The sequence below is a fragment of the Lampetra fluviatilis genome, chromosome 26, assembly GCF_964198595.1.
Source record: "Lampetra fluviatilis chromosome 26, kcLamFluv1.1, whole genome shotgun sequence".
In the NCBI taxonomy this organism is placed as follows: Eukaryota; Metazoa; Chordata; class Hyperoartia; order Petromyzontiformes; family Petromyzontidae; genus Lampetra; species Lampetra fluviatilis.
The window spans coordinates 10,154,609-10,211,794 of NC_136300.1; the positions used below are offsets into that span (position 1 = coordinate 10,154,609).

Below are 57,186 nucleotides of genomic sequence, written 5' to 3' on the forward strand. Positions count from 1 at the left end.
AGTGACCAGTATGGTTCAGTCTGGACAATTGACCTCCACCCATCCAAAAGGGATGTACTCTACATGGTGGTCCAATATCTTACGACTTCCCCATTTAATTCTCTGAAACGTAATCTTTCTTTTAAGGGAAGGTTTATTTAAAACAAAAACGAGTATGCAAAGGAAAAACGTTATACTGGTAGGAACCACCTGGTTCCACCAGCCCACAGGGGATTATTGTGTCCGTCCGTCGTGCATCCAAAAATGGGAGGGGTGGGGCTGGGTAGAGAGGGGAGGGTGGGGCTGGGTGGGAGGGGTGGGGCTAGGTGGGGAGGGGCTGGTCACCCCGTGGTGCCCTTATAAAATTCAACGTTTAACCTACTCACGCCGGCTTGTGCCCGCCCTCACAGTCGGGCATATTTGCGGAATACACCACGCCGCCGTTGACCCTGGCCATTGACCGAGCAACCCAACGTTCCTACCAGCTCCCTCCGCAGGAATGTGTTATGGGTCAATTCATTGGAAGTTCCAAGACCTCTGCATCATCCTGCGCATCTATACCGGCTTTAGAACGCAGGGCCCTCAGTGGTGACCGATGTTGACTGACACCTACCTGGGTCCTGCAGAGTGATTGACAAGTCTCAGGTTGATTTTGGTTACCCAGTTGAGAACTCGATCAGAATGAGTCTCCAGGGACCATTAGTTTGCCAGTAGCAGGCGATGATAGACCCCGTGTATAGTCCCAATTCAGTAATTTCCAGAGAAATGTACGAGTCTGGCAAATTTGGACCATGCCACCGGCAACACTGGGCCACTTTCTAGTGACCCAACGGGATCTTTAACTTCTAATTTGTAGAATTTAATACTTAATGCACCCGCAGTGTTAATCAGGGCGGCCGCTGGAATCTAACCGTGGAGATCTACAACAAGCGGTGGACGCGCACCAGCTGGGCCACATCACGAGTGGTATCTCTGATTGACCGCCAGTACATTTAAATTAGAAGTCAGTGTCAACGTTTTATATATTAAGTACCAAACATGCGAATTAGTTACCCAGGAAAGTCTCACTGAGTCTCAAGACTCGCTCACGATGGTCCTGCTACAATTGCTGTTGTTTGACCGATCCCATTAATAGGAGATTGGCTTCGTATGGGAGGGAAATGGACAACTCGGAGAAAACCCACGACACATATACGAGGGGGCGAACTCAAAAGCTCCGCGCAGATAAATACAACAATCCGTTTGATGTACACTGCCATGTATTGGTCACACACCCACATGCCTACAACACCTGGCAAGCCCCTCGTGTTGGTTGGTCACTCATACAAATACATAAGGGGCCGTCCATAAATGACGTCACGCACCTAGCGGGGGGGTGGGGTCAGACATTTGTGACGATGTGTGACGAGGGGGGGGAGGCTTGAGGAATGTGACGTCACATCAAAATGCGCAACTTTAAATAAATATAGACAACACGTTCTACTTAATTAAATAGACGTTTTAATAAAAGTTTTCTCCTACAACATCAGAGTGCAGCGCCACATTAAATACGCACTACAATGACAATAGTTTAAAGTGATTTGAAGCATCTTTGATTGGGGGGGGGGGCAGAGCTTTGTGACGTCATATTTGAGGGGTAAAAAGTCGTCCAAAATCGCGTGACGTCATTTATGGACGGGCCCTTATCAAATAATTCCCTCATTTGGCCGTATAAACTAATCGGTATGTGTTACCAATATCTGCTCCAGCCCATGGACTAAGTGGAAATCCACTACTGTACTTGATACGAGACACAGCCACAAGCAGACTGTGTACACGTGCAGATTTTGCATTTTTTTATTATGAAAGGAATTGTATGAGTTGACGTATGACCAAACCATTCGCCAGATCCTTTCAGATCTCGGATGCTAAGCACGTTTGAGCCTGGATAGTGCATGGATTGGCGACCACCATGCATAACAGGTGCTATAGACTGCCGGGCTACGTGGTGGGCAGTACAACAAAATCAAAAGTGTTCTACCAAAACTGCACTTCGATTACGCCACGTCAAAAAGCACGGGCCGAAATACATTTGGACACCGAATCCGTCCTTCTCCAATGTCGTTCCACCAGGGAGCGCTAGCTATCTCAGTTCGCCCGGGACGGTTCTCAGCTGGGAACTTTTAAATGGGGAGGAACGGGACGAGACCCCGAAGCGGACCGCTCGCCTGGGTCGCTCTCCTGTCAGCGAGGGGTTCTGAACGCCATGAACACTCAGCGTGAACAGCGACACGAGGAGGTCTCATCAGGTGAGGGCCGACTGACACCTACACGTAATCTTCACCACCATCGTTATCGACATGTTTGTTATGATCAATCATGCGTCGTCGTCACGGTTTTTACCGTCAACATCAACAGCCGTCAACGCCATGTGTTTTGCCACGGTTATCGACGGCTGAGTTATTGTTAATACGGTACAGTTTGGATTAATCGGGTCTCGATATAACCGCATATCAGTCGTGGGGTCGTGCATCATCATCGTCGCGATGTTAAGCATCGTAATGGTCATCGGCATGAAAAACACAACTCTCAACTTAACGGAACGACTCGGCGAGAGAAAACGAAACGTGCGGCTGGTCTCACAGCGGTTTTTTTCTGCTGACCGTCGACCACAAAATATATATTGGACAGACCCAAGTATGCATTTGTTTTGGCAATGTCTCCGTCAACATTCACTAATAGAAGCCAGCAAGGCTATGATGATGTTTCGCGGCCGTCTCGTCAACATAAGACTCTTGACTCAACGAGTGTTGTTTATCTCGCGGCTCAAGCCTTGGAGAAGTTGTTACACCATGTCTGACAGGTGTTGCTCTTGCTGAGTAAGTCCGGCAGGTAAAACATCATTGCCACGAGAAATCCGCACGCCTCCTGTGTTTCCTCCAAGGACGACTCATCCTTACATGAGTACATAACGCAGGATGATTGAATTGCCTACTTGGGAAGCAAAGGCGGTCGGGCATAGTGCTTGCCTCGATAACAGTATTACTAGTTCCAACACAATCCATGTATCTCAAGTCAAGTTTATTTTGTTTAACCAGGTGAGAACTCAAAGAGACCAGAATATAGTCTCATTTGCAAGAGTGACCTGGTTCATCAAAATGATAAAAGCAAAGCTAATAAAGTACAACAATAAAACGAAGAGAAAGCTGCACAAAAACAAATGTGCTGCGTGAGAAATCGTAAAATACTACACAAACATAAATCAATATTACTGGTAGGAACCTCCTGGTTACACCAGCCCACAGGGGATTATTGTGTCCGTCGTGCAGGGAGGGGCTGGGTGGGGAGGGAGGGGCTGGGTGGGGAGGGGAGGGTGGGGAGGGGCTGGGTGGGGAGGGGCTGGTCACCCCGTGGTGCCCTTATAAAATTCAACGTTTAACCTACTCACGCCGGCTTGTGCCCGCCCTCACAGTCGGGCATATTTGCGGAATACACCACGCCGCCGTTGACCCCGGCCATTGACCGAGCAACTCAACGTTCCTACCAGCTCCCTCCGCAGGAATGTGTTTAAACATTCCCTGCAATGTAAGTCGACTGGGGCAGATTATTTTGAGACTGATCATAGTAAATTACAATCAAGTTCCAGAAACATGAAACAGAGATAGGGTGACAATTGTACTAGCATTGTACCAATATCTGTATTACTCAATTGTAACTATACAAAGCAATAATCGCCCCACCTCCCACCCCCTACTGGCAGACTCGTGTCTGCTTGCAGGCCAGGTGCCAACCCTCCCGATGCTCACATTGACAGCTGCCACTTGGGAAGACTTTCAAATGTTTGAGTTGAGATGTGATGTGAAGTGCTCGGAGCGCTAAATTAAACACATATACAGATGTCGCTTGCATAACGCACGACAATACGTTCCTGAAAAACGCGCTATATGAATTCCATTTTCCCATATACTTGTTATAAGGCGTTAGCCCTGGGTTTACAAAATACTTAATAATATCAACATTACCAAACCTACTTAATGCGGGGTTAATAATAAATCATCATTAAGATTCAAAGATTACATACTTACAAATACTGCTAAATAAGGATGAAATGCAGGGCTTCTTGAGCAGCACGTGGGATGCAAAGGAAGTCGATCTAAGATGGCTGCTCTGGGTGCCGCCGTGATGCGGTCACCCCATCAGAATTGTATTTTTCACTTTTAATTTTTATCATTGATACATTTAAAAAAGTAGACATTTTTATTTTTTCTTGAGCGCGCCTAAAAGTTGAGGCGCCCAACTGAGAATTTGCGCTATGGGGGGGGGGGGGGCGTTACACGAGGGACATCTCTATCATTGATTCTTGGGTCAGATTGCACGAGTAAAATGGTAATGTATGTAGTAAACCCTCCTCCACCCGACGCGGTTACATCCAGCAACATCAGGCAACTACCAGCGAAACGTCTTACCAAATTGTTAAATGTTATCGATCGCTCTCTCCAACATCATCGGTATGCTGAAGCAATAACTAGCGCGTTGTTTACGCGACATTATTTATGTGGCCGTGTTGAGTGGAGGAGGGTGTATGATACGTTGGCGTTTCACTCACGCGATCTGTCACCAAAAACAAACCATTGGTCGCGAATGCCTACGTGCTAAATCAATGATGTCAATACAGGGACTCCTCTACTTACGACCGAGTTTGGTTCCAGAGGTCTGTTCGTAAGTAGATTTATTCGTAAATCCAACTTTACTCCTGTTGATTCCAAACATGTAGTACGGCATGTACGCTCAACATGGGGAATGGCTTCAAAAGTTAAATTTCGATTTAAAGCTTTCGTGACTGCAGGAATTTATATTCTTGGCTATTTCGGTAAAGTCACGTAGAAGGGAAATAATAAAATAATAAAAATAAAACAATTAAATTCTCACGACGTTTCAGCCACAACGACGGCTGCTTGCGTTGTGGCCGAAACGCCGTGAGAATTGTATTATGTTTTATTTTTATTATTTTATTATTTCCCTTCTACGTGGCTTTAAAAGTTGTATACTCACCTGAAGATGCCACAGGATCTTCATGTTCTGCAGATGTAGATGCCACCACTGCCATCTATCGCGCAGCGTTTGAACTTACGACTCTCAGTCCGAACAGGCAACTGGACATACAGACAGGTTTTGTTCGTATCTCTGAAAGTTCGTAAGTCTATTGTTCATAAGTAAAACAGTCCCTGTATTTGTCCCTTTCTCCACACGTGTTATTAGAGAGCGCACGCATCCTGGAACGGGGCTGCGACCACGTGACACGTGCGGTGCAGGAGGCGTGGAGGCGCGCACGATTGGAGACCCCGGCGCCCTCGCCCTGCGCAAACCTCCTCCTCGGGGTCGCGAGCGCGCGCCACGTCACCAACCCCCGCGGTCTGAGCGGGGGTCACACGGTAGGTGCGAACCACCTCCCCACCCCAACTACCACACCCTCCACCTCCGAAGCCCCAAACCCTATACCACTTGGCACTTTCTATCCCGCACGTGCAAATATGCACCTACCTTACGGAGTCGGGTTACGAAAAGTCAGAAGCCACTGGTCAGGAGGAGCTTTATTTGGTCAGTATTCGATCAGTACATTGGCACGTGTGAAAAGTAATACTGTCAAATTATTGTAGACAATGCTGTCGGGTCGTGGCGGGTTAATGACAATAATTTTGGTATCAAATTTCCAAGTGGCCTAACCCATAAACAAATATGGATCAACCAACACTATTGACATTATCCGCAACATTATAAGTGGCAGAAGCGTAATCACTATCACCATCAGCAGCATTATCACCAGTATCAAGCTCAAATCTTCACTTGTTGATTGACTTAAGTCACTCTTCGAAGAGACTGGAGTCTGAATGGGCTCCCACCTTTAAGAGTCAAGCATTATCATCCTCCTCTCCCACTGCCATCTCAACCCTCTTTGACAACGACCAGTCTCAAAACAATGTGCCCGAGCCGATTTACGCTACAGGGAATATATTACTTAACATTGATTCATGTTTGTGTAACATTTTACGATATCATGTGATACAGTAATGTTTGTGCCAATTTTTACTTGCTTCATGGCTGCGCTTTGTTTTGCCAACGGCATTTTGGTGACCCAGGTCACTTACAAATGAGACAATTCTGGCCTCTTGAGTTCTCAACTGGTTTAATAAACGTGAATCCCTCCCCACCCCCCACCCTGCCCAGGTGTACGAAATCCGCGTCCTCGTCGCGGGCCAGCTGGACTCGTGCCCATGCACGATCGAGCGCCGCTTCTGCCAATTCCAGCTCCTGCACCGCGCACTCCTCTCCGAGCTGGGCGCGTCGGCCCTGCGGGGCACCTCCCTTCCGCGCTCTCTGCCGGCTGCGCTCTCGCTCCTGCCGCTGCCGCCTCCGGCTCCGCGCTGCCTCCAGCTCTACCTGCGTGCCCTCTGCGCGCTGCCGACCGTGCGCGCCTCGCGCCGCTTCCAGGAGTTCCTGTGGCTCGAGGAGACGGCCAAGGGTCACGCGTGCCTGCGTGGGGGCGCCTACGCCGAGGCCGCGTCGCTCCTGCGATCCGCCTCGCTCCTCCAAGAGAGGGCGGCGTGGGTCGCCGCGGACCGCGCGCACTCCGCGCCCACGCTCTCCGCCCTCGCCGTGTGCGCCAGGGACATGGGGCGCCCGCGCGACGCGCTCGGATACTGCGAGCGAGCGATCCAAGCGCTGAGCGGCGGCGGCGGGGTCGATGGGGTTAGGACGGTCGTTGGCGGACGGGCAAGGCCCCTCCGCCAAAGATACCCCGAGCTGTGGGCCCCGCTACTCCGCGCGCGAGCCCGGCTGCGCTGGGAGCTCGGAGAGACGGACGCCATGGACGAAAGGGAGGATAAGAATGTGGGAGTTGATGGGAGTGGTGACCCTCGCTCGCTTAAGGAGGTCGTCATTGCCCAGTACCTGCGGTGATGGAGACGAGGCGGTGGGGTGGGGGTAAACAAGAAAAGTGACGAGCGAACAGAAAGTGAAATGGGAGATGGGTTAAGCAGCAGAGGTGAGGATGGGGATAGAGGAAATGATCGGAATGAATGGGTATGGTGTTAGGAGTTTGGTTGGCTGATATAATTTGGGATAAGTGGTATGGCTGGCATTTGGATGGCTGATGTGGATCGGATTAGGGATAGAATTTCGTATTTTTATGGTAAGGGCTAGGGTCTAGTTGAATATTTATTCGAGGTATTTAAGGGGGGGGGGCATCTATTTGAGCTCAGGTTTATGCGTTGCAGCCATTGCACATACCTAGCACAGACCTACACAGCAAATACTGTTAGGGATGACTTATTAAGGGTCGCATGACGCACGTGGAAGTGGCGTGGCTATAACCACGCCTGGCCGCCTTTGTCTCCTTAATGTCGAATTCGTATTTAAGGCCGAGCATCGATTTCTGTTCGTCTCGTTTTACCACACCCTTTGTATTGTCACTCGATATATCCGTCTCGTTTTTGCAGTTTCTCGTGCTCATTAGCCTCAATGTACCGTCACATCATCGAATAAGATCGACGCAGAGTTAAACAAGATGCTGCGGAAGCATTTCTGGCATCCTCAAGGCAACCATTGTGGACGGCCTCTACCTCTGGATTGGTATTGCAACCCGGGGCACGAGTGACAGTAGCCAGCCGTGCAGAACAGTCGCGCGAGACCACGAACCCAAGGCATCCCTCTCGGCCATGTCCAGAACGTGACCTGCATCTGCGGTGAAGAGCGGGCGATGCCTCCTCGCTCACATCTGCTCCGCTGTCGTCTGCTAGACGAGCCGTTCACAGCTGATGGCGATGATGATTTAAGCACTGTGACTGATCGTGCGTGGGCCTGTGCACGCATGGTCGTTATTGATTTAACTCGGTTGGTATGAAGGACACGGAATGAATGAAAATGCATACACAGAACCTTTCCGAACCAGTGCGTAAGCTACCACATGCGCAAGCTTCTAAAGGATGAGGTTAATACTTTATATTTAATGTATACGTTTTGTCCGCGCAGATACGCATAAAGGGCCCGAGTCTGGAATTACCCTCCCCGCCAATTCTTATCCATAGGCCAGATTTGTGGGATATGTTTAAGGGTTAGGATTGAGGAGTTCAGGGTGTAGAGTTTGTGAGTTTAGGTTATGGAGTGTGTTTGGGTTTAGTCGAGGATTTGGGGTGATAAGTTAGGGGTTTGGGAGTTAATGTTTAGTCAGGTTAATACGCAGACTTTCGCGACCAATAACCACTAGGTTTTTTTGTGGTTAGATCGCGTAAATATAAATGTGTCGTTAAACTCGCCACCACCCGACACAGCCAATTAAGGTTTGTCACGTAAATAAAACACACCAATTCATTGCGAGTTGAGCACACCGATGTATTGGAGAGTAAACCCACAAAAATATTATTTTGTGTTTGTGTTGAATGTTTAGATTAACACGTAAGGCTTTCGCGACCAATATCATCCATAAGAGGTTTTTTGGTGTTTGTGGGTTAGGAGTTTGGATTTTGTTAGGGATTGGTGTAGGGTTTGGGGTGATGAGCTTGAGGTTCATGGCTTTGGGGCGTCGGATCATTCTTGGGAGTTGTTGGGGTTAGGGTTTAGAGCTTAGGGGTTTGAGTATATGGTTTAGGGTTGGGGATGATGGTTAGGGATAGTATTACCCAAGCATGATTTTCTTGCCACGAATCTGGTGGGACACGTAGTAACCTCTCGGCATGTAGCAATTCACCGTTACCCGCTGAATCCGTTAGCAGTGCGCGAACCAACTTCCACGTGGTGGCCACGTTACGGACAGCTGCGATGACCGCGATGAGGCGTGGGGAGGCTGGCGAGACCTATTTTTGCCCTTGTTTTTATCTCACGCTTCCTCTTCTGTACCCAGTTTTATTGTCGCACGCTTCCTCTTCAAAATAAAAGTTTATCGATCTTACCCGAGGCATGGCGACTTCGCGTAACGACTCGGAAAGTCTCGGGTGGCTCGTGTTTTGCAGCTGTACACTTCGGTTGTGTGAGAACTCCCTGGTTGTCTCGACACGAGTTTAAAGTTGCGTTAGTCAAACAGCGATTAGTGACGTGGTTCATTACATATGAAGTGAGAAAGTTCCCATATTGTAGCAGCTCACTCCGAGCTATACATTCCCTGATAGTGCATTGTCTTTGTGCTATTCGCCTTTTGGCGTTCTCTGGTTTAACACTTTGAGACTAGGCTCTGAAGAAAGCTGTCTCTGCTGTAGACCAATCAGTTTCAAGGACAATGCATATATTATCTGATGTTTTATTTGTCATGTTCACCACAAATACCTGTGGTTAATGCAGACAGGATTCCTTGCAAAAGGTTTCTGTTTGGTATTTTAACATCTTAACACATGTTTTATTGCCAGAAAGGGTAAAAACATATTCTTATATTGTGATAATGGCAAGAAAGGTCCCATAGAATAAACCCGCTTCATCATTCTACTCTTCGATTTGTACTGGATGTATCATATAGGATCCACTATTGTAACCTATACTTAAAATACAATCTTACATCACTTGGTACAAGATCAAAGCTCCATCGGTCCTTGTTCATCCATAAAATAATTATCAGCAAAGATTTGTGCTATGATTGTCTATTCATTAACCCCATCTTCAACCACAATAAACCTAAGACGTCCATCTAAGTGTCGTTTAACTATCCCAAGAATTGCAATAGGTGACGAAGCCTTTGCCGTTGCAGCACCAACGTTTCGGAACAAACTTGTTTCCTCCCTTAACATCGTCAAGCTTCCTTAAAAAATATCCTGAAGCAGAAGATTAGTGCTGGTCACAACCACATTTGCAAATGTGATTTGTAACTTTTATCCTTACCAGTGTATTGATAGTTACGTTTTAATGTGCACTTTTTTTATCGAGGGGCACTGTGTGTTGTGTTGGTGTGGTCTGGGCCTGTTTTGTTACCTTGCCCATGTTTGGAAATTGATGTACTTATGCAATTTAAACTTATATACGTTTTTGTGATTTCCCTATCTTTCCTATATTTTGCACTTATATCGTGTTTTGTATTGTTTTTTTTTTGTTCTAAGTTTCTGACCCGCCCCGACTGGAAATCTATGAAAAAAGAGCTTTACAGCTCATCGGATTTCGTCAGGATAAATACAGATACTGATTCTGTATGTCGCAACCAGTTGCGCAGCTGGCTGCTTACAGAAAAAAACACTACGGCAGCAACTAATAATTCGCGATCCAAATAATCCACGAATCCCTGTAATGTGCGGTTCATCTGCGCTTCGCGGTTGCTCCAGTAATCCGCGGAATACCGCCGTGGACTGACAATTGTTCGCGGGTCGCAAAATCGCGATCCGTAGATTAGGGCCGAGCTAGCGTGGAGCTTCAGGGAAACGCAGAGGTAAGATTTTTTTTTTTATCATTTTGCATTGTTTTGGTTTATGTCGCATAGACGTGCTATTTAGCAGAAATGTGTTTTTACTGGTAGGAACCTCCTGGTTACACCAGCCCACAGGGGATTATTGTGTCCGTCCGTCCGCCGTGCAGGGAGGGGCTGGTGGGGAGGGAGGGGCTGGGTGCGGAGGGGAGGGTGGGGAGGTGCTGGGTGGGGAGGGGAGGGCTGGGTGGGGAGGGTAGAGTGGGGAGAGGCTGAGTGGGGAGGGTGGGGAGGGGCTGGGTGGGGAGGGTGGGGCTGGGTGGGGGGTGGGAGGGGTGGGGTTGGGTGGGGAGGGGCTGGTCACTCCGTGGTGCCCTTATAAAACTCAACGTTTAACCTACTCACGCCGGCTTGTGCCCGCCCTCACAGTCAGCCATATTTGCGGAATACACCACGCCGCCGTTGACCCTGGCCATTGACCTAGCAACCCAACGTTCCTACCAGCTCCCTCCGCAGGAATGTGTTTTATCTCATTTTGCATTGTGTTGGTTTATGTCGCATAGACGTTGTGATATTTAGCAGAAATGTGTTTTTTATATATATTTTTGTTGGACTGTCCTTGCACAAACCAAAATGGCAGATTTTCCCCATTTGGGTCACAGCAAAACGAGTAACCGCGGGCGCCCCCCAACCCCCACCACATCACAACTGATGACTGCCTTGCCCTGTGCCTCTGCTGTTACAAGGACTCTGAAAGCCCATTCGTGATCCTGCCGCGTGCAATCCACCCTGTGGTGGGAAAACGGGAACTTCGCACCGGAGAAAAAAGGGAAACGGGGATGAATATGAACACGAGGACGGTTACTTTTGGGAAATGTTCACGATGAAACATAACAGTCTCGATCCGCATTTCGGCCACTTAATGGAGCATTCAAGTGCAGATCTAACCGTCGATTCGTGACGTATGGTTAATCGGCTTACGATACGAGATGAGATGTATACGTGCAAGTATCTATTATATTTAATTCGTGCCAGTTTTACCCGCGTTTTTCTTTGAGGTCACAGTCTGTAACAAATTCTGGGTCATTATTTTCGTGTTAATTATAGCGCCTCTCGTGGCTGCGTGAGTCACGTGATCCATACATAACATTAACGACGCTGACGTCGGTTTTCTGAGTATTTTAGTGGTGAAAACGGCCTTGGGGCCACTAATCTCAGATTACAGACGCACACAGTGGGACCCCCTCGACAAGTGACAGTTGAATTTTGCCCGGCCCAAGACGCAGTTAAGTTACACAGCAGGTGCCGAACCTGGCACGGGCACCTCCACACACCGTTCCGTTTGAATAAGCTGCTGTATTTCGGTAGTCGAATAGCCTCGGACCACTATTCTCAAATCATAGATCCACTCTACGAGTACAAATGTCACGTGCCAAACTTGGCACATGTGCCTACGTGCATTTTTCAACTCTAATAAGTAGCTGGGGCATTTTAATGGCCAAATTATCTTGGGCCACTAATCTTGTGACACCCAAATCTGTTTTTGGAGTTGCCAAATTATCTTGCTTCGTACAGTACTTATAGAGGATACAAACCCTCTCATTCCCCTCTGTGGACCTGTTCTCTGAGATTAGTGGTTCAAGACCATTTGACTACTGAAATACCGCAGCGAGGTATTCAAATGGAACGACGTGTGTAGGTGCCTGTGCCAAGTTTGGCACTCAGTTTTATAACTAAAAACTGCGTTGAGGACCGGGCAGCTTCAACTACCACACTCATACACTGGTCCCCCCCCCCCACCTCTGTGAATCTGTGACTTGAGATTCGTTGCCACATGCCATTTCACAATTTTTGCAATATCCAACTACTTGTTGGAAATGTGGCTGCGAATCATAAGCCGGGTGGAAGATAAGAAGCCAACCCTGAGCATTGTTACTCATTTAATGTTAGCGAGCGTTTGGCTTTGAAGTTGGAGGAGACCAGAGGGTGCGGATAAAATCCACAAAGCACACGAGGGGATAACGATCAGAAATTATGTTACACAGGCGACAGGGCCAAAACCTACTTGCTGTGCTGCTATCTCATAATACAAATTTAGTTGAATTAATTTGGCCTCCTATTTCACCAATAAAATAACATCCACAGTCCACCAGCTGATCGGCCTCCTGTGCCAATCTTTTCCAGCAGCGTTTGTCGTAGCAGTTTGGACCGGCTTCACATTTCTGTCTCAGCAGCGCACGGCCTTCTGAACAAATGCTGCCAGATTGTCTGGTGTTATTGGTGAAAGTCCTCCATGAACACTGTGGGGACTAATCAGAGCAGCGACATGACACAAATTGTATCCATGTTGTCTACTGCATTTCATTTAGTAAGAAAAGGCTGAGTCTGAGGACTTTTTTTCAAGAATGGTGCTGCATTGATTTGGGGTGTCTGGCGAGTTCCTTTGAAGGAGAAAAAGAGTTCAACATCGTGTAATGAATAGTCTCTGCACGATCTGCCGACCCTCAAAGTACCATCTCCGCTGTATTGCAGGTGTGCCCCATCATGGCCCCGGCACGCAAGTCCCTGAGCGAGGACTTTCGCGGGTCATGGGTACGCGTGTGTTTATAAAAGTGTCTCTCGCCAGGCGTGCGTGTATAAAAAGTGTCTCTTTATTGCGAGAGAGTAGAGTCACATCACTGCAGAACCTCCCATAAGCCCGCTTTGGGTAAGGTTCACTGCTTTAAAAAAAACATGCAACACAAAAACTGACGAGCGAAAGAAAAGGTAAAATCTCCTCGGGGAGGGGGGGGGGTGGGAGGGGGTGCACATCTCGGGGGAAGGGCGCTAGTCAGTGAAGCTATGGCCCTGACTAGAGTCCAAACACGCTAGCCAACCAGGCTGCAGTTTTGGTCATCAGCCCAACCACACTAAGAACCTGACCCTCGCCCTAACCCTTGTCATAACGACACAAGCCCAGCTTACCCTAACACTAGCCCCAACCATAACCATACTAACTGACCAGCTCCTACCACTAGCCCCTAGCCAAAACCACTATATCAAACCAGCCCCCACCCCTAAACTTATCACACTAAGTCAACCAGACACTAGCCCTACCCTACCCTTAATCCTAACTATAATGGCCAATTAGACACTACCCCTAACATTAACCACACTAACCGTATCCCTAATCTTAACCATACTAGGGAAGGCAGATCCTACCCCTAAACACTAACCATAACAGTCAACCTCCAACCCTAACTTGCCAACCAGCGGGTTCCTCGCACTATCTCTGATGCCAGTCCCTCCCCGGCACCGTTGCCCGTCCCAGTTTTCATCGATTATTCGCGTTTCACTTTTGGTCGTCACAACTGCTGAAACCGTGGCAGCTGCTGCTTCTGCTGTTGTTGCTCAAAGTGGCGTTTGTTGAGCTACTCAGCAGAGGAGACAGCTTTTCCCCTCTTGTACCGGTGCACCACAATGGTCGGATTCGCGTGCCATTAGGCAAATGGTCCCCCCCGCCCGTCTGTTTTTACTTCGGCCGATTTTTTTTTTACCGAAAACTGCGCCGATGCCTCCATCTCTAACCGGTCGAGCGAATCGCCGAGCCGATGCGTGATGATTCTTGGCCGTTTTTCTGAAAATTTTAGTCCACGTCTGGTTGTATAAAATGGCTCAATACTACTTCGAATGGAAAACGAAGGGGGAATTCGACAACAAGGTGGCCACTGAAACTGATCCTATGGATACACTTGCCCTACGTGTACACTGGCGCTTTACGCAATCAGCCAATAGCCGTTTGTGTACACTTGCCTGATATGAAATTAGCCATTGGCCCAATGTGTACTATTGAACACTGGTCCTATATGCAACCAGCCAGTGACCCAACGGTTATCTCTCCGTTCTCTTCCATCCGTCGTCGCATGGCATGTGACGATGGGACTGGACGAATTTTTTTCCCCTCCTTCCTTTCTCTGGTCATGGCAATCGCTTCCTGCGGACCTTCGCTTGCCTTCCGCGAGTCCTCCTCCATCACGCCATCAGTCCGCCTCTCGTGTGGACGACCTCTGCTTCTTTTGCTCCTTCCACGCGGCAGTGTGAGGGCACCAACGGTCATCCATTGGACTCCATTTTCCTTTGGCACCCAAATCAAATAATATTTGAATCGTTTGGCTTCTGTTGGCGTCACTTTAAAAAAGTCTCCGGCTGGCATGGATTATTCCTTACTTCTCAGCTTTCGTAATTTTCACACTCCCCCGGATCCTTCTCGACCACAGCAACTTACATTCCAAATGCGTCCATGATGTGACAAACATCTCAGACTGACAAAGAGCATGGCGAGAGGCGCCGGGAAGGGCCGAGCAAAGGAGAGGAAGTGACCGATCACAGAGGGCCTTAGCTGGTTGGTACTGCTACCAGCATCTCTCCTTCACCCTCTCTCGTAAGGGCCCAGTATTCAGTTTTGTCGAGTAGAAATAGGATGACACCATTACACACTCCGTCTTTATATTATCTATACTTGTTATGTAAGACTGGCTTATGTTGCAACCAATCACTGGCTCCGGATGTACATGGTCGGCTATTGTGGGTGGCATCAAAACAGCACTGGTTAGTCTAGGGGTGCCATCAACATTACACAAGTACCATGAAATTCACACTAGTATCACCACCATCAACATGACACGAGTACGATCAACATCTCGCCAGTATCATCAACTGCACACCAATATCATCACCATCAACATCACACCAATACCATCAATATTACGCCAGTGCCATCAATCTCACACCAGCATCATCACCATCACACCAGTACCATAATAATCTCTCACACATCCCAAAGTGTCTCTCTGCTCAAACGACTCCGGAGTGCCACTCAACTCCACTTCCAGGCAGTAGCATAAATTGTATCATATCATGACGGAGACCAGCTTTTCCATAGAACTACCATCGATACTGTGGAGGTGTGATGATCTGAGTCAACCCCTGAGAAGACTATGTACTTTTGACCTTTCAGATTATCAGCCGAGTGCTCTGACCCCAGAGACACCTGGATCATAAGTCCTGTTAAAAGCCCTGAGCCAGAGGTGGAAATTGCACATTCCAATGACAGGAGGTGAGGCAAAGTATATATATAAAAAGCTACAGTGGCTGTTTCAAACGCAGTGCATAATTGCGCACTTTTGGCAGAGTCTCGGTTAAAAAACGCAGACGTAACAATAACAATTATCTCAACAGTAATAATTATAACGACGATAAGGACATACAGTAACAGTTTAAATAATGTGTAAACAGTGTCGCGTGCGTCACGTACGATTCACGGGCCCAGATGAACATCCACGAAACTTCCACATCCTAAGCACCACAACTCCTCTCTCTTCTGCCCACCAGCCCGCCCGCCCGCCCACCCACCGACCGGCCTGCCCGCCCACCCGCCCGCCCGCCCACCCGCTCATCCGTCCGTCCGTCCCTTGCCGGACTCCACACATTGCAGTAACGCATGTATGCACGGGACGGGCAGAGTTCATCATGCAAGTGACAAAGGGCTCCTTCAAATTATCCGATCCTGGGATCCGGGCCAACCGAGGCACCTCCGTGGACATTGTCCGCTCAGGGTGCTCCATTGCCATTGAAGCTGACGAGGTTGCGGGGGGCCGCCGAGCCGGGCAGCGACCCCGGGGTTCGTGAAGTGTCCACGCTCACGTAGAACGTCTCCAGGCGACCTTTGCCCTTCACGTTGATGCTGCCGCGGCTTTCGCAGGAGTAGCCGAGCGACACGAGCACCTGGGCCGTCTCACCCGTCACCTGGACGAAGAAGAGGGGCAAGAAAGAGCACACGGGATGGGAGCAGGGATGGGAGCAGGGATGAAGTTCTGCTTGGGTTGGTGACACCACAAAAAATAATATTCTCGCACCAGACACACTATGTCCAGTATTCCTCTCTCGCTGTTGGCCATGTCACATAGACACCGGACTACAAAGAGGGAGAGGAAATTGTACAGGGACCCCCCCCGCCCCGCCGCCACCTGCTGACCGTGCCGCGCCATCCCCGGTACCTGTATGCGGTCCACGGTGCCCGTGCTCTCCATGCGGCTTGCCACATTCACCGTGTTCCCCCAAATGTCGTACTGCGGCTTCTCGGCACCGATCACCCCCGCGATCACCGGCCCGTGGTTCAATCCTGGGTCGTGGGGGGGGGGAGGATTTTTGAGTATAGGTCAGAGATTAGATTGAGCCAGACAGTGGTGGATGGTGTCGATTTAAAGACTAATTGACCAGTGTAACCACGAGGGGTGCTACCATTCATCGAGGTGAAACTTACATTTCACCTGGTTTATGGACTATATAAGGGGCTTCTTCTGACAAATTAAAAAATCTGAGCTTTCCCTACGAAAAAACTTTACTCATGATGGAAGTAAAGTTTGCAGGATTCTGGCTGGTAATAATTACAGCAGTGGAGGTGGCCAACAGGCGGCCGATGGCTCATGTGCTTCCAACTGAGCAAATTTGTAGTTTGGCAAATCTGGCACACCATGGCCGACTGTTTTTCGAATAACTTAACGGGATCTTTGACACCCGCTGTGTGTAGCAGTTCATGGTCACTGCCGTAACAATGGGCTCAGCCTGGTTACCAAAGACTGCACACGCAACCATCACATTACATTAGGATTTCCACTACATTTGGTTAAGTTCCAGCTCTGAAAAGGTTTAATATTCGTGCGACTAACATGAAATGAGCTTGTCACTGCCAGGCATGCGGTGCATTGGGCAACGTGGGCACCAGGCCGGCAGGCTGCCTCCCAGTGCCGCCGCGTACCGACACGCAGCTTGAAGCTGTTGAACGAGTGGCGGTTGTTCTGCTCCAGCGCGCTCATCATGGCCAGCACGAACTCCAGCGCGAGCCCCACGTGTGCATTGCCTCGCTCCTCCTCTTCCCGCACATTCATCTGGGGGCGGGAGGGAGGGGAGAAAATGTGATCACGGCACGTGACATCCCTTGTGGATGTATGTACGTTCAACTTCTTTTACTCTGCATGTAGCCAACCGTGCTAATTGGAGGGGTGAGGTGGGTGGCAAGAAGGGAAGGCAAAATGCCAGAGGTGGGGCGAAGACAGGGTGATGGTTGTGGCTTCAGCTGGTGTCTAATTAGCTCTCTACCTAAGGATAGTGTTAGGGGTAGGGCTATCATCTGGTTTGATGTGGGTCACAGATAGGGGCTTGGCTTGGTGTTAGGGTCTGGTTGAGTTCAGTGGTTAGGGTTTTGGCTCAGGTTATGGCCAGGCTTGTCATTTGCCAGAATGGCTAGGGTTAGGGCAGCTGCTACTAACGTCTTGCGAGGGTTAGTCCATAACAGACCAGCAGTGGCCCTGCTTATTTATGCGCTATGAAGAAGGGCCATTGGCTGAAACATGGCCTATAACAAATATTTTTCCATTCAAGGCCACAGCATTATTGACAAATGTGTTGAGATTATGTTGTTGTTGTTGTTAATTGTGCTCGTGCACCACAGCCAATGTACTAGCAGCAGCGGCGGCAGCATCACCAAATAATGTGTTCAATTTAGTTTGGGTTAGGGCTATGGGTAGACCCTCACAGGGCACTGATTGGGCTCGCAAGTCACAGCTGTAGGGGTGTATTGTATGCTGAACTTCTTTCGCACCGTACGTAGCCAACCGCGCTAATTGTAGGTGCAGGGGAAGGACAAACTAAACACAAAAAGCAGTTTCGATTTAAAGCTTTCGTGACTGCAGGGATTCATCTTCTTGGTTTTTACGGTAAAGTCACGTAGAAGGGAAGTAATAAAATAATAAAAATAAAACATAATAAAATAATTCTCACGACGTAGCCGAAACGTCGTGAGAATTATTTTATTATGTTTTATTTTTATTATTTTATTACTTCCCTTCTACGTGACTTTACCGAAAAAACCAAGAAGACAAAAAGCAGTTTTAAAGAAGGGAGTTTTTAATCTAGATGATAGCTCTAATGGCTTCCTAACATCGGAAGGAAGCGTGTTCCAGACGGCCGCAGAAGCGCATCTGAAAGCGTGCGATGCAGTGACCATCTTTGTTTGATGGCCAGCCAAAAGCTGCTGCTGCTGCGAGGATGACCAGAGTTGTCACAATGGTTTATATTCCTGGATGAGATCAGCAAGGGCTGGAGGCGGGCTGTGATTAGCCAGGGATGCTGGAACACGATAAAATCGGACACCCGACAAAATCACCGGTCAGAGATTTGCCCATAAATGGATGGAGGCGTGGTGTTGCCCAAAGGGGCCTGTCTTTGCCCATATATGGTCTTGTGGATCGTGAACCGAGGTTAATCGCAACAATTCTTGCTCAGTCCATCCGGCAAGCCAGCCCAAAGTCGATCGTAACTTGCGGGTCAATCGCCGAGTCGATTCATTGCCGATCGACCCATGGATCGAGAAATCCCATTGGTTAGTATGGCGTCATCTGGCACGCCCCCTTTTTGTGATTGGCAAATATCTGCACGATCGGGCGACTCCCGTCGCAGCCCGTTTTTATTGCGTCACAGCGGCGCCGCGCGCACCTGCGCGTGGTCGTGTCCGGCCGTCAGGTTGAGCCCCACGGCCGCCATGTACGTGCTGCCGATCGTCTTGATCTTCTCCACGCCGCTGAACTTGAGCTTTGACAGCAGCTGCGGGGAATGACGGAAAAAAAAACACGGGACAGAGACGGAGGTCGCGGATCGGGAGTCACCGCAAAGCCCGCGGGTTTCAGGGTCTCGCGTCTTAAGTTGCCAATTTAACGTGAAATCAGTGATGTTGTTCAGAAGATGATGTTCAGACAACCCCGGAGATATAGCGATGGGATCGGCGTGTGTCGGCGCTGGGCGGATTGTTGCATCGCAGGATCGCAAAGAGGGGTTGCGACGGCTTGAGGAGCAATTCATCTAGATGACAATGATTACGATGATGATGACGATAATGGTGATGATCATTATGATGACAATGATTACGATGATGACGATCATTAAGATTAAAACGCTGACCATGAGGAGGATGATTGGGACAAGATGATAAGTAATTATGGCAATAATCACCAATACGACAATGACGATGATTATTCACAAGTGAATTTTGGGTGAAGTCATGGTAATCATCTGTCCAAATCTGTGTCATCAAGGCCCTCCACCACCCGACACAGCCATATTATCATTGCTTCAGCCCACCAGTACCTTTAAGAACAATCCTCACAATGACATTTAGCATTCAGATACGCGACATTTCCTTTGAAACTGCGTAAAACATCATCAGGACAAGATCCAGGAAGTCAGGATAACCACATCACCTGACCCAACTTCTTAAAATAGGGGTCATGACCCCAAAGGCACCAACCAATCAGAATGAACTAGATTTCAACCATTACAAAGTAATTTACTCTCATTTGATTCTAATCTATCTGGGCCAATTATTAACATAGAATGCATTATTCACTAATACTGCTTATGAACACATAAGCCTGAAGCAGGATAGTGCGATTATTAGGTTAGGGCCTTAACGGCACACGTTTGGCCAGATCATGCCATGACCTAACCAAAAAAAATCCATTATGAATCATAAAAAATCAACACATTCGTGAACATTAGTTATTTATTGTACTATGAAGGAGGACCATTGTCTGAAACGTCACTGATTACATATTATTTTCTTTGAAGCCTACACAGTGCTATTTACGAATGTGTTGAGTTTTTATTTATTTAGTTATTAACTGCGTTTCTGTACCACTACCAACACAGCAGCAGCATTAATAACCAGCTAATTTTGTTTGGTGTGCCAGGCTAGGTGCACTTTGAGGCCACGTGTGTGGAAGGCTCGCTTTGGAGGAGGTCACGGAACAGGCCGAGGCGTTGAGGCTGCCTACGGCATTAAGGTGACGATTCGTGACCACGACTATGACTTTGTGCCGAGTTAATCGTCATCGCCCTGCCCATCCAGAGCCCCCGTTTCTTCTGCTCCTCCCTCCCACTCCTGCTCATTGTTGTCGTCGTCGTCGCCGCCGTGGTCACCTCGTCGAAGTCGGCGATGATCTCGTTGAGGAGGCGCAGGCATTCGAGGCCGGCCTTGTTGGCGTCGGTCTCGTTGTAGAACTCCTTGAAGTCGGGGATGGAGGCGAAGAGGACGCACACGGCCTCGTGCGCTTGGTTGTAGAGGTACTGCGGGCGGGGAGCGAACCCACACACCGGAGCCGCCGGGGCAACGGAGAGAGGAGAGCGAGGGATCATCTACCGCACGATATTATCATACAACAACAACGACGACACCGCGATCCGATGTGGATTTGTAGAGCGTCTATATTACACAGTGGGCATAAGTAGTGAGGTTTCTCTGTGCGAGTCTATGGGTCTCTATATTAGTTAATGTGCCTGTATTCAAGTCTATGGGTCTTTACGTGAGTTTTCTATGTGAGTTGATGGGGTTATATCCGAGTCTACGGGTCTCCATGTGAGCCTATGGATCTCTAAGTGAGCACGTGAGTCAATAAACACGTCGTCGATGTATGTAGCATCTAAACGCAAGCGCATCTCCATGCGGCATGTTTTACTGCATAGAAAGAAAGAGGCATTCAATCATGGGCTGAGGGTATAAGCAAGGCCTACAGAGGCAGGGAGCCGACAGCACAGGTGGCAGGGGGGAAGGAAGTTGTTACGGGAGCAACAGATGAGAACGGGGGGTGGGGAGGTGGGGGCGGTGAGAGGAGGGGGGCAGCCCACCTCGTTGGGCATCTTCATCTTGAGGAAGATGTTGGCGACGTGAGCGGGGAGCACGTTCTGCAGCAGCACGCGGTTCACGTTCCCAATCATCTCCAGCTCCTCCCTCTCCTTCTCGAACTTCGTCCTCCACAGGAAGTCCAGGCGGCAGTAGTAGTTGTTCTGTGGCAACGGCAGCAGTGAGACTCGATAGTGTGTGTTTGTGCGTGCATGTCTGTGTGTGCGCATGTCTGTGTGCGCGCGTGTCTCTATGTGTGTTTCTCTTCGTGTATGTCTGTGTGTGTCTCTCTTCATAGGTGCTCGCTGACAGAACTTGCCCCAACAGTCTGTTAAGGCTATACGGGGGGGGGGGGGTCTATGGGTGTCTCCATGCGTTTGTCTGTCTCTATGTGGGTGTGTCTGCCTATAATCCATCCTGGGTTTAACCAGGTTGGATTTTGTGAGGAGCTCATAAATAAATCTTGATTTGTTAATAAATCCTTGAAAGATCTGGACACATTTCCCGTCAGTAAGCTCCTCTAGTGGTCAAGGCTGCATTGGCTGGGTCATGTAGCCTGCAGATATAGGGATATAGGGGGCTAAATGGGCACAGCAGGTTGTGGAGCTGAGTGGACTTGCTGAAAACTTGTACCAGCGGTATCAAGATCGGCTTCTATGGAGGAGGCTCGTGAAGGACGCTACTGGGCAGTAGGACGCAGTTGCCCTCCAACAATAGCGAAGGGCGGAGGAGCGACGCTCACAACAATGAGAGGAACGCAGGGTGACGAAAATGCAGCAAGTTGACACAATAGGGGGCACAGGTGGTGCATCTGCCAGTTAGTGAGTCAACCCACGGCTCTGTCCCGTGACCTTTCAGTGACCCTTCGACACTTTACGTGTCCTCGGACTGCACCTGGCCTGGCACAAGCGCCGAGGTGATGTCACCGCTACTTTGTAGCGAATGGCGGCTGTTGTTGTTGTGTCTGTATATGTGTTTGTGTATCCATAGCTGCTTGCGAACAGAACTTGCTCTAATAGTCTGTTCAGGCTATATGGGGGATCTTTGTCTTTGTGTGTATCTTTGTGTATCTCTCTCCGCTAATCTATGTGTGTGCAGCTATATTGGTTACTTACACGAGTGCTCGGCATGGTTCGTAAATACAAGACGAGGTGGAAAGACACAGGCGGTCCAGCGTACATGACTGGTCACACTACCCACCCTCTCATGAGCTGCAGTGGCCTTCATAGGTGCTTGCCAATTAAACAGATGACGCCCGGCACACACACCTGTCTGGCGAGGAAGACGAGGGTGACGAGGAAGACAAAGATAGCCACCACGCCCATGATCTTTATGTCCTTGAGCACGGAGATGCCCCTGCAGAGCCACACACATACAGCATCACCCCTCCTCGTATGCACAGCCTCACGCACACAGCGTCACCGCTCGTAGGCACAGCCACACGCGTGCGGCGTGGTTACGACCGTTGTTAGTGACGAGTGACATCTGAACTGGTTCTGGGTGCTCTTTCCCCTTCACCAACACACATGGACCAGCGCGGTGAAGTATGGTCAAACACCCACCATGGCCGAAACAGCGTGAAGAGGCCTCCGTCGAGCAATGGATCGGCAAAGGGCCGAAAAGTAATTCCAAAACGACCAATTATTAAAATGTTGATTGTTGTCAGTGTCAAAGACTACGCTTTAAACCCAGTCACCTGGGTTCGATTCCCAACCATGGCTAAACACCAAGCGGTGACCGACATCCCAACCGATCCTGGGCCTCCCCTCGGCAGACTCGAGCCTCAAAACGGGTGCACGGCGTGGGCGAGGGCGCGTGAACATCGTCGGTGCCGTGGGCGATCAACTCAATTTCCATCCTCGCACTCAAAACAACCGGCGGACGGCCGACCCGCGACGTACTTTGGGTAGAGCGACGCCGTGGCGTTCCCTGCCGCTGCTGCGGAGCACCAGGCCGCACCGGTACTGTTGGCGGCCGTGGCGCCATCGGCGTACAGCGAGCAGGTGAAGGCGTCGAGCTGGAGCGCGTGCGTGCGCAGCAGGATCGCCACGTACGCCGCCACGGCGGCCGCCAGCAGCAGGAGCTTGAGCTCCTGGTTGACGCGCATGAAGACGCAGACGCTCACCAGGCCCAGCAGGCAGCAGTAGACCGCGTACTACGGGGTGGGGACGGGAGGGGTGGCGGCAGGGAAAGGCGGAAGTGAAGGAGCGAGTGGGAGACGAAGCGGGCGGGAGGCGAGATGTTAACTAACTTGCCTAATATACAGGACGTCGTGGATTCGATCCTGACCCTGACATCTGGATACATGTGTAGTGGCATAGCGCTGGCTGCTGGCGAAATAGGGGGACTGCGGTGTACGGCAGTCCTGAAGTCAGCAGGATAGACACGAGAGGGGGACATCACAGAAGAGGCCCATCGGGAAGTCTCAGAAACCCGCTAGGAGGTTCCAGAAAGGGGGCGTGACCAGGGGGCGTGGCCAGGGGGCGTGGTCAGGGGGCGTGGCCAGAGGGCGTGGCCAGGAGGCGTGGCCGGGGCTGAGCGAGGCTGCGCTGGGGGTCTAAGAGGGGCCCCTGTGGGGGACCTCGTGGCTGTTGCTGGAAGTGGGATGATCCCCGTCGTGCTGCTCAAGTCCATCATCGTCATCATCTCATCATCGTCACCATTCTCCTCGTCGTCTCCGTCTTCACCATCCCGGGGCGCCGCTAGTCAGACAGCCCACCAAGTGTTCTAACTAAGCAGTGCCGCCGGCAATAGACAGTCTTAATAATAATAGTAGTGTGCACCCACGTAGGGTGTTGTGTGTTATCCTGATGGTGCTTGCTAAATAAAGAAGTGCCTCTAAGTCTTACTGTCTCCGAGTTGAGTTACTACACGCGTGTTTAGAGTTTGCATGTTCTCCCTGTGGTCATGTGGATTTTTCTCTGGGTCCTCCAGTTTTCTCTCCACATTTTACGAAACATCGCGTTTCTGCGTGGAGTTTTTAGGTTCTCACTCCTTGCTGCTCTGCATAGGTTTCCTCCGGCTTCTCCGTTTTCCTCTTCCCATAAATAAAAGGAAAACCACGCAATGTAAACGGTATCGGCCAAACATCCCAATGCTGGAAATGATGCTGCAAGTTACGCGATTGGGGTTGCACACAGCAGCAACGTCGCCCCCTACGGCGATAATCTGGCAGGACCCTCCTGAAATAAAGTCTTGAGACTCGGTGAGACTTTCCTGGATCAACAAACATCGCAATTATAATAAAAATAATCAACATAAACACAAGTAGACACGTGATAATGGTCAAAATATTAGCGATGGGGGCATGAAGCGTAATTAACGATCGTCTTGAGCATGGACACTTAATGTTGCAGTGTTGTTAATGATCATGGTGGTGGTACATACACTCAGTATTGAGTGTGAGTGTGTTTGTATGCATGCATGTATGATTGTGTGAATTAATGTATATTTGTGTGTGAGTGCGTGAGTCTGTGAGTGCGGACGTGTGTGAGTGTGTGCGCGAGTACGTGAGTCTATGGTGTGACGAGACGTACGGGCAGGTATCCGCACTCGGCGGTGATGCTGGACCCTGGGGTGCACACAGAATCCTGGGGCAGCAGCAGCTACAACGACAACATCAACAACATCAACAACATCAACAACCACAGGCAGGTGACTGCACTAGACTGTCACCTGGGTTTAGATCTGGCCTATGGACAGGGAACATCTTTGCAAGTGGTGTTTTAACTGGTCTTACACCGTCTAGACGTTGACTCAGCCTTAAATGAATGTCATGCATTTGTAATAAAAGACTCGGACGCTTCTCTCTGTCCTGTGTCCTTTATTTGGGTTCGATCTCTTTTCCCTCACGGCACTCCCCTATATACTCTTGGCTCTGCAGCCCGAGGCTGCTGTCGCTCACGTAGCCCAACTCCCTCCTAGCAGACCCGCTGCCGTCTCGTCGCGCAGACCCCCACTGCCCAACTCCTCCCTTGCAGACCCGCTGCTCTCTGCAGCCTCCTCGCTGCTCCTGCTGCCCCGGGGTCGGTCACCGTTGGCCGACGGTGCCGATCCTCGTGGGCCGGGTGTGTGGCGATCTCGCCACTCTCTCTCTCACCCTTCGCCCTGCGTGGCCTCACACTTTCCCAGTCTCCGATCACTCCCTACTGCTTCCGGTTTCCCCCCTTATAGACCTGAACCCTCTCCCCCACGTGACGTAACTCCTCCCCCATGACGTCACTTCCGGGAGGTCGTTTACGCCCGCATTACACATTTGTGGGTGTGTATGCATCTGTGAGGAGTGTGAAGAGTGTGGGGAGCGGTGGTGCAGCAGTTAGGGCACTGCACTACGAACCCGGCGACCTGAGTTCGATTCTCGCTCACGGCCAACATCGGTGACGAATATCTAAACTGGTCTTGGGCCTCCCCCAGGTCGACTCAGCCTCAAATGAGTACTTCGTGCGGTGTGTAGTAAACATCGCAACCAGGGAGACAAAGGCAGTCAGGCATGGTGCTGGCCACCCACCGCCTCGTGTGCACTGCCGGCCTTCATTAGGTGCTCGCTAACAGCACTCGCCCCAACAGTCTGTTGAGGCTACACGGGGGGGGGGGAATCTTTGTCTTTGGGGTGCCCGGCCTCACCATGTTGAGCACGGCCATGACGAGGACGGTGCCGGTGGCGAGGACGGTGAGGACGAGGCGCAGCCAGAGGCCCCACGACGACAACGAGGTGACGTCCCGTGCCCACGCCGTGTCACGGCCCTGCCCCCGCATGGCCCCCCACGCCGCGTTAGGGCCTCGGCAACGGCGGGTTGAGTCATCAATCGTTACTGAATTCTTGAGCCGACTGGCCAATTAGCACGGTTGGTTACGTACGGTGTGAAAGAAGTTCAACATGCATACATACAAGGGCCATTGCCTTAAACGTTGCCTATATATTGCTCTTTTTAAGGCGACAAATGCGTTGGGTTTTTCTGTCCGTTGTGCTTGTGCACCACTGCCAACGCAGCAGCAACAGCATCACCAGATAACAATGACCGATAACTATTTTGTGAATGACGTCACGTAATCTTTACCATCCACAACATAGGAGGAGGAGCGTAGTATTACTATGGTCATTGCACCGAAACATCGCCTTTATATCTTCATCTCTTAGGGCCACACAGCGGTATTGCCAAACGTGTCGAGTTTGTTCGTTACATCACTCGCTCGGTGAGCTGATCGGTTGAGTGGACGGCCAATTGCCCGGTGTAAAGTTCAAGCGATCGCCCACCCGATCAGTCGGTGGGGGAGGGGGGGGGGGGTGGCGGGGGTGGTGTGCGGGGGGGGGGGGTCGTAGGTCACCATCAGCTTCCCCGCGATGGCCGTGGCGAGGACGAGGAGGATGATGAAGGCGGAGACGCCCCACGAGATCCCGAACGGCACCGTCCTGGCCCCGCCAGAGAGCAAGAGAGAGGAAGGACACGCGACAAACATCAAGTTTGGGCCACTTCCCGATGGACCGGGGCGTCGATAGCTATTGGTGCTCATCTCCCGTTTACAGCACCTGCACAGAGCCGGTGATGGAAATTCCATATTACTATGGCCGGTGGGGGGGGGAAGTATCTCTCCAAAGGACAACCCACATGCTCGCTTCCCCGCAGAGTGGAGCTCAAAACAAAGACCACCAACCCCCTCCTCCCCGCGGTGTAAACACTGAGCATGCGCAGCGGGGACCACTGAAGCGACAAGCAGACAGAGGTAAACAAAAACATAACTGAGGTTTTGTCTAGGGACAGGGAAGAGGGGGATGGGGAGAGAGAAGGAGAATAACAGATGACAAGGAGAGCTGGGGAGCAGAGAGGAATTGACGAGGCAGAAAGTGGAAGAAGACGTCAACCGTGAGGCCACGTCATGAGATCATGTGACCACGCCATGAGGTCACGTGACAACGGCACGAGGCCACATCAGCACACCATGAGTTCACATGACTCAGCCATAAGGTCACATGACCACGACGATCAGGACTTCGTTTACATGAAGCTGCTGCTGGAGTCAAATGAAACAATAATTCATAATTTCAGCAGTGGATGTCAGCACGAGGAGGGGGGATGGGGTGCGGAGAGGCTGGGTGGTATGTGCAGTGGCACCGACCTGGGAAACAGCAGCATCTGCACGGCGAAGACGCTGCCAAACACCAGGGTGGCGCAACCAATGTAGAACGGGAAATGTGGCAGGGCCGTGTTCCGGTACTACCAAGATAAAAATACAGATACCCCGAATAGCCTTAACCAGACTGCCCGGGCAAAAGCTGTTAACGAGCACCTATGAAGGCCGGAATGGGACACCAGGGGGTGGGTGGCCAGCACCACACCCGGCTGCCTTTGTCTCCCTAGTGCTGATGTTTACCTAGGCAAGGCCCAGGACCGTTTCAGATTATTGTCACTGGCATTGGCAGTGAGCGGGAATCAAACGCGGGTCACCGGGTTCGTAACGCAGTGCGCTAACCACTGCACCACTGTTCCCCACAAACACACACACATGCAAAAACACACACTTGCATACATACAGCCACATACAGAGACATACAGAAACACAGCTGCACACGCAAGACAAAGATCCGCTGAATATACCATAAATAGACTGTTGGGGCAAGTACGCACCTTCTTCTCCAGTTCCGCTTCATCAAACCACAGCGAGACGCGGTTAATTTCCTCCGTTTGTGTGCAATGCCTGCACAACATCGTCATCATCACCATCACAACATCGGCACCAATATCATCATCGTCGTCACCATTATCATCGTCAACATCGTCACCACTATTATTATCATCATCAACAGTTGATAAAATTAGCGTCAAAATGTTTGTGTGATTGTGTGTGTACCTGTACACACACAATCAGAGGGGAGCGGTAGTGTAGCGGTTAGCGCGCTGCGCTATGAACCTGGCGACCCGGGTTCGATTCCCGCTCACGGCTAACACCAGTGACGATTATCTGAACCGGTCCTGGGCCTCCCCTAGGTCGACTCAGCCTTAAATGAGTACCTGGTGCGGTGTGTAAACATAGCCACTGGGGAGACAAAGGCGGTCGGGCGTGGTGCTAGCCACCCACCCCCTCGTGTACCGTTCCGGCCTTTATAGGTGCTCGCTAACAGCACTTGCCCCTACAGTCTATTAAGGCTATACGGGGGATCTTTGTCTTTGTCTTTGTACCTGTACAAGTTTTTGTTTGTACGTGTTGGTGTGTATGTGAGTCGACTCAGCCTAAAATGAGTAACTCGTGCGTTGTGTGAACATCGCCACTAGGGAGACAAAGGCAGCTTGGAATGGTGTTGGTAACCAACCCCCTTGTGTGCTGTACCAGCTTCCATAGGTCCTCATTAACAACTCTTGCCCCAACGGTCTGTTAAGCCTATACGGGGGATATTTGTCTTTGTTTAAATGTTTGTGTGGTAGAGGGGAGTGGTAGTGCAGTGGTTAGCGCACTGCGCTACAAAACCGGCAACCCGAGCTCAATTCCCACTCGTGGACAACACCAGCTATGATTTAGCTGAACTAGGCTTGAGCCTACCCTACGTTGACTGGGCCTCAAATGATGTGTAAACATTGCCACAGGAGAGACGAAGTCAGCTGGGAACGGTGCTGCCAACCAACCCCTCGTCTGCTGTGCCAGGCTTCATAGGTCCTTCCTAGCAGCACTTCCCCAACAGTGTGCGAAGGCTATATGGGGGATCTTTGTCTTTGAATACTTGTCGCTGTGTGTGTAGTTCCCGTCGGGGGCTCGCACCACTGTGAGTTGATCGCCGCAATTTCTTGGGTCATTTTCTGCCGAACTCTGTCCTCAACCATCTTCTGTGACTTTGCCCTGCGCAGACAAGCACACACACACACACGTGTACACAAGTGCTGTTAGTGAGCAGCACCTATCAAGGCCGGCACGGCACACGAGGGGGTGGGTGGCCAGCAGCATCACGCCCCCACCACCTTTGTCTCCCTAGTGGCGATGTTTACACACCGCAGCAGGTACTTATTTGTGGCCCAATCGACCTAGGGGAGTCTCAAGACCAGTTCAGATAATCGTCACTGGTGTTGGCCGTGAGCGGGAATCGAATCCGGGTTGCTGAGTTCGTAGCGCAGCACACTACAACGACAACCACAATTTGGTGACATCACCACAGAGCGTGTGGCAGGCTAGGTGCACTGTGAGGCTGTCACATGAAGTGTCGAAAGCTCTCGCTGCTGGATGGAAAGTGATCGAAATCAGAAACAATAGCAAAAGGGACGGTAAGAATCCGACCAAATAATAATAATAACAACCTGACCTTAACTACGATTGTGGCCTCGATTGGTGACAATTCAAGTAATCACTGGTGCGGTGAATCGTAAAAAAAAACACTTCGTACCCATTACATGCCTATCTATGTATATAAAAGGAAAATTTGTGAATATGTGTGTCTGTTCAAAATGTTTAGGATACTTCCCAACATGCAACAAACTTGAAATTTGGCATGTGGGTAGCTTCCAGACTGTACACAATACAAAAATTATTAAAATAGACTTTTGTATTTTGGCGGGGCGGGGGGTGCTATAATGGATATATTTTTCACGGCAAGTGAGCGGTGACGTCACATCTGTGACATCTGTCATGTCACCCGCATGCGGCAGCGTCACGCAGTGTGCCTGCTGACGTCACGCATCCCCCCCCCCAACCTCCGCGTAGGCCGTGTGTTAATCCAAGACAAGAATCCAAGTCCCGGGCGAAGCCGGGTAGTAAAGCTCGTCGTATATAAACACTAATTAATTGGCTGAAAACATCTGGTTGGCAGCATCGGAACTTCGCCACGTGGCAGCTGCTGCCTCCCCACTCGTCTGTGGTTCCTCCTCGTGCCTCACTCTGAATCGTCCCCGCCCCCCCCCCCTCTCTGTAAGTTGTCCTCTCTCGCTCTCAGTGGTCCCCTCTCTCTCTCTCTACGAGACGTCCTTTCCGTCTCTCTACGAGAGCGATAAGCAAGCACTACGCGGCGGCGTGTAACAAGGTGAACACTATCATTACCTAGAAATAATAATTATCATCAATAAAAATAATTGATCTCTCCCAGCCGGGGAGGGGGCTGTGTGGGCATGTGAGAGAGGAGGGGTCGTGACCGCACCTGTGGAGCTTCTTGTTGCCGTTGGCTGGCGTGAGCGGAATCCCCTGGATAGACGGAGGGGGGCAGGGGGGGGGGCACCAGGGGAGGGAGAGGGGGGGGAGAGACAGGGAAGGAGAAGAGAGACCCGGAGAAGTTGTTTCAGCGACTGAACTCGGGGCTCTACGTAGGTCTACGGGTCTCTAGATTGAATACTTTTAGCTTGTTGTACTTACCCCGCACCTCCCATTAGCATGGTTGGCTACGTATGGTGCGATAGAAGTTCAACATAAATACGTACATACGAGTCCATGGGCCTTTGCATAATGGACCGAGTCGATCGACGTCAAAAAATGGGCTGCCCATGCACACGCGTGTACACAAGAGCATGAGCTGCCCGGCCCTATGTGTCTGTGGGTCTCTCTGTAATACTAAAATAGCCGCACGCGCACAAGTGCGCGACCAACGTGGGAGGGGTGACCTCTGGCTGACCCCAGGCTGACCAATAACTGACCCCTGACTGGTCCCTGGCTGGTCCCTGGCTGACCCCTGGCCGACCGCTGACTGACCCTTGGCTGGCCCCTAGCTGACCCCTAGCTGATCCTTGGCTGGTCCCTGGGTGGTCATTATCTGACCCCTGACCGACCCCTAGCCAACCCATGGCCAATCCTGGCTGACCCCAGGCTGACCCCTGCCTAAACCATGGCCGACCCCTGGCTGACCTTGTCTTTGCTCTCCGGGACGATGCTCTCGCGGTGCCCGAGCAGGGTGAAGGGTTTGGCTGCGCCCCACGTGCCCAGGTAGTTGGTGACGCGCACCGACGTACGCCCACGGGAGCTCGCGTCCTCCACAAAGCTGACGCGGCGCTCGCCCACCCGCTGAGCCTGGGGGGGTGGCGGGTGGAGTGGGGGAGGGGGAGAGAGGACAGGGTCGGGGGGGGAGGGGCAGGGTGAGGGAGTGGTAAGGGAGGGGGGTGCGCTTTGGTCGAGTGGTTGTGCCGACGCATCGAGGGGCGGAAAGAAAAAGTTATCTTTGTAAGGGAGGCCTCTCCCTGCCTCCCCCTGCCCCCCTAACCCCTCCCTTTGAATTTACAAACTCCTGCTGAGACGGCAGCAGGGATATAGACATGAGATTGAAGTGTAGTGGGAGATACTAGAGAAATGTAAACCGGAAATAGAGATGCAGTGAGATGAAAGGTGAGAGATACAGGCAAGGTCGGTAATGAGAGAGATGAATTGGCTCTCACGTTAATTGGCTTAATTCATGTGCTGATTGGTATTTTCATTTGAGCTGATGTTTGATGCACCCACAGTTTGATGAATCCCAGGGCCCCTTGAGCTGTCTTGGTGCCTGGCACTGCCACCGGCTGTGGTCACCATCATCACCGTCGTCATCAGCAGCTGTTGTAGCAGCAATAAATTCTATACAGTAAAAGGTTAAGTTTCAGGCAATGGCTCTTCTTCACAGCACACACAGAGAGATATATCTCTGAATCTCTCTGTGTGTGCTGTAAAGAAGAGCCATTGCCTGAAACGTTCCCTATGAAATGTTTTTCTTTTCAAGGCCGCACGGAGTGGTTATTATTGACAAACGTGTTGAATTTCTTGTTGTTGAGCTTGTGCCCGGCTGCCAACGCAGCAGCAGCCGCAGAGCCGCGAACGTAAATTAGCCACATGATTAAGCGCGACCATGCGAACGGGCATTTTCCGAGTTTAGTGTCGACATTTGGAACGTGACGCAGGCTTTGGAAAGTTCGCTCTTAAACGCCGCCACCCTGTCGGTGGCGGTGGCTCTGCCCTGGGGGCTTGGCGACCGCCGAGAGCCGCGCGTTCACCGTGCCGCCAAAATGTCGGTGCGCGCCCCTCGTCAGCACACGCACAGGCGCAGCACCACACCAAGAAAAATCGCATAGCGACGACCCGTCTGCCACCGCACCCGAAGGCCTCACCCTGGCTACACTGTTTTAGAAGGTGGCGGGCTGCTTGGAAAGGCCGCCTGCCAACCAGCAGTTGATGACGATGAAAAGGATTTACCCCCACCACCGTGATTCGATTCAAGAACGGATGAATCTTGGCTCGTTTACAGCCAGATTGAGTCAGCGGATCACAACGACGCGTGCACATTTAAAAGTAAATCAACTTCATTGACATCTATTTGCCAATGCATTGCCGGATGAAGGCCTCGCCACACCAATTTCGTAATGGGGGTTGTCAGAGAACACTTCGTGCTGGTGACTGCAGGTTGGACCGGTTCAGACGCCACTAGCCACTGATGCTAGCCGTAGCGAGTGATTGTCTGTCTCGGCAAAAAATGATGTTGCCTTTGACGCGTGTTCGCGCCAAGCGGCCACCGTGACAAACTGCGTGGGCGGTCGTGACCGCTGACCTTGGGGTCGATGATGAAGTAGGTGCTGATGCCGTGTTCGCGGAGGTACGCGTTGCGCTCCCCCCCATTGCCGGGCTCCACGAGGAACGCGTCTCCCAGAAATCCCAGCGTCGCCTCCGTGATGTGAACTCGACTGTGGCGGGGTGCGGGACGTGGCGGGCCGGGGGGGGTACAAGTCACAGATGGCAGATGAGAGATCGTCGGTTTTGGGAAGTTACAAAGTCGAAGTATTTAAATATATTTTCTGTTGTATTTCATTTTAAACAGATGGGGTTTTTTTTATGTAATACATTCACAGCCTGTTTTGTTACAGTCTGTATTCGTTGTCCCGTTAACTGTGCCTTATCTCGCTATCTAAATCAGCTCAAGGCTCCTGTAAACCACGTGACCTCTGTGTGTGACCACACCCCACTGAACACCTCCCCTCTCCCCGCCCGCTGTGAGAACAGACGCCGCTCCTCCGTGCAGCTTCAAAGCCCTGATGCAGCCTCCTCCTCCCTCTCATCATCTCTGCCGACCCCTCTGTGGACGTGGTCACAACTGCGGTGAAGGCGGGGCGGTGCGGGGCGGGGCGGTGCGGGGCGGTGCGGGGCGGTGCGGGCTACCCGGGCAGTCCTCCGGCCTCCATGTAGTTGGCGAGCGTGACGTCGTGCGACCACACGTCGTACTGCCACTTGCGGAGGCCGATGACGCCGCACAGCACGTTGCCCGAGTGGACGCCCACGCGCATGTTGATGTCCACACCCGTGTTGTCGCACACCTGCCTGCGGACGCACCTCCGATTAGCGCAGTTGGCTACGTACGGTGCGAAAGAAGTTCAACATACACACATACGCGTGCCACAAAGACAAAATAATCCCCCCCACCGTGTACCCTTGAACAGACATCGCAGTGATTTAAGGCTGAATATCCCCTTGAGGAGGCCCAGAACCGATTTGGTTGTTCGTCACCAGCGGTGACTTGCGGTAAGTGAGAATCAAACTCGGGGCCGCCGGGTGGGTTCGAAGCTCGGTGCGCTAACCGCTGAACCACTAGACAAAGCCCCCCCTTATAGCCTAAACAGATTTTCGGGGCAAGTGCTGTTAGCGAGTAGCTCCTATGGAGGCCGACACATCGCACACGAGGGGGTGGGTGGCCAAGCACCACGCCCGACCGTACTTTGTCTTCCCCGTTGCCGGTGTTTTATACACACTCCACCAGGTACTCGTTTAAAGGCTGAGGCTACCAAGAGGAGGACCGGAATCGGTTCAAATATTGGCCACTGTTATTGGTCGTGAACGCGAATCGAACTCGACGTTGCTGGGGTTCGTGGTGCAGTGCATCGACCACTACGCTACCGCTCCCCACGCACGCTCCGAGGGATGGGCGCCGCTCCCTCATCTTGGCACGAGCGCTTCCCCGGTACGTGGCCGTGGGCGTGGCGACGCGCCAACCTCGCAAGGCTCAGGGTGACTCGGCCAAATCTTGCTCACTCCCTCTCCTCCCCCCCTTGTGAGGAATTGTCGTCAGTACCTCTTTCTTTTTCTCTCTGTCCCGATGCTTGTCCCCTTGCCTCCGTCTTGCTCTCTCTCCATCTCTCCCTCTTCCCGTGCCTCTCTCTCCCCATTAGTCTCTATCCCTGTGCCTCTCTCTCACCGGGTCCGTCTCTTTCACTTTTAAATTTCCTTCGTTTGCGAGCCTCTCCCCTCTCTCCCTGCTCTCCCCCTCTCACCATATCGCCTGGCACATGTTGAGGCCCATGCGCACGCAGTTGTGCGCGTGCTCTCTCAGCGGCATGGGCAGCCCAGACACGCAGTAGTAGCAGTCGCCCAGGATCTTGATCCGCATGCATGCATTCTCCTGCACACGGCCGAGCAAAGCCCACGCGTCATCACACGTTACGCATCACTCGCTCGCCCCCGCTCGCCCGCTCGCTCACTCGCTCATATCTTAGTACAGTTGCAGGTTCATTTTGCATGGTCAATACCACTGCTGGCCACCTTTGTCTTCCAGGGGCGCCGTGGTCGGGAGATGTTAACTACCTCGCCTAGTATGCAGGAGGTCATAGGTTCGATCCCGACTCTGACGCCTATATATTTGGAGTATGCGTGTCTCTCTCCCCGTGGTCACGCGGATTTTTCTCCGGGTCCTCAGGTTTTTCCGTCCACATTTAGAAACGTGCGTTTAGAGTGTTTGGCTGCTACTTCGTTGAGCTACCAAATGTGAAAAAGAGCTCTGAAACTCGGTGAGCCTTAGCTGGTAAGAAAATTGTAGGTGCTGATGTTTTGTACACCGCACCAGCTACTCACACTTCATGCTCAGTCGACCACTCACCCACACAGTGCCACAAAGACAAAGATCCCCCGTTTAGCTTGAACAGACTGTTGGGCCAAGTGCTGTTAGCGAGCACCCATGAAGGCCTGACACGGCACACGAGGGGGTGGATGGCCAGCACCACACCTGGCCGTCTTTGTCCTTCCACTAACGATGTTTACACACTTTATCACGTACTCATTTGAGGCTGAGTCGACCTAGGTGAAGACCAGGAACAGTTCAGATAATCGTGACTGGCGTTGGCCGTGAGCGAGAATCCAACTCGGGTCGCCGGGTTCGTAGCGCAGCGCACACACGCATGCCCACGCACGCATGCCCATGCACGCATGCCCACAGACGCATGCCCACACATGCCCACAGACACGCGCGTGCGCACCTTGGCGATCATGTCGAAGCGGCCGAAGAGCTCGTTGAGGACGCCCACGAGCTCCGCCGCCGTGCACACGCTCGCCAGCTGCGTGAAGCCCACGATGTCTGCGTACAGGATGCTGGGGTGGGGGGGGTTGAGGGGGGAAAGGGGGGGGGGCAACGCGCAGTGGTTATGGGTGGCAGCGTGGGCACACACGGGGGTCACTAGCGGGCGGAAGGGCGAGATCTCGGGCCTGGCCGTGGCCGGCAGCAGTGGCCCAGGCATCGAACTGGACACGGGGAGGGCCGGAGACGAATTAACGCGCCCACTGCGGATATAACGAGCGTGCGGATGGACGAGCGAATGAATTAATGAATGCGTTAATTCACTAATTAATGATTTATAAATAAATTAATGATCGAGGGCGTGGATATTAGCATGGCCATTGACAGAGGCTTGGGCATTAGGAGCTGCATTAGTCGTATGGGCATGGTCGGGTTCGTGAGCCGTAGAGGTACAGACACAGGCTCACTGGCGTGGTCGTAGGCAGGGACGGGCAGCAGAGGACCACTAACAAGGACATGCCCTCCGCAAGTAACTGATGTCCGCCATAGTAATGTGGAATTTCCAATTGTTAATGTACTCAAATTATAAATGTGGGTTTACTCCCCAACACACCGGTGTGCTAAAGTCATAACTAATTGGCATGTTCTGTTCAATTTACTTTACCAATTGGCTGTGTCGGGTGGTGGTGGGTTTAACGACAGCTTTACATTTACGCGATCAAACTCAAAAAAAACTTTATCGTGGATAATTTTCAGCTTTGAACAGGACTGTAATTGAAAATTACCACCACCCCATGCTAATTAAACTCACTCTAAACTTGTATTTGCATGCACGTCATTACAAGAGATCTCTTATGTATATATAACAAAACAACTCGACACATAAATCAATAACATTATCTCTTATTATTATTAGGTCTGTCCTCCAGTAACGCCACATTTTCATCACTCGAAATGGATATCACGCGACGGATGCATTTGAGAACACATTTTCGATAACGCAAATACGAATTGGATATAACGCGATTGAGCGAACAGAACTAAGCCGTGCGAGTATTAATAAGCAGTTGTACGGCTGCCTTTGCGTAGCATTGCACAAGGCAGCTGCTGGATGCCTCTAGACGCTACCCACGTGCCTGAGGCTTTGTTCAGCCTGCGTGTGCATCTCGTGTGTTAGCACGGACTGTGCTTTGACCCTATATTCTATGTGATTTATTATAACGCAACATTTCCATAACGCGGTGTTCTTTAGGAACACAACTACCACGTTATAGTAGAATAGACTGTATAGTTGTAATCTAAAGGCCACACACACAGCGGTGTTATTTACAAATGTGTTGAGGTTTTGTTGTTATTGTGAACCGTCCTTGTGCACCACTGCCAATGCAGGATCTCCAAATAATTCCTCGCTCATTTCGTCGTCTGCCCTGACCCCCTTGCCGATGAAAATTCCACATTACTATGGCGGGTGACGGTTCCATTGTTATGGGAACAACGGCTGGCGGGCGCACCTTACGTCCTTGTGCCGCTTCACGTAGAGGTTGTGGAAGTTGGACTTCTCGAGCCATGGGGTCTGGGGCCCACGGAACTTGAGCAAGATGTCTCCCTTCATCTCCGACGCCACGTGGGTGGGGATCACCGACAGCAGCAGGCAGTCCTGGGGGGGGGGCGCCGGGAGGGGTGGGGTGGCATGTGTGTTCATCTCTTTATCTAAACCAGCTCAAGCCTCCCCGTAAAAACACCTGACTTCTGTGTGGCCACCCCCACTCTGAATGCCTCCCCTCTCCCCACCACCGCCCGCTGTGAGAACAGTCGCCGCTCCTCCGTGCAGCTCACTTCTACCTCGCCCATTCCTTCCCTCTTCTTCCTCTCTTTCCTCCCCTCTCACCACCACCACCACCACCACCCTCGTCATTCCTTCTCCCCCTTCCTGTACCAGCGTTCTTCCTTCTCTCTCCCTGCCGCTCATCTTGAGCCGTGGCCCTCCTCTTTGTCTGACTTGGGGACGTCCGACCCAGCATCCCTTCCTTTCCCCCTTCCTTTTTCTTAATCCATGCATTGCACCCTCGACTCTCCTGCTCTTCCCACGATGAGCCACGGGTAAAGAAGATTCATGATTAGAATCATAAAATCAAGCTGTAACGCGGGCAGTATTCACTCGCTCTCAAGGAATGAGCGACTCAGAGGCGTGAGGAGAAACCACGGACAAGTGGGAAGGCAGCACAAGGCGGTCAGCCGGTGCGAGCAACAATTCATGGGTCTTCACATGTGGGAGGAAACTGGAGCACCTGGGGAAAACACAAGAGTGTGAGGGGGAAACACTCGATCCCATACAGATGGAACAAGCGTGGTCTACATTTGTTGAGATTCTCCTGTCAAGACCAGGGTATGCCTCTTCCTCGAAACTCCACGAGAAGAAAGTTACACAACATTCGTGCGGCGATCCACCAACCCTCGCCGCTGCCTCCACGGTGTTGGGTTACAGACAGCCAAGTTCAGCGTAGCTGCCACCACCACCACCGCTGCCGCCTGGCTGCGTCACGCGACACCCAACCCGTACCGTGTCCGGCTCTGGCCCCGGATGGTCAGTGGCGCAAACCACATCATTTTCAAAATCGCCTAAGTTCACCAATCGCCTGCAACTGCTTTGTCCACATCTGAGTACGCAATTGCGTACCAAGGAAATTAAACAGCATATTATTCACTGACCGACGGACCGGCCGATTGACCGACCGCCCGCCCGCCCGACCAATTGATTGACCGGCCAACCCATATATTGACTGAACGACTCATTGACGGACCGACAGATTGACCGATTAACCGACTGACTGACCGATTAACCGACTGACTGACCGATCGGCCGACCGACGGTGCCCACACCTGTCTGCGCTTCTCAGCCTCAAGCTGCGCCTTGCTGTACACATAGTTGTAGGTCTCGCTGTAGGTGTGCCGCAGCGCCAGCTCCACCATCCACTTGTGGTAGGCGCCGACCAGGTTCCCGCACACAAAGATCACCGCGTTCGCCACCAGCTAAAGGTCACGGGGGTCATGGGGGTCACAAGGAAAGAGGGGGGGGGTTGGTGGGGGGGGGGAGGAGATTGCAGTGTGTAGAGGTGTGAGCTGTGTGCGTGGTGGTTGTGGTGAGGAGTGTGTAGGGTTCTGAGCGGCGTGGTGGTGGTGAGCGGCGTGCATGGTGGTTGTGGTGAGAAGTGTGTAGGGTTCTGAGCGGCGTTGTGGTGGTGGTGAGGAGTGTGTAGGGTTCTGAGCGGCGTGGTGGTGGTGGTGGTGAGCGGCGTGCATGGTGGTGGTGGTGAGGAGTGTGTAGGGTTCTGAGTGGCGTGGTGGTGGTGGTGGTGGTGGTGAGCGGCGTGCGTGGCGGTTGTGGTGAGAAGTGTGTAGGGTTCTGAGCGGCGTGGTGGTGGTGGTGGTGAGCGGCGTGCATGGTGGTGATGGTGAGGAGTGTGTAGGGTTCTGAGCGGCGTGGTGGTGGTGGTGGTGAGCAGTGTGCGTGGCGGTTGTGGTGAGGAGTGTGTCGGGTTCTGAGCGGCGTGGTGGTGGTGGTGGTGGTTGTGGTGGTGAGCGGCGTGCATGGTGGTGATGGTCAGGAGTTTGCGGGGGCCGGGGGTACCCGCTCACCTGCCGGGCCAGGATCCCGCGGTCGGCGGTTCGCAACCCCACGTAGATCGCCGTCGTGATGATGTGGGAGAGACATGTCGCCGATCCCGCGATCACTGCCTCCCTGAGCCTCAGTGGCAGCATCGTGTAGCTCACGAAGATGATGTAGAGGAAGATCCATACCTTGGGAGATCGAACATGATACGTGTGTGTGTGTGGTCCGTTTGTGTCTGTCACTGCACCCTCCTCTTTCTTTGTCCGTCTCGTGGGGAGCGGTAGCGCAACAAATAGCTACGAACCCGGCAACCTAAGTTCAATTGCCGTTCACAGCCAACACCAGTGATGGTTATCTGAACCGGTCCATGGCCTCTCCTAGGTGGACTCAGTCTCAAATGAGTACCTGGTGTCGTGTGTATACTTCACCACTGGGGAGACAAAGGCGGCCGGGCGTGGTGTTGGCCACCCACCCCCTCATGTTCTATGCCAGCCTTCATAGGTGCTCGCTATCAGCACTTGTCCTCATAGTCTGTTTTCAGGCTCTACAGGAGAACTTTGTTTGTGTGTGTCTGTGTGTGTCTGTGTGTGTGTGTGTCTATCTGACTGTCTGCGTCCGTCTATGCATGTCTTTTTCACTACTAATTTGGGGGACAGGGGAGAGGGAGTGGAGTGCGTGGAGGGGAGTAGAGTGAGATGAGAGGGGAGAGGTAGGAGAGTGCGAGGAGGGGAGTAGAGTGAGATGAGAGGAGTGGGGTGGGCTAGAGGCGACCCCAGGGACGATCGCAAATCCAGAAAGTCGGCTCCCCCTCACCTGGTCCCAGGCCGAGACCACCACTCCGCTGCTGAACATGAAGAGGAAGGCCCCGGCCATCATAAGGGCCCACACGACGACGGAGGGGAGCGGGGCGGAGCGACGCAGCGAGTCCCCGAAGCACGCGACCAGCGGCAGCAGCAGCATGAAGATGGCCAGTCCAGCGCTCACCGTGGCCAGGAACATCACCTGCATGGACGGGGTCTGCGGCCCACGGGGAAGAGGGGGAGGGTAGTGCGGAGGGCGGCGGGGGGTCGGCGGGTGGGAACCAGAGTGAGCAGGACAGGGAGGGATGCATACGGGACATGGCGTTGGGATAATACCGCGGCAAACGAGGAGGCTGGGTGGCTCGGAGTGTCAGAGATGCAGAACCGGCAACTGCTGAGAACCTGGGTTCGAATCCAGGTTCTCGGCTGCCCACGACGAGACCGTGTTCTCAAGTGAAGCGAGTTTGATGGTCTCAGCCTGGTCACCGGTGACTCCCATAGAGACCCACAGACTCGCATAGAGACCCACAGGCACACACTGAGACCCACAGGCTCACACAAACTGAGATGTGATTAATCCGCATTCTGAAATGTAATGAGTTGATCGTCATCCCAGCCCGAATCACCAATTTTTGCACAAAAAAAACATCAAATTAAATTTGCCTCTGCGCTCAATCTTGATCAACTCCAGCACAGAGGATAACAATGGCAGCTTGACTGTCGTGCAGCAAACATTACTCCCAGTGGCAAGCCGGGGGTGGTGGGGGGGGTAATGCGGCCTTTACTGTGGCACTTGAAGACGGGATCTCAGAGGTAGCTCTGTGGGATCCGCCTCTGTGGGCTGTTCTCTCACACCAAGTGTTGCACAGCGGTCGAAAGGGTTCCTGTGACAGTACGCAGATCGCACAATTTGACTAAAGATTGTGGAAAAAGACAAATACTGTAACAACAATATAGTAATGATAACGAGCTCCGTGAGAAATCATAACGAGCTGTGAGCAATCATAATGAGCTCCGCTAGCGCATGAGATGCCCTCCTTAAATTTCCATTCGAATTACGAATGGAAATTAGCAAACATTTCTAACCCGTATACAAAGCATCGAGTTTCCTGTTCAACGCCGCAGTCTCTGCGCTTCAAAACAACAGCAGCGATACCTTCATGATATACCGCCACGCGATCGTCAGGCTGCGGCTCCCGCGCCACTCCCTCTCCCCGGGAGCTTTTTTCCGAACTCCCTGATCGATCGTGTTTCATTCCAGAGGCAACGATCCTCTCAATGTTACCGCTCGGGCCCTTATGCCGGTTTCAATTTCCCTGCTTCAGGACTCTTTTCCCACGTCGCCGCTCACCTCCCACCCAGGTCTCAAATTCGCAAACCTGCCCTGAACAACGTCAATCCGACACATCCGTCAATAACTCCATGACCATAGGATGAAACATATAAGTAATAATATACACACGGAGAACCAGACTCAAAGAACCATAGAATCACAATGAGAAACCCATAGACTCTTTCCTCTTTACATCGGTTGATCTTCTCTGTAAAGCTGATGTTGATGCAGAGCAACACAGACTCACACAAAGACATGCAGAGAACCAAATACTAAGACCCATAGTCTCACACAAAGACCCACAGACTCAATCAAAAACAAATGAACTCACACAGACACCCATAGACTCACACCACAGTGACCGACAGAAAACCATGGACTCAAATACCCATAGAATCACATTAGAATCCCATAGACTCTTTTACCATCTTTGAGTCGAGGTTCAAGACCTTCCTCTTTGTATCTGTTGATCTTCTTCTCTGTACAGTTGATGTTGCTATAGAACAACAGCTGTAATTTTACATAGAGGTGGTTCGAAGGGGCCAGATGATTGCAGTCAGCAGTAGTGGAGCGTTCCATCGCTGCGATGACGATGTCTCCTCATCCTCCTCCGTGCTTGTGACTGGAGCATTGAGTCTACGCCATACGTCCCATGGTTCTCTTCGAGGTGACCACAGTCGCACGCGGAACAGATCACGGAACACAACACGAGTGAAGGCCGACTGTAGTGAAGGGCGCGGGCACGGTGATGAGATGTTCACTGCCTCGCCTGGTTTACAGGAGGTCGTGGGTTGGATCTTGACCCTGACGCCTGCTGTATATTTGAAGTTTGCATGTTCTCCCCGTGGTCGCGTGGATTTTTCTCCGGGTCCTCCCGTTTTTCCCTCCATATTTATAATCCACGTGCATTTAGAGTATTTGGCTGCTATACATTTCCACTTGACAAGCCACTTTATTGAGCTATCATTGGCGATGGCCAGGTCGCTTCTGAAAAGTAAATTGAATACATCGGTGTGCTTTACCTGGTAAGATAAAAAAAATCGTTTAGTTTGATTTGTATATATTTTTAAAGTAATTTGTTTACTTTTCCTACAATTTGAACTCCTATCGTGTTTTGTACTGCTTCCCCTTGGAACGTTCTGACCCGCGCCTGCTGGACATCCGGATTCCTACAGCATCCCAATCAATTTCCACGTGATGATCAGCCAACTTCGTTGCGCCGTCATTCGCGACGGTCAGGCCGCGTCCGAAACCGAGCCACATAACTCAGTCGTGGGCATCACCTGGTAACATAAAAATTAGTTGATAGTAACGGAGGGGGGGGGGAGAAGGAAGGGTGGAGGAGGGTGGGGGGGGGCTCTCTACCTTCTCGGTGGCGAAGGTGAGCACGAGCAGAGCGAGGCACGTGGCGGCGAGGATGAGCAGCAACGAGAGCAGCAGCGGTTGCTGCTGGCTGCCGCGGTACGAGCGGTAGAGGTCGCCATGCTCGGCGATGAGCGCCGCCGCCGCACCGCCCCCCCGAACGCTGTACTTGCGGCGCAGAACCATGGGGGTGGGGGGCACTGCGGGTAGTGGGGGGGAGAGGGCGGAGGAGGAGCAGAAGGAATCATCTTCGTATGTTAATGCAATATTCTTTATCGCGACTGCGCCGACAATTGAATTTGACGTACAGTAACACTCCGATTGACGTCTCCCCCCTTTAACGCCGTTTTTTGCAGAAAACGTCGTCGCTTTATTACGAATAGCGCGACGTGGCTCGCTCCGCCTGAAGCCACGCTTACGTCGCCGACAGCTTCGTCCGTCCTTTCTCGTAGACGTCGCCTTCTCAGCCCTCGCCTCCGTCGTTTCGACATTCGCCGTCGCACTTTTCAGGAACGCATCCCCGACGTAAACCGGGGTATTGCTGCAGATCCTCGTCTGTTTACACAGCTTTTAAATAGTCACTCTCTATCCGTTTACTGTTTCCGTAACTTCATTTTGTAGTTGTGCTGTGATCGGACCAAATCTCATCTGCCCGAGCCAACTTGCGCTACGGGGAATGTACGGTTAAACATTGAAATCTGTTTCTGCAATATTTGTTTTATTTTTCATGCACCAGAGTTGCTTTTGTTCTGATTTCTATTTCCTTCTTTGCTGTTAATTTATTTTTTTATTTGTATCGCTTTGGTCAAGTTGGTTCAGCAGGTCACTCTAACCTAGTCTCTTGAGTTTTTAACTTCATAAAGGTCATTATCAAGGTCATCATCATCAGCAGAACCTTTGCAGCAGCAACAAAAACAGTCTCTTGACCATGATCCTCAACATCACGACCATCATCATCACCATCAGCAGCAGCTGCAGAAGCAGCATGGCCATCATCGACATTATGCAATTTGTAACGTGTGCGATATTTAACCGACATAAATGACCGCGTGACTCTCTGGCGAAGAGCCACAACTTAATTGTCGCTCAAAAGCCAGACTAGAGAGGTGTGGGGCCTTTAAGAAAGAGGTGGGCCTCAATATCACCATCAGCATCCCATCTGACCCCACCTCGTACGACCACAGCATACTTAGCAGCAGCGTCCCAATAAGTAGCGTCACCATCATCATCATCACCACCACCACCACCGGTATTTGCAGCAATCACAAATCATCATCATCACCACACTCACCCGTGATGATGATGGATGTTAAAAATGTCACGGACAGAATAAGATGTGTCTATATTATTATTGTACTTAGTTTTCCAGAACAGCCTCAATTGTATAAAGTAACACATGAGAATAATTACAGAAAGGCAAAGTTCGATTTCTTGGACATGAAATGAGAAGACAAGACATGGAATACGACTGTAGGCTTTGACCGAGGACATCGTAGGTAGCACAAGAAGCCTGGGAAGGCAGCGAATTAAGAAGTTACAGAAGCAATCTTTATTTGAAGCTTTCGTGACTGCAGGAATCCATACTCTTTGGTTATTTCGGTAAAGTCACGTAGGTAGAAAAAATAATAATAGATCACGACGTTTTCGATCGCAACACAAGCAATCGTCATCAGGTGGGACAACCACGGCAAGAAAAAAACTGCTGAAGTAGAAGCAAATTTAACTTTTGGATGCAACTGGGAGCAGCAACTCATGCAGAGTTGTTGCGTAAATATCACGGACAGGGCTACATGAAAGGAAGGAGGCCAATAATGCCGACGTCTCTAAGACATATATATGGCGACGTTACAGGCAATGGCCCTGCTTCATAGCACAAAAATGTGTGCACTCATAACGACGGGAACCTCCGCACCCAATGGCGGAGCCAGGATTTTCAGGTAGGGGGGCAACCCCTCCAGCAATGAAAAATGATAGAGGAGTTGTTAGTAGGTAAGGACTTGTCCCTTGCTTTTTATTCGACGCGTATGCGGCGATGGCGCAGCCATCGATCGAGGGTCGAATTCGAACCGCATTGTGTGATCGGCATCGCGCTCGCTGAAGGTGTTGATGCCTTCAGGGAAGTCGTGAACTGTTTACGCAACTGCGCACAATTCTGCGAGTCACTTATAACTGCTTTGCCGTTACTTATTGCCAATTATGGACTCAGACTATTGTTCTATCATCTCATAGAGTCCCTGGCACGTAATAATATACTACACAGCGGCAGTGGGGGTCGCAAAATGCGATGTATTACTAATAAACCCCAATGATCCGATCGAAATTTGGGATTTAGATCGGATCATTGGGAGGGCACGTTTCACCCCCCCCCCCCCCACTGGCTCCGCCAGTGCCTACATGTGGCGTCTCCACTGCGCGCCCCATGGGACGCTATTGTCCACCTCCCGCACCCACTACAATTTCAAATGTGAAATTGTAGATGTTGCTCTACATCGACATCATCCGTGCGACAAATGATTGCCCCTCTCCCTCCACCTCCCTCCACCTCCATCCACCTCCCTCCCCGCCCTCGTAAATGCGCTCATTTGTCGTGCAAGCGGCGCTCCCTTTGATGTTTACTGCTGCGCGGACCTTCACCGCTCCTCACTCCCTGCACTCGCTCGCTCCCTGCGCCCGATTATTACTAATTCGAGACGGGGCCAGTGGTCACGGCACACCAAAGGCAAAGATCCCCCGTATAGCCTTTAACAGCCTGTTGCGGCAAGTGCGGTGAGCGAGCGGCACTTATTGAAGGCGAGCATGGCATATGAGGGGGTGGGTGGCCAGCATTGTGCCTGGCCACCTTTGTCTCTCCAGTGGCGATGTTTACACACCAGACCACCAGGTACTCATCTGAAGCGGTGTCTACCTCGGGGAGGCCCCCGGGGACCGGTTCAGATATTCGTTTCTGGTTTCGGCCGTGAGCGGGAATCGAACTCTGGTCTCCAGGTCCATAGCGCGGTGCGCTAACCGCTGCGCCACCGCTCCGCCACCAAAGTGCCCCTGCTAGCGTTCGACTCGCCAGTAACGTCTGGCCGACCCACGGCATAATTTCTTGAACACGCCTGGTTCCTGCTGACGAGGCCCAGAAGGTGGAAAGCAGACCAGGGGTTTCCTTTGCTTGAGCAAATGCTGCTGCTGCTGCTGGACTATATTGGTCAGATGTGTGTTTGGAGGGCATGCTGTCATCCTGCTTCTGCTATTGTGTGCTCTGAAGAAGTGGCACTGCCCGAAACGTCGCCAGTGAGATCGATAGCAAGTCCTCGTGCTTGTTGGGTTTAGTTTGTTGTGCTTTCCCAGGCACCTCCGATTAGCACGGTTGGCTACGTACGGCGTGATAGAAGTTCAACACAACATACATGGTCATTGCAGCATGGCAGCTGGCATTCGTCCAATAGCACCACGATAAACGGGGAGGGGGGATAACAAACGACGTTTCGTGCAAAGCCCCCCCCCCCCCCATTTATATCAGACAGATCGGCTTGATTGTACCTCAAATGAATCTCTCTGCGATGGAGAAGGGAGATTTCCCGAAGTGTCTTACACATTGACCGTCTTTCTCGCTTGCAAGGCCACAGCGTTCATGATGAATGCATGTCGAGTATTTTTTTTTGGAACGCCAATAAAGGCTGACGAAAGCAAATACATTCGCATTCATCACGTGGGCACCGAACGCAGAGTGTGTATTTGCTTTTACTTTCACCTCCTGGTGTCGATAACCAAACGGATAAAGAAGGATCTATGTCAATGAACCCCCCCTGCCCCCCCCGACCCCTCCCCCACCGCCCCCCCGACCCCTCCCCCCCTGCCCCTCCCGACCCCTCCCCCCCTGCCCCCTCCCCCCGACCCCCTTGCCCCCCCCGCCCCTCCCCCCCTGCCCCCCCGACCCCTCCCCCCCCGCCCCCCCGACCCCTCCCCACCAAAACGTTGCTGCGGCGCCGACACCGTCCCAACAAAATGTCCCCCGCCCCCCCCCGCCACCGTTTCATTCGTTCTCACATCACTGGCCACTGATTGGCATTCGTGCGCGTTGGTGTGTGTGTTGGTGTGTTCGTGTGTGGTGAATTCGCGTGTTTCTGTGGTGAATTCGTGCGTATGTGTTTGCGTGTTCGTGTGGTATATATTCTCGCTCCGTTTTGACAGCAGAGGTCTCAACTAGAGGCCGACCGAAATTCGGTTTCGATTTCGGCGCCAAAATGGCCACTTTCGGCATACTTTCGGTTTCGGCCGAAAGTCAATTTTTTACTTTCGGTCTGGTTTTGGTTTTGGCTGAAACTGATATTGACTTTCGGTTGTCAACCGAAGATATATTTTTAGAATATAACGCTAGTGCTACGTCTATCAGCCGGTCAGTCGGCGTTAGGCAATCCTATGCGATAGGCTGCATACACACACACGTCAGCAGCAGCAGCAGCTTGCGAGCGAGGTTACAGCCGCATGGTCTGGGGCAGTCAATAAGTGACGTCACGCACCTAGGGGGGGCAGCGACTGGGTAGCGATTCGCGCACTGCGCTACGAACCCGACGGCCCGAGTTCGATTCCCGCTCACGGCCGGTGACGATTATTTGAACCGGTCCTTGGCCTCCCCTAGCTCAACTCAGCCTCAAACGAGTAAGTGTTGTGGTATGTCAACATCGCCACTGGGGAGACAAAGGCGGCCGGTCGTGGTGAATCCAAGTCCAGGGCGAAGCTGGGTAGTAAAGCTAGTATTTCATAAATCTTGTGTTTGGTAACTTCAGTTATATACCTTTCTGATTCGGTCTCGGTCGAAAGTGAAGTTAAACTTTCGGTTTCAGCTGAAAGCAGTGGCGGCTCGTCAATAGAGGGCGCAGGGGCGCCGCCCCCATCAAGATTCAAGAATATACAAATACAAAAATTATATAAAAATACATAAATAAAATATTTTTTTCATACGATGTGCCTGCTGGTAGTAAGAAAAGCATCAGCATTTAATAAAAACTGGCTTTAATCGGTCAACTATTTTCTATGTTTTTCAATGTGTTTCATGCGGGGCGCCGGACAAATGGATGTCTATGTGAGACTTTAAATTTTCGGACAGCATGTGACCTGAAGCTGGTCTCTAATTGGTTTCTTAAAGATTCTCCTCGGGGCGCAAGTCGTTGCGTCCCTGGCCAATCAGAATTGGATACATGTTATTTTATCCAATCTGATTGGTTCTCGTCACCTGTCATTCAAATTTACGCTCTGGGCCACTACTGCGAGTGCGCAGGCGACACCACTTCGACACTTGCTAGGCTGATCAAATTTTTTGTGTAAACAATGGCAGCAGTTCATCCAAATTCTGTAATTTATTTACAAAAAAACCCTTTCACAAGGCTTTCGCTGGAAGAAATAAAAAAGATAAAGGATCTCGGACCGGACCAACCCGATTTACAAATCCAGCAGCAGGCCAGTGACAGAGGACGAAGCTACACACGAAGCTTCACCCGCGCTTGTTATGAGAAACGGAGGTGGCTGGCTGGATGTGATGTTAGCAATTCTCTTTTTTGTTTTCCCTGTTTTTTATTTCAAAGTGTCGGCACTGAAGTTTTGTGGACAACGACGGGGGTAAGAGACCTCAAACATCTCTCTGACAAATGCAAACGTCATGAAAGTAGCCGCAGCCATATTGATAATAGCATGAAACTAACGTTTTTATGTTCAAGTAGGAAACATGCTTTTTGGTACTTTGGTCTGAAATGTATATAAAAGAGAAACATTTATGTTCAAGTAGGAAACATGCTTTTTGGTACTTTGGTCTGAAATGTATATAAAAGAGAAACATTTATGTTCAAGTAGGAAACATGCTTTTTGGTACTTCTTTTGGTCTGAAATGTAAATAAAGATCATCAAAATTTATATTCAAGTAGTCAAAATGGTTTTTGGTACTGCTTTATATTTATTTGCCCCCCTCAATAAAATAAAAAAAATGCGCCCCCCCCAAAATAAATATCACCAGCCGCCACTGGCTGAAAGTGAAGTTAAACTTTTGGTTTCGGCCTAAAGTAAATTTTTAACTTTTCAGTTTTGGTCGGCCTCTAGTCTCAACCCGAATCAGTCGAGCGACATTATCTTTTCATAGGCTGCATAACGCTGTGTGTAAACTACTCGGTCTGTCACTTCGCACGAAGTTTCGGGTCTTGTCGGCCACAGTCATGCCCTCCCTTCTCTACGCTTGTGAAATGTAGACCCCTCTAATGGAACATCTGCACCAGTTAGAAACATTCAGGCTGGCCAGCCTACGAGCCATCCTGGGTTTAACCAGGCTAGATTGTTTGAGGAGCTCATCAATCCTTCAAAGATCTTGACACAGTCCCATTAGTGATCTCCGGCAGGCAAGGCTGCGTTGGCTGGGTCATGTTGCCCGCATGCCCAGCCACTGCATTCCCAAACAGCTTCTGTTTGGCCAGATAGAGGGGACTAAACGGCCATGACATGGGCTGGAGAACAGATTAACTGATGTGGTACAGGAGGATGTGGAGCTTTATGGACTTTACGAAGACCGGTATCAGCAGTGTCAAGATCGGCCTCAGTGGAGGAGGCCCGTGAAGGACGCTACTGGGTAGTTGGAGGCCGTGGCCCTCCAACAACAACTGAGGGCAGAGGAGCGACGCTCACATTGAGCGGGGTGCTGGGTGGATAAAATGCAGCAGGTTGGCACGGTAGGGGGTATAGCTCGTGCATCTACCAGTCATCTCAGTCAGCCAACCCATGGCACCTGGGTCTGTCCCGTGACCTCCTGTCAGCCAGCCTCCGACACTTCCCGTGGCATCAAAGTGCACCTGGCCTGGCACAGGCGCCGTGGTGACGTCACCATCACTTAGTGGCGAACAGCGGGTATTGGCATGTATTCGTGTGTTAATGTGTATGTATTCGTATACTGTATTAGTAATTTCGTGTTAGTGTGTATATTTTTGTTGGTCTTTGTATTCGTGTTGAAGTGTATGGGTAGCGGTAGTGTAGTGGTTAGTGCACTGCGCTACGAACTCAGCAACCCGATTCCCACTCAAGGCCAACACCAGTGACAATAATCTGAACCGGTCCTGGACCTCCCCTAGGCCGACTCAACCTTTAATGAGTAGCTGGTGCAGTGTGTAGTAAACATCGCCACTCGGGAAACAAAGGCGGCCGGGCGTGGTGCTGACCCCCCACCCCCTCTCATCATACAAGTCCGACTCGCGAACAGCACTTGCCCCAACAGTCTGTTAAAGGCTACATGGGGGATTTATGTCATTGTACGTATATTTTTGTGTGTGTGTGCGAGTGTTGGGAGCGATAAGCCGGTTTCGTTTCAGCCCCACAAACCGAGATCTGTTATCGCGGCACCAGCTTCCCGCAGATGCGGCGAGCTCACGCGGCACACGAGCACGCAGCCCAACCATGATCGGCACCAAGCAGCACCACCACCACCACCATCAGCAACAGCAGCAGTAGCACCATGAGTATCATCAGTGGCAGAATCAACAGCAGCAGCAGCGTCATGAGCAAAATCAGCAGCAGCAGAATCAGCAGCAGTATCATCATGAGCACCATCATCATCAGCATCATCATTAGCAGCAGTATCAGCATCTTAAGCATGATCATTATCAGCAGCAGCAGCAGAATCAGCACCATCTTCACCGGCATCATCGTCATCATTAGCAGCATCAGAGTCAGCACCATCAGCAGCAGCAGCACCATCAGCAGAAGCATCAATATCAGCAGCATTTCCTACATCATCACCATCATACTCATCACCATCATCATAGATCATATTAACCCGTCATCTTCACAATTGCACCAGAGCAGTGATGATGTAGCACTGCCTGTTCCCGTTACAGCCGACTGCTGTGCAGTAGCACTCGAGTCGGGGTAGGGTTCGCGATGCAAGATGATTTTGTGTGACCAGGTGAGACCTCAAGAGACAAGGGTGGATGTCGGTTTGCTAGAGTGACCTGGGCCACTAAAATGCCAAAAGCAAAACGAATAAAAACCAAATAAAAGCGAATAGAAATCGGAGGCAAAAGCAAACTGGGTTGTCGCATGAGAAATCGAAAAATTTCACGAACATGAATCAACGTTTAGTAATGAGTTCCCCTGAAGCCTGAGTCAGTTCGTGCAGGTTGCGTTTAGATTGATCAGAGTACAGTCACAACATTAAGTTACCGGGTTAGTGGTTAGGGATGCAGTTATGGAACTGGGGTATGGTTAAGAGTTTGGGTGAAGTTAGGGATATGGTTAGGGTAGGATTAGGATTAGACAATCGGGTTCGAGGTTAGGGTTAGGGACAGAGTTGAGGATAGGAGTAGGGTCATAGGGATAACATGTATTGGGGGTATCAGAATCTTTATTTATCCTGGAGAAATACGGTTAGCTATTAATCACAGATGTGATGGTGCAGGGTAGGGGTCATTGCACACTCATGGTTATGGGTTGGGTTACGGTTAGGATTAGGGGTACGAGGGGTAAGATAGGGGGTTGGGTTCAAAATACAATTAGGCGTAGGGTTGGGGATATGGTTAGGGCTAGCCTTTAGAGGTAGGTGTAGAGTTATAGGCTAGGGATAGTAATATTGGTAGGGGTTATGAGTAATTGTATTGTTAGTAGGGGTATGGCTTGTGGGTAAGCTTAATGAGTATGGGTATGAATAGGGGTTAGGAGTAGTGGTATGGTTAGAGGTAGGATTAGGTTAGGTGTAGGGGTATAGATATGGGTTAGGAGTAGGGCTGTGGCTAAAGATCAGAATAGAAGTTAGTGGTTATGAGTAGTGGCATGGATAGGGGTCAGGAGTTAGTAGTAGTGGTATGGTTAGGTTTAGGGGTAGGGGGTTAGGAGTAGCGGTAAGCATGGTAGTTAGTAGTAAGGGTATGGTTAGAATCAGGGGTAGAAAAATGTGGTTAGGAGCAGAATGGGTAGGGGATAGTAGTTAGTAGTAGGGGTTCGTTTTGGATTCGTGGTGGGGGTTAGTAAATCAGAATATTTATTTCTACTGGAAGAATCCGATGAGCTGCAAAGATTTTTTCACAGAAGTCCAGTCACGTTACGAGTAGCCGAATAGATAGGGCTTAGGCCGAGGGAGAGAGGCGTCGTGGTTATGGCTTCGGCGTTGGCTACGCTCTGCCCAGCAATCTCCAGGAACACGAACACGCAGATCCCGTGAACTCGCGGGGATTCCCCGTACACGATATTTCTTTTTTTTGCGAAAGGTCAAAATGGCAAAACTAAAAATTCTACAAATTTTATGGAAGCTTATAGGCTGCAGAAATCAGCATCGAAATTTTGTTTTAATGGTCCACCCATTTAACAAGGTAAGCACCCGACAAAAGTCATTATTGTCATCATCATTAGTTTTGCGTACCAATGTAATCGATCAAAATAAAGGGTCACCCAACATAGACGAAACCTCGCCACATTCGTCCGCCAATAACTTGACGAATAAAATCGGACTCGCTCACTGCGACAGGCCCGACATGTGGATCATTGTAAAAGTTTACGACAAACCCGCCGCTGTAAGTCGACCGACGGAACAGACAGCCCCGCTATTATTGCACCGCAGAGGACGTTCGCCTCGACCCAACAGCTGTTTCTACAGCTGTCTAAAAGGAGGAACGAGGAGGGGGTCACAGTCAGGGTGTGACTGTGATCCCCCCCCCCCAAGTCCTCTCTGCCACCCCCCCTCACTCCCCCCACCTATCATTATGAATAGCTGAGACTACAACCGCACACTTCTCGCCAAGAACATTTGTCAATTTGCATGGCCACATCGCGATGTTAACGACAGGAATTTGCATTGCAGCAACATTGTAACGGAGGTGTGCAAAGTAACTATTCGGTTATGTAAGATAATATTGCCTTTCATTTTTTTTTTGCAAAACACGTGTTGCATTTTTTTAGTTGGCAGCAGAAACAGCAAAGGCAGCAGCAGCAGCAGTCACCATCGTTCCACGGCTGGTCAGAGCGGGGCTGCTCAAGGCGGGGAGGCATAGACGGAGTATAGTACGGTCCAATAAATCCATGGTCACCCATCAAAAGCAACTATCCAAGCTCACCCCTGCTTCGTTTTTGGAGACCTTTGCGAGATGGGTCGCATCCCCCCGGGTGATTTGGCCACAGGCGATGTGTCGACATTGTCGTGAACGTCATCAGCCATGGTCATTCCACCGCTGGATGAAGGCCCCACCATCTCTCTCGATCTCTCACGGTCTAGCGACGTAACATTCCACCGAGCAGCCGCTGCACACGGGAGCTGTACACGAGCTGCGTCGCTCCATCTCCGTGATACGTGTCAAATCGTGCGTGTGCGTGTACAGCGCATTGCGGCTAGAGAACTATGGAGATAGCGCACACGGGGACAGGACACGAGAAAGACAATACAGACGAGACGGTACAAACAAGACGGAACAATAGACTACACATGAGACAGACGACACAACATCGTCAACAGCACTGATACCCATGTTGGAGACTCCAGACTGAGCATCTCATGTCATCCACATTTTGAACCACCAGCACCACACTGCAGACAACATTAAAGACAAAGATCCCCCGTATAGCCTCAACAGACTGTTGGGGCAAGTGCTGTTAGCTGGCACCTATGAAGGCCAGCACGGCACACGAGGAGGTGGGTGGCCAGCACCACGCCCGGCCGCCTTTGTCTCCCTAGTGGCGATGTGTACACATTGCACGGGTGCTCATTTGAGTCGCTCTCGGGGAGACCTGGGAGAGGTTTAGATAATCGTCACTGGTGTTGGTGGCGTGAGCGGGAATCGGTCTTCGGGTTTGCAGCGCGCTAACCGCTCCACCACCACTCTCCCCACAGGCAACATCAACACACCCACCTCGCTCGCTCACTCACTCACCACACTGCAGGTCACCACACTTGTTTACCTGGCTCTTCCCTCGTGAGGTTCCACTCTGAAATTCCCTCCCATCATCATCGTCTCCCACCCTCCAACCAAGCTCTTAGAACAACAATAACCTCGCTCAATTCAACACACGCGTTCATAATTCTGAACCATTACAAACTGTGAGATGTTGCTGTTAACTGCTGGACCGCTTGATGTACTGGACCATTGGGTCTATGCTGTTAAAAACAAAACTAATAGAATTGTGACAATTATTCCAGTCTCTGCGGGATGATAATTTACAGGCTTAAATCACAAACGGTGGTCATTCCACACACGTCACGACGCCAAATATCAATGTATGTTAACCTATTCATACATCTATATTTGTAGCGTCCTTTTGAACTTTAAAGGACAAAAAAATTACGAAGCGCCCTTTGTCAAAACACTTCCAGATGAAGGTCTCTCTGCCCCATGCCGTGTCGATCGTCGAGGTTGTTTGACCATACTTCACCAAGGTGGTCAGTGCGTGTTGGTGGACAGGGAGCCCAGGGACTGGTGCTGACATCACTGATGTTAGCCGCCAGATTGATATAGCGCACGCACAGAGGAGTCATTCGCATAGCCACACAGATATAAGAGCACCCGGTGTCATTGAGCGAGCGCACCTACGAAGGCCGGAACGGCACACGACACACACACACATCGCAATGATTTGAGGCTGAGTCTACCTAGAGGAGGCCCAGAACCGGTTCGGATGTTCGTCACCAGTGGTGACCGAGCGTGAGCATAAATCTAATTCTTGGGCCGGTGGGTGGGTTCGAAGCGCAGGGCGCTCACCGCTGCACCACCGCTCCAAAGACGAACACACATGCATATGCAGAAGCCCCACTCACCTGCAATGCAGGTGTCGATTAAGGGTTTGGAACGAGAAGGGAGAAGCTGTTAGCTGGCGCGTGGATGATGTCTCCTATTTCCAACACCCGTGCTAATGACAGATCTCTATGAATGTGTGTGTTGTGTGAATGTGTGGGTGTATGCGCGCTGTGTTTGTAAGTATATTTCTGTGTATCTATATGGCTGCGTGTGGTTGTGTATGTATGTATGTACTTGTGTGTCTGTGAGTATATATGTAAGTATATATGTGTCTGTTTGTTTTTGTACGTGGATGTGTGTATTTGTCTCTGTGTCTTGTCTCTGTGTGTATATGCGGTGTGTTAACCACACCACCCCCTCGAATGGCTTACCGGCCTTTCAATAGGCGCTCGCTAATAATGAAAACGAACAGCGACAATTTACACTACAGTACCAAAATCAGGAACACTTTTCGTAAAATGACACGCGTGTGGGCGTGAGTCAGTGCGTGTGTGCGTGTGTGTGAGTATATAAGTGTGTGTGTGGTGTGTGGGGGTGCCGTTAAGAACAGGAAGCTTTGTGGTTCCCCCCCCACCCACACTTCACGTCTCCCCCTTCCTCATTCTCTCCACGGCAGTAATTTTTACCATAATCTCTGGACTATAAGACGCGCCGGAAAGTAAGACGCACCCCCCAAACTCGCGTCCCCGCTTCAACAAAACTATACAAAAAAACTGGTCAAATGCACACCGGATTATAAGACGCACCGTCGATTCATCACCATCATCTATGGTCCATCCACTGCTGGATGAATCCCTCGACAAGTCGTCGCCATCCCCTTACGATCCTACCATGCAATGATGGAAAGCCACGAGCAGCACCTCGACAAGAGATGATTTTCATGGCTCCATGTCCTCGGAGGGGGGCCCATTCCTTGGCTGCCACTCGCGAGTAACAGCGAACATGACGCTCGCAAAGCCACCGCGTGCATCATCGAATCGCTCACATGGGATCGAACCATTTCTGGATTCGCATATGGCGCTCTGGAATGATTTAACTTGACACCTGTAACCACTCGGGGCCACTACATTCTCCACATTGTTACAAAAGTCATTCATTCTTGCATCGACTGGTGAATCATCCATTCTTAGTGGCAATGTTCTACGCCGGCGTTCCTAATTGCAAGGCCTGCGGGCCACTGATGGCCGCTGGTGGCCTTCACTGCGGCCCCCAACAATACACAACACCCCCCACCGTCGTGCTGTCAAACCCAACGATGGTTTCATGTGCGGCAGCCCCTTGCACTGATGATGTCTCATCGGCGTGAGTGGCCCCCCTCTGAACATGAGTGAAGGACACGGCGCTATGCCAGTGGTTCCCAACCTTGTTTGTTTGTTTCAACCGAGTACCCCCCCCCCCACCGTGGTTGACCCAACACAATGCACATCAATATTTTAACCAATTGTCCATTTTGTGAGGTATCCTAACTGGCGCGTAACTGCAAGCGAATAAAAACAAACATCAACGGACGCTCTGCACGCGTGGAGTAAATGATATCGCACTTATCCGTTCGGCCCGTGATGGCAAATCCTAGTCACTGCCCCTCTATTCCCCTCCCCCCACTAGTGTTATTCCAATTGTGCTTATCGGGCGTCATCATAGCAACAATGTCAACTCGCCCTCCCGAGCACAGGATTTGGCCACTCGCTGAGACCGCAAAAGGACGGCCCAGAGGCGCCAGGAGGAGGAACCACAGACGAGCAAAAGGGTAGCAAGCAGCAGTCGACACGACGCTACCAACAACTGCCCAAGCTCTCGGGTCCTCTATATATGAAGGTGTTTATTGTACATGTCGGCAGGGCCGGATTAAGATTTTGTAGGCCCTCTGGGCTACAAGTACTATGAGGCCCCCAGTAATATTTTCAAAGGGAAAACAAATTGAAAGAAAACTAAAATGTATTTTTACAAGGCTTATTCACAAAATAAATAACTTTCAACTTCATCTCTGGCGGCCCTCCAGGTGGCGGATGCCCCTTGGGCTTGCAGCCCCTGAAGGCCCCGTGCCTTAATCCGGCCCGGCGTGTCGGAGGGAAAACCCGAAGCAGCCGGAGAAACAAATAACCTACGCGTGAGAGGGGGGGGGAGGCAACCCACGCTCTCCCTATCGCACACACGAAAAATAACATTGCCTTAAAATATATGGTATAATATGTGGCGTTTTGGGTTATGGCCTTATATATATGTCACATACAGACTGAACGGGGTTATCATTCCGAAAGACGAGTTATCCACCCAAACAGCACATCACGCCGTGTTAGGAGAACAAGCCCGCGGAAGACGATATCACAAAACTACATCGGAGATGCATAAACATTAACACGGAAGTGAGTGGGGGGTGGGGGATGAATTGTCACGGACAAACGTGCCTTTCATTGTGACTGCGAGCTTGGATTTAGCCAAATTAGTGATAAACAAATTGTAATGAGATTGGGTGTTTGTACAGTTACTCGACTGGTGCCTGAACTGAGACCAAAGCACAACATTGCACTGTGACGTGCAAGAACCCGGTGTGATCACGGGTGGCAGAGACCCGGGCTCGAACCCAGGAAATCAGCGGAAGCCGACTCACTGGTTTGACCACTGAAGCCACTTGGCCACGAAACGTCAAGAGAAAATGTTGATAATCTGCTTGTTTGAACGCGTTATCACCTGAATTGAGTGTTTGAGGCACGTGAATAAACGGCAGTATCACTACGATCGAATGTTAGTTACAGAACCCGTGAACTTCGCTTGGTGGTTTCACCCTCACACGCATGTTGAGGACTCGGTCTGTCACAGACTCTAGTCTAATCCACACTGTTCAACCACCACCACCACCACCACCACAACAAACACACTCACTCACTCATGCACCACACAACAACCCATCACACACACTCACTACCCCGTTCAATCACCACCATCACAACAACCACGCTCACTCATCCACCACACTACAACCCATCACACACACACACTACCCCGTTCAATCACCACCATCACAACAACCACACTCACTCATCCACCACACTACAACCCATCACACACACTCACTACCCCATTCAACCACCACCATCACAACAA

At 51.0% G+C, this 57,186-nt stretch overlaps 2 protein-coding genes across 2 annotated transcripts; one reads left to right on the top strand and one right to left on the bottom strand.

Annotated features, from left to right (window-relative positions):
* Positions 1 to 770: 770 nt before the first annotated feature.
* LOC144942127 (sorting nexin-20-like) lies at positions 771 to 6,915 on the top strand. The gene is made up of 4 exons (XM_078868887.1): positions 771 to 800; positions 2,102 to 2,267; positions 5,218 to 5,390; positions 6,184 to 6,915. Exons 1-4 carry the CDS (start codon positions 771 to 773, stop codon positions 6,913 to 6,915), a joined length of 1,101 nt encoding a protein of 366 aa, XP_078725013.1.
* Positions 6,916 to 15,830: 8,915 nt separating this feature from the next.
* On the bottom strand, positions 15,831 to 39,731 carry LOC144942200 (adenylate cyclase type 2-like). Its single transcript, XM_078868957.1, has 24 exons — positions 39,668 to 39,731; positions 38,881 to 39,042; positions 38,125 to 38,274; positions 36,756 to 36,901; positions 35,207 to 35,318; positions 34,229 to 34,356; positions 33,123 to 33,281; positions 32,518 to 32,650; positions 30,855 to 31,016; positions 30,157 to 30,200; positions 28,794 to 28,871; positions 27,668 to 27,737; positions 27,159 to 27,256; positions 26,370 to 26,454; positions 25,668 to 25,787; positions 24,581 to 24,649; positions 23,039 to 23,199; positions 22,313 to 22,430; positions 21,050 to 21,208; positions 20,345 to 20,491; positions 18,860 to 18,973; positions 17,130 to 17,259; positions 16,369 to 16,493; positions 15,831 to 16,117 (listed from the first exon to the last, which is right to left on the bottom strand). The coding sequence occupies exons 1-24, from the start codon at positions 39,728 to 39,730 to the stop codon at positions 15,923 to 15,925; spliced, it is 2,928 nt and encodes a 975-aa protein (XP_078725083.1). The 5' UTR covers position 39,731; the 3' UTR covers positions 15,831 to 15,922.
* Between the last annotated feature and the right edge of the window lie 17,455 nt (positions 39,732 to 57,186).

Coding starts and splice junctions, on each gene's coding strand:
- LOC144942127 (XM_078868887.1), top strand. CDS start 771: ATGCCACCGGCAACACTGGGCCACTTTCTA. Junction 2,268..5,217: donor ACACGAGGAGGTCTCATCAG/GTGAGGGCCGAC, acceptor ACGTGTTATTAG/AGAGCGCACGCATCCTGGAA. Junction 5,391..6,183: donor GTCTGAGCGGGGGTCACACG/GTAGGTGCGAAC, acceptor CACCCTGCCCAG/GTGTACGAAATCCGCGTCCT.
- LOC144942200 (XM_078868957.1), bottom strand. CDS start 39,730: ATGATGGCCGGGGCCTTCCTCTTCATGTTCAGCAGCGGAGTGGTGGTC. Junction 24,650..25,667: donor TCATGGCCGTGCTCAACATG/GTGAGGCCGGGC, acceptor TTGTCGTTGTAG/CTGCTGCTGCCCCAGGATTC. Junction 21,209..22,312: donor TCGTCTTCCTCGCCAGACAG/GTGTGTGTGCCG, acceptor CCGTTGCCACAG/AACAACTACTACTGCCGCCT.